Raw genomic sequence first — 72,089 nt, 5'->3', positions numbered from 1 at the left:
ACATTTATTCAACAAACAATTCAAAATGTATTCATCAATATTGAGTACATTTATATACATTCATTCATAATAAATTTCAAAATATAAACTTGACTTGTATTTAATACCTTTTTTTATTTCAGTGTTCTTATTACTTTCCTTCTATTTACTCCATACCTTGAGCTATGTGGAGGACCTTAAAGAAGAAAAGATATAACAAATGAGGAATCAATAAGACACATCATGAGTTCAACTCAAATTGTAAACTTGACAGGTATGCAAGCTATTATATTGCATAGCTGTTAAGGCCAAAGTTAATGGCAGAAATAATGGCATCATCAACTTGAGAATTTTTATCCCTCGTCAATCCCTATAAAATAGTAAAGAGTATTGTTATAAATATGAGATAATGTTGTAAATGGTAAGAAAGTGTAATAACATCAAGAATATCATTGGAGGAAAAGAAGACACAAGAAGGACTTGAAGGAAGAGATTGGAAGGATAGTTGAAAGATAGAAAAATATGGGGCTCAAAAAGGCTACAAGACCTAAATTTAAAACAAAGTGACCGAGAAGGAAAAGAGAGACGTGAATGAAATTTTGGCACCATATCAGGAAATAAAAGTGGATATTCATGATCTCCACACTCCTTCAAGATACCCTATGTGATATGGAGGATGAACTCATGAGGTTCATTATATGGAGTTTGGGTATTCTAGGAGAATGATATGTAGATGGGAATTGGATAGATTTGATAAATTTGGGAGGACTTCAATGATGGTAGGAGATGGAAGAGGATCTATAAGCAGGTTGGATGAAAGAGGGATGATAGTTATGGGACATGGAAGAGGAATGATGAGTGTGGGAGATGGAAAGGTTTCAGCATGCTAGTAACTTCACATGATGTAATTAGATGAGATGTCCTTGTCAATTTAACTTAGACATGGATATTCTATTGGCTTCCTTGTGAGACTTCTTAGAGACTAGGTGTTCATTGTAAAACAATTAAGAAACAACATTTAGGGAAATTTGTGTTGTTAGTGCCATACCGATTAAGAAACAATATTTCAAAGCCAATGCATTATTTTACTTTTAAGAATATTTAATTTTTTTTACCTTAGGTGTTCTTTCTCCTAGCCTCACACCTCTCTATCAGAACAAGTACTATGTGGTGTTCTTGTACTACTTGCTTCAAATTGTATTGTATATTGTTCACATATCAATCTAGAGTGCTCTATAAAATAATAAAATATTTACTTTTAGAATATTTAGGTGATTAAATAATATCATGTCAAAACTCATGAGGTTTATTAGATGGGGTTTGGGTAATGCTAGGAGCAAGAGATGTGGATGGGAATTAGATGGATTTGATGCATGGGAGGGTTACAATGATGGTAAGAGATGGAAGAGGATTTATAAGAGTGGTTTAAATAATGGTAGGAAATGGAGGAGGATCTATAAGTGGGTTGGATCAAAGAGGGATGATAGTTATGGGACATGGAAGAGGAATGATGAGTGTGGGAGATGGAAAGGTTTCAGTGTGCTAGAAACTTGGCATGATGTAATTAGATGAGATGTCCCCATCAACTTAACTTGGACATGGATATTCTATTGGCTTCCTTATAAGACTTCTTAGAGACTAGGTGTTCATTGTAAAAAAATTAAGAAACAAAATTTAGGGAACTTTGTGTTGTTAGTGTTATACCAATTAAAAAACAATATTTCAAAGCCAATGTATTATTGTAAATTTAAGAATATTTAATTTATTTTTTTATCTCAGATGTTCTTGCTCCTAGGATCACACCTCTAACCTAATTAGTACTCTTGCTACACCATGCATTGCATATTGTTCACATATCAATCTAGAGTGCTCTATAATTTTTTTTACTTTTACGATATTTAGGTGATTAAATGATGTCATGTCAAAACTCAAACAAACAAACCTATGTCTCCTATCCACCAAAGACCATCGTCATTAAATCATCTGTGAGTGTGAAATAACCACCTCTATATGAATAACAAGTATTCCCATACTATACACATGGATGAGATGACACTCCATACTAAGATGCCTCAATATCCATCTCATCACACATGCACCAACAACTAAAACAAAAAGGTTGATTGGCCCACAAAGACTATAATGATGCACATGATGATAATGTAGGTGGCACAAGTAAGGATGACATTGGTGGTGTAGATGACACAAGTAGGGATGACACTAGTGGTGTAGGTGATGTTGATGGAGTTGTCATAGATTATGATGATCGAGGTTTTGTAGGTGATGATGATGGAGCTATTATAGACTATGATGACCCTAAAGGTGCATCTGATGATGGTTAGTGTGTCATAGGTGAAGGAAAACCACCTAACTATGAGCCATGCTTAATGATAACATCTGTCAATGATAAAATTGTATGAAGGTTCTATAAATCAATTTACTCCTTTTACGATTTATGGGATCACAACATGAGGCATGATTTTTCATGATGTAAGTCTCCCATGTTGTGGTACCACCCTATGAGACCTAGGTCTATTCTTTGTAGAGCCTCTTCATCTACCTTAGAACTCACGATTGTCAAAGTAATTTGGTTTCTCACCAAGGATGAACTCATAATATAGCTTTCTCAAAAAAATATAGAGGCACCTCATAATTATTACATGGTGGTGGGTCAAACACTATATACCACCTATCTAAAAACATGATCTCATCCTAGTATGAACACATCAATGAATAGGAAAATTTTTGGTTGTATGTAATAGGGAGTTGCCAGATATAGGATTAGTGAAAAGAGAACATATAGTACCTTTATTCATGTCCTTATTTTTCACTTGTTGATATAATAGCCATTGGCATAAAATGCACAACACCTATCCCTCAGAGATTATTTTAGCGGTAAATCTTTGCCATTTGGCGATCCCATCTCATCAGTCAATCATGATTTGGTGAATAGAGCATGTAATGTTGGTCGATTTTGTCCCCAAATATTTATAAGATTTGGGTCGAACTCTTGTGCTAGTCACCCATTAGATTTCACATGATTGGTCAAAAATATCAGTCCAATCACCACTATAATAAACATTTTAGATACAATTATTTTAAATTTTTTTCCATCCTTTGCATGTTATTTTCTTATTGGACAATGTTCTTTTCCCATTACTAAAACAAATTAATTTTCCCTTGGGTTGGGTGTCCCCTACCATTTTACCGATGTGCGTTGACCACCAGCCCTATTTAGCCAACTATTTTCTATTGTGGGCTTACATAGGAAGGTACATTTTGCCTACATTTTAGATTCCTACTTGTTAATCTTGTGTAATTCACCAACATAGATTGGTAGTATATATATGTTCATAAGATAGTATTATTATACACAGTTATCTCTTTTCTAGTATAGAGACTAGCATTTATTATTATTGTCAAAGTTTTAGAGTGCTAAGTGCATTTCCATTGACTCATGGACTATGGTTTTTGTAAAAGGTAAGGTTTTTTTTTTTTTTTTTTTTAATTTTATGTGGTACTATTACTGGTTATTTATTACTATCTAATAATGTCACATGCTCAAATAGGTTTGTGAATTTTATTGGGTAGTATCATAGACTATAGTATCATAGTATCCTTTTTATGTGAATAAATCATATTATTTTTTATTATAAGTAGTCTAAGTAGTCTACTGTCATGATCTTTGACTCATCATTCTTTTAGTCTTTTGTTCAACAAGTTGATTTTTTCTTTTTCAGCCTTTATCAGTTTGCAATGTCAAACAAGAGGGGTAACATGGGTTTTGGTAGGATCCTTGATAGCCAAGAGAGGCCACCAAAACATAGAACCTTATCCACATATTTTGGTGGTGGAAATGTTGGCAACCTACAAGATTCACAACTTAGATGTCTAGTGCATATTGAAAAAGGAGATTCATTACAAGTTGGAGACCATTTTGAAGAAGTTCAAGTTGGTGAACATGATATCTCAGTTGACGATGAACTTGAACATGATTTGAAGGAACTTCCCTTGAGTAGGGAGTCACAAAATCATATTATAGATTTGGATTTGGGTGAGAAAATCAAAAGTGATTCCATAAATGATGTTCATGCAGAGAAAGGTAAAATAAAATTAGAATTAAGAAAAGATCGATCCCACTGGGATCTGTCCAAAAGGAATTTACAAAAAGGAAACTATAGTTGGAGTTGAAAAATATGTGCTAACTTGGAAAATGAAGGACAACTATCTATATATCAAAACTCTGAATTGTACAAATTAAACAAGAAATTATAGGAGAAGCATTTTGTAGTAAAAGGTTTTATTAAAGATTTCCTTGGGAAAGCAATGGAAGTGGAAAATATGGGGAAAGTTTTTTAGTTAAGTGTGGTGTTTTATATTTTGAGTAGAGGGTATCCTATGATGAACTGCCCTTCAATTACTAGTTTATTACACATTTTTAAAGTCTGAAACTATCCGAACAATCATTGGTTAGTAAACAATGAATGGGAATGGGCTAGTTGTCTTGTACAGGTTGAAAAAGAAGCTATGAAGGAAAAAATAAAATAGTCAAATTTCATTGCATTGTCTCTAGATGAAGTTACAACAATTAATAATACTTCCTAGGTGTGCATGCATGTTTATACTTAAACAAAATCTATCATTAACCCTTTCTACTCTCTGTTGCTAATTTGAATTGTAGTGCGACAACCAAAAATTTATATGATTTATTTAAGAGTACTATAATTGATTGTGGAAGTATGGATAACATGGAGATTTCCAAAAAGTTGGTGTGTGTTGGAACAGATGGAGCTTTGGTTATGCAAGGTCATAAAGGTGGTCTTTGCAAAAAGATCCAAAATAATTTGGCACCCTACACTATTCCCATTCACTACATGGCCCATTGAATGAATCTAGCTTTTGGAATTGTTAGCCATTTTGGTTGTGTTCCTAGAGTAGAATATTTAATCAAAGAGGTTTACCAATACTTTTTCCGAAGTCCAAAATGAGTCTAGGAATTTTAATACTTTTCTCAAGGACATACTGATGGGAGGAAGCTTCTTAAAGATAATAACACCAGATGGATCTCTTTGGATGGACCAGTGCATCAAGTATTCTCTAAATATTTGTCATTTCTTAGACTAATCCACTCTATGTGAGATAGATTCCCTTGACTATTTTTGAGTCTAACTAATGTTAAGATACTCTTAACTCTAGAAGCTATTCTCCCTATGCCACAAGAAATGAGAAATATTATGAAAAAGGTTCAACACAGAGCTATGTACATTGTAGAATATAATAAGCTACATAAAATGACATGTAGTAGGTTGGATATTTTGTATTGATTACAATCATTAGATGAATCAAAGTTTGCAAAGTGGATAGAAATCACAGATTTGAACAATCTTGGAAACTTTTTACATATTGGTGCAAACAATGAGGTATGTACTATGGTATGTGGAGTTGACATACCAATGTAGTACTATACCCTCATCAATCCCTAGGCCAGACCCAAAAAATTAGGAAGTGAAGTAGAAATAGAACTAGAGAATGTATATTCATGTGTTAAAAGTGAAAAATTAAAGAATATCGTTGACTTTGTAATTGACTCTATCAAGAGAGTTTGCTACAATATTTCATTACAAATTAGATACAAATTCCCTCTAGAGGAACTACTTGAAGAAATATCTATTATTTTTCCTCAATATTAGTCTCTAAACTGTCTGAGTGATTTTTGAAGAAGGATGAAGACTTTGATTAAGAATTTTTGCAAAACTAAAGTAATCAATGGAGTAACTATAAATAGAATTTTAGATGAATCTTCACTGAGAGATCAATCATATTCTTTTACAAACATAATGAGGGAACAATATGATCTTATGAAGAATCCAAATGAAGAGGGAGTGGTAATGAAGATTTGAAAAGACCTTGGTCAAAGAAATCAGTTGAGAAAGTCTGTACTAGAATATTTCAAGCTTACGAATTTATGTTTGAGAATGATATTGGGTTCAGTAGAGGATGAGAGAGGTTTCAGTACTTTGGGCTTCCTGAAGTCAAAGGTTAGAAACAAATTAGACAAAAAATTGGATAGTTGTTCGAAGCTATATAATTATAGGTGTGAGGTAAATAGTTTCCCTTATGACAGGGCTCTCAGCATTTGGAGAAACAAGTGTCAAAGAAGAGGGATGACAAACATTTCAAACCCAAGTGGTAGTGATAGTGGTGGTGGCAGTTGTGGTGGCAGTGGTAGTGGTTCATGTCCTAATATTGGAAGCAATGATGATGGAGTTGACTTTGGAATGCATATTGATATTGAATCTAAAGAAAACACAATGAACAATCAAATGTTATATGCAATAAATGAGGAGAATTTTGATGATAGTGATGTTGAGTCAGTCTAGCTGAAGTTACAACTATAGAAACTTCTCAAATTCAAGTTTTAACTTTTGTGTGAGTCAAGTAGTAGGCTAGTAGCTCTTATCTTACCAATCTCAATTCAAATTATTTTATGTGCCTTGGTATTACCAATGTCCAAGACTCTATCTACTAATTAATTATGTTTGTAGAAGTCAATGTATACCCTTCTTTTAGTGTCCTACTATAGATGCTTAAATTATTTTTTGAACATGTTGATGTTACATGTTGAGATTTTCAATGATTCTAGTTTCTTTAAGAAATTGTAATATAATGCATTTTACAGGATAAGCTTTCTTTTAAAAATAGTATTATGATTTATAAATCAGCAACAACATGTAACGTAATACATTTAACAATTAAAAAAAATTATACAAATATAGAGCCTAGAGAAGTAGAATATTAAAACCCTTTGCAAATGAGTCAATGTCAAATGACCTTGAATTCCCTTTTATAGATACAAGGAATCAACAATAGTTGTAGGCCAGTTTGTAATTGTATATATAATTAGATTAGTATTATATTATGTGTGTACAATCACATTGAAATATTGCCAATTGCATATTTTTTTAAGTAACAACTACATTGAACCCTGATATGTTGGCTCTTGATTCCTGTAACAATTAACATTAAACAAAGTTGAAATTAAATCCAAAATTTGAAATTAAAGATCAATAAGTAACAAAACAATTATACTACTATCACTTACTAAGTTGTTACTTCTTAGTGCTATGACTAACACTAATAGATTGAGTAGATGACCCAACTCCAATGATGTTCTTTATGGTGTTCCATTCTACATCATTTGGAAGCTCTATTTTTTGAGGTTGTACAAAAATAGTTGTAACCTAATCGATAGTGACTACTTTGAAAAGACATTTTTATATGAATAGATGAATTTATCTATAACTGCATTCATTGTAGAGTGGTTTCCTCAAGCGAGTTACCTAAATCAGATTTCATAATGTTGTGCAACTTTTTCATGTAACTTCTTTTCCAATGAATTTGTTGTTTGAGTTAGATGGATTTATTAATCCAACATTTAGTAAGTCAATTATGCTATGATTCATCTTCATCAAGTCTTTGGAAGTAGATTTTAGAGTTTCATCTAGTTCCATTAATTTTTCACAATTTTGACATACAACTAAGGTCATTATAGAGGCATCGCAGTGGTTGTTTATTCCTTGGTTTTCCAAATCCCTGCCACTGGATTTATGTACTTTATTCAAAATTTGTTTTGCAGCATTTTTTAAGGAAGTGGTGAAGATACCTTTTTTATTCTCAACATTTTTTTTTTACATTTTTAAAGACATCTCTGATATTGCTATTTAAATCAAGCCATTCAAACAAGCTATCACTGTTCTACATTAGTTTCTCCCAATTTTCTTGTTTGATAAGCTTAACCATGTTTATTATAGTATCCTGACATGATGGTCTTTGGATGATGTAGTTATATTTTGTGCAATTGCATTCTCCATCTTTTTCTTCATTTCAAACATCTCTATTTCACTTTTTTTCCATATTTCCTCTACTTTCCCTTGTCAATTAGTTTCTCTCTTCCTCTCATCCTCCAATTCATTCTACAAATCTTGGATTGTCTTTATAATTGTTACGTCTTTTTTCTTCTCACCCTTGAGTTCCCTTTTCAAATCATAGATTGTATTTATAGTAGACTCCTCCTTTTTCTTCACATTGTCCAATTCCTTCTTCAAATCAAGGATTTTCTTTGCATTTGACTCCTCTTTTTTCTTCAAATTCTCCAATTCCTTCTACATATGGTGGATTGTGTTATTTTTTGCAATTGCACTAGACACCATTGTCTTCACATTCTCCAATTCCTTCTTCAAATCATGGATTATCTTTATAGTTGATTCCTATTTTTTCTTCATATTCTCCAATTGCTTCTTCAAATTGTGGATTGTGTTTGCACCAAACTCCTTTTTTTTCTTCTCATTCCCCAATTCCTTCTACAAATTATGAATTTTCCTTGCATTAGAATCTTCATTTTTTTTCATTCTTTAATGCCATCTTCAAATTTTGGATTGTATTTTCAATAGAGGAGTACTTTTTCCTTTCATTCTCCAATTCAATCTTCAAATTATTATTTTCCACAATAGCAGAGTCTAGGCTAGTTTTCAATTTATTGTTTACCTATGCGCTACTCTCTATAGAATTGAACATTTGTGTAGTAGAGGTTTTTTCATTCTCAATATTTCTTTTGCACTCATCCAATTCTTTAGTCATATTTATCAGTTGTTCATTCATCTTTTCTTGATGGACAATTGCCTCTATAGAAGAAGAATTCTTTATCCTATTTTGCAATTCTTTGAACTTATTGTTTGTTGCTTTCTCCTTGGCCTTCACATTATCAATGTTTTCTTCTAACTTTTCTATTTTCTTTACAAGATTTTGTTTTCCCTCTCCATTTTAAAAAGTATAGAGTAGACCATTTTGTTGCTTTCTTTTGATATCTTAATTTTGTCAATATTTTTTACGTTTGGGAAATCCATTTGAAGACTAGTAACTTGTACATTGTTATGATTTATTAGATTTTCTAGTAGATTGTTATCTCTACCTAGGGGTATAACAACCATGAAGTTCATCATTTTTTATGTAGGACCATATTGGGTGTAAGAGCAATCTTGCATCACCCAAAAATATTTTATTTTCAGTCTTTTCTATTTTAATGAGGACTTGTAGACAGGGTGGTTACTATTAATGGGAACTTTCTATTTTTAGTAAGTTTTTCATATGAGCTTGGAATGTTCTCATTTTTTATAAGAAGGTTTTTTTTAGAGTTATAAGCCTACTATAAAAATTTCATTGCTAAAGCTTAAGTATCAGAGAAGTTATTGCAGATTTTCAGTGGAAAAAATTGTAGAAAAATCTTCAGGCTCACCGTTGGAGGCCTTAGAGTGCCTGTATGAGGTCTGAAAACTTGATGGAGGGGCACTTACATAGTTTCAAGCTTGTCAATCAAGAGCTAGCATTTATGAGGTGGTTATAATAGCTAATCAGAGCAACAGTTCAAGAGTTATGGCCTTCCAAACTTGGGATACCCGAAATATCTAAAATAAAAATGTATTTGGCCAAGTCTTTATGTATTGATAGGGTCTGTTGGCCCAAGGTATTAAGTTTTAATGTCTAGAACCTTCTTGGATGGCATAAAGTTGACTATTTAAGAAAGGCTTGAACATTGTCTAGAACAACTCTGGGTGATAGTTCGCAGCTTGGTGTTGCAGATTACTATAACGCAGGTGCCCATGTGGGTTAGCATTTTTTACTTGTGAATTCTCTAATTCCACATTTGCACCACAAATAAAAAGTCCATATTTTGATCTCGCATTTGTTGTTGTTTCTTTATTTCTATTATGGGTTTATGGTTTTAAGGGGAGCACCCTTCATCAACTATGTTGGTAAACAAATTGTTCTTCTTTTGTTCCTCTTTTTATGTGCCCAAACTTATAACAAAGAACAACTTTACACAATAGTTGGGAAACTATTTCTAAGAATATCTAGTTTCCCTCTGAATTGAGGTACAACTCCCTATGTAAATGATATTCAAGAAATTATGTTTTATTCCTAAGACTAATGTGGGGTATGCTCTTAACATGAGAGCAGAAGAGGCTATAGTGCCTGTCCCTAGATCACATTTCTGTTATCATTGTCAAATTCTTTTAGGCTGAGTTTATGCTTTGATTAGTTTTAGAGATAATAGATTTGTAATATTATGATGTTATTTCATGATTTTGATTACAAATATATCGGTTATTATTGCTTAGTTGATTAAATTCATGTGTTGTTAATGATATTTTGATGATCCTAGTTAGTAAATGTGGTTTCTTTCATAAAAATGTTAACATGATGTCTTTAATGATGATTATGTTGTATTGATAGAGATGCATTATTATATGTACGCATTTGATATTAGACTTGTGTTTTTTACAATACTTACCCCATACTTGCATGTGTATGGTGCGCGTGTTTATTTTATCTTTCTGTCTGAAGTGTTTGATGTGGTTAAGGGAGGGAGTCGTAGTCACCTGCTAGTCGGGATCTACACGGTGAACCACTCCCTGCCATTGTCTGTTTAGTTTAGTTATATTATATACATGTACATGCTCGTCTTTTATGCAGGATGCAGGTACCGAGCATCGACTTCCCTGAATTGCTAGGATGAGCGTGCCCTATTACAAATACTCAAATGGTGAGAATGGGAAGATAATGATCAGGTCCAATCCTAGCCATAAGCCTATAATACTTGTCCTGCAAGGAGGACTCGTAACAGACTGTCTACCTTTTTAAAACCCGTTAACATTTTGTGCGTATGTTGTTTTGTGAGTCTTTGATGAATTTTCTGTTAAGTAAGTCTAATTAAAAGATTAAATTAATAACTTAATTTAATGGAAATTATTATGACATTTTAATATTTAATTATATTTAATTAATTGAGAAATTAATTAAATATAAAGAATTGGATTTGAAGATAAAAGTTTTAAGATTAAATTTAGAACATGATAATATTTATTTAATTTAATAATAATATATTTAGAGTTCATTTTTAAATAAATGCTAAATATTATTATTATTTAAGTTAATAAATATTTATCAAATTAAACGTTCAAAATATATTAAAAAGGAAAAAGATATTAATTTATGGAAAAGATGTAAGTTCGCATGAATGAGTTTTAAATATAAGAGATTAATTTAAAAGATAAAATATGTGAACTTGATTAAGATATTTTATTATAGTGTGCATCAGATTAAAGTTATAAATTTATTAAAGTAAAGTAAACTGGAAAGTTAAATAAAGTAATTTAACAATTCACTTAAAGTGCATGAAGGAATAATAAAAGAATATTTTAATTTAAAAAGAAAATTAATTGTGCATGAATGAATTAATTAAATAAAGTAATTATTATTTTAGACTGGTGGTGATAGAAACCCTAAAAGGTAATTAGATTCTATATTAGAGGGTTTTCGGGTCATTATTGGGGGGAGAGAAGTTTTCAGACATAGGTTTCAGGGAACACGCTTTTGGAAAGGGAAACAAAAAAATCTTTGGAAGCTTGGAAGGGTTCGAATTAGCAAGGGTTTCACCAGATTGTTAGCATCAGATCAAGGTAGGGTTTGTGAACCATTCTAGAAACACTTTCGGATCTTTGTCTTCTTCGTGCTTGTTGGAAATTGGTTTCTCAAATTTTATTGAATGAATCTTGCTACCTTTCTACTGAATCTTTTGCGATTTGATTTCTTCTGGGAATCAGGATTGAAAAACTATTTTGATAACCTCGTTCTTCAATTGAAAGAGATTAGTATTAAATCGAGATCTGAATTTTGGATTAAGAAGAAATTAAGAAATTTAAATTTGGAAGGGTTTGTTTTTGGAAATGAAAATCTTAGGATTGAAAATCCAAAGGGTTCGATTTATTTTTCCTATTAGACTGAAGTTTCAATCATGGATTAAAAATATATACATATTTCATTATGAACTGGAAGAAGTATTGTGTAAAAATGATATATATATATATATATATATATATAAAAGTGAGATAAAAGAAAGTTATATAATAAATTTTATATATACACAAAGCTTTTAATTATAATAATTATAATAATAAAAAACGTATTTCGAAATCATATAATTTTGAATTTAAAAAAAAATAATAATATTGATAGGGTGGGGATATACCCCCCCCCCCCCGTACCTGCTGCCGGCAGAGACTGCTGCGGTAGTTGGTACCGCTGCTGCCCCAGGCAGCAGTACAACTGTTGTTGCGTGCAACAGGGTACCTGCTGTCGCAAGTACCAGGCCGGCGAGCCTTTAAACACGCCGAATTATCTACTTTTTTATATTTTGCTTTTGTTTTTTTATAAATTTTAATGCATTTTAAAGTGTATTTAATAAATGTGATTTAATAATGTTTTATTAATGATCTTTATTAATATTTAATAATTTAAATATTAATATATTTTAATGTAGTTTTCATAATTATTAATAGTTTTTAATTAAATATTAATAAATTGATAATCAATGAAGATTTTAATATAAGTATTTAAATGAAGAATTATTGATTAATTTAATTAATATTAGCTTAATTAAAGTTAATTAATAATGGACATTATTTGTTAAAATTGTAAAATTAGATTATTGATTTAATGGAAGATATTAATGAGGGTTTAATGATTTTAATAAAGTCAAATTTGTTTTATTTAAAATCATTAAGGATTATTTTTATAACATAAATAAATAAATGATTATCCTTAGCTTAGTTATAGGGTAATTGAACAATCATTTAAATATAGAAATGGGTTAGTTAAAAAGGAATGATTGCGAAAACTTATTACCTAGAACATGTGTTTAACTAAAAATGAAACCTTATGTTCAACTTAACTATGTGAGTTTGATTAAACCAAACACGAAACTTACTCTGGGTATCTGTATTGTTTTACTTGTACTTCCTATGCTTTGAGATTTTGGCATTGATTAGATGTCAACCAGTCTAGGGAGTACACCAGAGGTTTTGTGAGACTTATTTTATACTATTGATGTGATTGGATGTCATGATGTATTTTGACATTCATATTGGAGATTATATTTATGAGTTTTATTTGTGGAGCTTTTATGTGTACTCGAATGGGAGAACCATCTTGTTATCAGGTTGCCTGTTAAGGAACCGAGTTTGATCTTTATGGGTGTTGTGGTATGGGACACAACTGTGTTTTTTTATATGCTTAGAAGAGGTTGTCTAGGTACGTGACTTGGGAGTGGCTTGCATAGGGGTCCGGGACCCAAAGTGGTCAGTACCAGGGTAACCTAATGCAAGTTATGTAATAAGTGATAATCTAGTAATTAAAATTTATGAGGGGAAAACACACTAAAAAGATAAGTTAGAGATATTGGATCTACCCATGCCTTGAGTGCTTGTATAGACTAAGGATGGGAATGAGATGAGTGCCTCATCTTCTTGAGAGGGCTTTCTAGTTTTCCATATGTGTGATGTTGAGGGTCCGGGGTTTAAAGTAACCAGTCCTGGGTAACTCAACGCTTGAGGGTCTGAGGTCTCTTAAGAGATCAGTCCAGGGTAACTCAAGCAGCCATGTGATGACACTCCCTAGTATGTAGCTGAGTCTCCTCTGTAGATTTGTGTACCTCTGGTGGTGTACTTATTGTTGGTGGTGTATTTATTGTTGGATGTGTTTATTGTGGTTATTACTTTCATTGATGATTATTGGTGATTCATGGATGATGTACTCTTGATATGTGGTTTTTGACTTGAGGTGATTGTCTTTTGTTGACTTTATCTTATGATCTTGGTATTTGGTTTATACTTGGTTCGTGTATGATGTTTGATTATGTGGTGTCAGTATTGGAGTGAGTGTTCTTACTTTTGGTTTACTTTTGGTTTATTTTATCTTCTTGAGTAGTATGTGTTACCTTTGAGGTAGTTTTGGCTATTAGGGGTACCTTGCCTAGGAATGTTTTATGTTTGATAGTCGTATGTGGATCGTTCTTTATTTTGCCTGCACGGTGGGAGTGGAAGCCTGACTAGGTAGCCATGCGGTCGGGAGGTAGTACCTTCTTACCATTTGGGTTCCCCTTCACATTGTCAGTTGTTGGATGTTCGTTGCAGAAGGTGTACCTTTATCATTATTATTTCTTATCTTAGAGACTTGTTTTCTGATGATGTATATATGTTATCATGTATTCTAATTTTTTGTATCTATTTTCACATACCTTGCGACATGTGCAGTGGATGTTATTTAGTGGATGTACTTTCATTGTATTGTTTATACTTATGTATTTGCTTATGCGATTATGTATCTGTTATTCCTTTATGATCTTGAGACATTGTACTTGAAATTTAAACTAATTAATTTAAAATTATTAAATGTGATTCAATGTAAAGGAACCCTTGAGGAATTGAAACTGTATCTATATTTGCATATGTGTAATTGTTGTGTATGTTCATATTGCTTCTGCATTAATGTTATCTTGATGTTGTTAAAACTTCAAAAAAAAAAAAGTTCAATAAGCATTGTAACATGTTAGGTTTATTTCTCTTGGGTTCCTGAGTGGGGCGTTACAAAGGCAAATCGAATTAAGCCTAACTAGAACTTAATTCAGGCAAGAAATACTTCTAAATACTGAAATAGATTCACATATCCACACCTCTTATGAATCCATAAATCTATTTGTATAAGACTAGAACAAATTAAAATTTAAATGTAGACTGCGACCAATAGATTAGGAAAAATTAATAGAATCCTTTCATCAAATGAATTATAACAATACTTATTACATTCATTCATATTCTAGAAATAGGGGAAATGAAACTTTGTTCTTCCTTAATTTTTTGTAACAAAGAAAGGAAATACTAACTAATCACAATACCTACTGGAACGAAAAATGATTGAAACAAAGTGCCATTCAATTGTCTCTGCAACAAATAGTACTTCACACCAAGATTTTGTTGACCTTTGATTAATCATTGAATTTCATACACATAGGATTTGAGAGATGACAGTTACAATGGGAATATTAATCGGTTCATCTTCTCACGATGACAAATGGCAAGATGCTAATTTATCATATCAAAATATTAACAAAGATTTCAAAAATTACAATAGAAAATGAAAAGGAGGTAATCTGAATCACTTGGACTTCTTCCCCTTTTCAGTTTTCATCCTATATGTTTTAGCAACCACCATGACGGGAATCATCTTTTCATGATTGGGTACTTGCACGTTGGTGAATCTCAAAAGCCACCTTGAATGCTTTAGAGCTAATTCTTTTATTTCACTCAGCTGACTTGCCACTTCTTCAGTAGCCATGTGCACACATCCACCAAGTGTTTGTAGTTTTGTTACCTTGTTTTGACTGCTTGAAGCTATCCCGAACAGGTTACTTAAATATGTAGAAAAATTATTCTTCATCACTTCTATATTAATAAAGGATTTCCCTTGTCCATTGGTTTGTGACTCAGTGTGCAATCTTCGCATAAGCTCAAATGCTCTGTCCTGGGTCTTCTTCACTTTGTCCCCTATTTCTCTGAGTCCTTTCTCAGCCTCTTGAATAATTTCCATCTTGAACTTCATACTTTGGAGCCATTCATTCAGAGGTTCATTTTCCTTCTTAAGAATCTTTGCTTCAATTGAATCCTTTTCTTTCATCTGAATAACCATCATCAGGAGAGAAATACATTCTATGCATCTTGCTCTTTCTCCAGCCAAGGTATTACTCTTAGACATAATATTATCCTTTTCAGTTTCTAGCTAGATGATAATATTCCCAATTTGATCGATTAGGGAAACTCCATCTACATTGAGATTCTCGATCCATTCCTTTCCAATTTGACCAAAATGCCTATCTTTCTGGAGCTATGATATGAAGGCTTGTACTTCTTTTGTTGAAGGATTTTTAGTGGTAGGCACACCAGTAATAGTTGCCAATGGAACAACTAATTGCGTGATGAACCTTCTTAACTCTTCTATTTCATCTTTCATTCTGATCTTTGATGATTTGAGGTTCTCCAATTGCTCTTCTATCACCTCATTACTCGACTTCCATAGGCCTACTTTTGTATCATGTCTAGCCTCTCCAGGATCAATTGAATGCAGAGTGAAGTCCTCTGGCATCATATCTTCGATTCTCCCTGCCTTGTTTGGTTTTGCTACCTTCATAGTTAAGTGCCATGTTTCTAGATCTTGTCCCAATATTGACAAGGTCTTCTACTTTTTAGCTTTTACTACGACAGATCTTGAGCAAACTGCTTGAGATACAACATTGTTTGAAAGAAATCTTTCATCTTTTCCTTTCCTCTTCTTCTCCAAAGTATCCTTGAGCCAAGACTCTATACTAGTCACTTTGCAGGCTGTTCCAAGTGATTCAATGCTGAACATTTTCTTCTTCACTGGAGTCATTGTCACTGTAGTTGCAGAAAAGGGGGTCTTTGGATCTTGAGAAAGAAGCCTAGATGAACCTGGAGATTTCTCCTCTTCTTGAGTTTTCTTTGCAACTTCATTAGACTCAGTGGATTCGCTACTACTACTTTTATCATCTCTAAACTCTACTATTTGAATAGGAGAACCAATGGGCTTTAAAAAAGGAGCACTTATAGATGGTGTAGGGCTATGATGAGGGGATAAGACAGGGGTGACATGAGGAGATGGAGTTGAAGAAGCTTGAAGAGATGGGGTTAGAGTGGCATGTGGAGGTGAGACTGGAGCAGGAGATCCATCTTTCTATTTTTCTGTTTCTTTTTCAGCTTTAGCTTGAGCTCCAATGACTGGTAGTGGTCCACCTTGATAGGTTGGGGCTATTGGAACATTCTTCTTTGAGGGTTGATCACCTCCACCTGCAAATTGAGCTGGGCCTTGAGTAGGTGTAGTAGTAGCACTGGGTGTGGCACTTTAAGATGAAGCAGGAGTAGCTGCAACTAGAGAAGCTTGAGTAGTTTTGCTCTTGCTCCAATTTTTCTTAGCTGTCCACTAAACCCACTTCCCAGTCCTTTTGATAATTCTTGCCATCATGACATCGAAGTCTTCTTCTATGTCAAGATATGGTTTGAAACTAATGGGAGTATTCCTCAACTTAGTCAAATATGTATTATTGTACATATTTTGACCATCATCTTCCAATCCCTCCACATCTAAATTTATACCATATGTCTTTACCTGATCAATTGTAAATCTGGCAAAGGCACGATCTTGACTCTCCAGTTCATTTTTACAATCTTCCCAATAATCCTCCATGGTTGTCACATGTTTGATTATGCTTCCAATTTGGAGCACATCTCTGGCATATCCATTAGGATCAAACAAGGGCCTTACTGCTTCATACTCTTCCAATTTGTATTTACTCTCAAATGCTTTGAGTATATTCTTTGCATCTGATCTAGTTTTAGAACTATATTCTCCAAATTTTATAGGGAATTCATACCCTTTCTTCCTCAAGCTGGAACTCAACATGTTCACTTGGATTGCTTGCCTCACTATCTTCGCAAGCACAATCATATCATCTGGATACCTGGGCAGCTTCAGTGGAAATCCATCAAATTTTACAGGATGCAAATAAGAAAATGATGAGAACTGAATGAAATAAATGCCAAATTGATTGATGGTCGCCATCGCTTTCGGACTGAATCTCTACTCTGGACACCCTTGGAGCTCCATGCAAATCCTCATGGTGAATGCATCATTTACCCAGATGTATTCTACATAACTATTCTGTAATTGCAAGCATGGATAAAACTCATAAATTTTTACATTATCAAGAAAATTCTCAATTCTAGGGAGTCTCGGCCACAATTGAAGAGAAGCCAACATGTATATCAAGAAAGAGGACATATAAAATGAATTATAAAACTTGGCTACACTGAGAGCCCTAGAAAGATGCTCATTGACCTCATATGCCCAGTCAATATACTGTGTGTCTGAGCAAATAACTTCCACCAAAAAGAAGTATTGCTCTACAAAATTAAAAGCTTCTACCTCACCTTTGAGTCGATGCAACAAAACCAAAATGTCAACAATTTCTGGTTTGAGATCTGTGCCGAAAAGAGTTTTAGGGATTTTACTCTTAGCTCCCCTTAGCTTTTGAAACCAAGACTGCATGATCTCCCTCCTCCAAACCATATTCTTTAAAGAGAACTCAGACATGATTTGACTCATCATTAAATCAGAGAACTCCTCCCATTCTGGAATTTGCAAGCAATTCAGTACTGCTTGACGATCAATTGAAATCAACATTGCTTGGTCAGGCAATAGAATCATCTTTGTATCTGGGTTGTAATGATTTATGCATTCCAAAATTAACTCTAGGGCTTGTATTGCTAGAGGAAACCTAGTTGCTTCTACTAATCCGCTTCCCCAAAGGTTTTCTGTTATGGGATGAATTGGCTCTACTCTTAATCTCCTTTGAAAATCTTGCATATCATAAAAATGGAGTGAAGTATCTGTGATAGTCGACCGCGCTGACTTAATTCCACCCAATCCATCAAAACCCGCAAATCTTGTTGCCATTTTATTTGATGTATGATAGCAAAAATTCAAACAATTGTAGATGTTACAAGAAGCAAACTCTATAACTTTGAAAACTACTTGAAAGCACTATCCAGTACAATAGTATAGCAATAAAACGGTAGTTTGAAAATCTGTTACTTCCCTCTTTATAAAATAACCCTAGATTTGCTTGTTGAATTTCATAAATCATGCCACATGAGTGAAATTAAGGGTAAACCTATTGAATTGGTGGATGTAAAGGTTCTAACAGATTTATCTTTGTATTTTCACTATTTCCATTGGCTCAATGGTAACTCTCATTAATTACTGGTTTACATTCTGTTTCATCCATCTTTCGAAAAAACAAGAATGGAGAACTTCCTAGAGCAAAATCCGCTTAACTCAATTCTTCTTGCAAAAGCCTTATCGATTCACTGATTTGCTTCTACTTACTTGCCCAAAATAATCTACAATCAATTCACATACTTACCATGCTTGCAGGAATGATTTTTCTTCAAATGCGGAAAATGACCTTCGAGGGTAGAAAACTCGCGGCAGAGAAGCTGATTTCCAATTTTCCTCTTAAGCTTTCATTTTTACCTTTTCTACCCTAAGAAATTTACTACAAGCCCTCAAAAAACATAGAAGAGGCTTCCCAAGTGAAAAATGGGACTCACTAGTAATTTTACCCTTCTATTTAGGCCTTTGCAAAAAACTTACTTCTTGGTTCGAAGCCTGCCAAAGGAGAATGTACTTCTAAGTTTTATGCTGATGCTTATCCTGCTCATCCCAATGAGTTCTGAGTAATTTTTGCTATGAAAACACGATGATATTTGAATGATTTAATCATAATGTGGCTTACCTATCCTTTTTTTAGCCTACAATTAGCAGCTATGGATCCTTGCGAAGTTTCACCTTGTGGGTGCGAAAACCCACTATGGAGAAGAAGAAATTTGATTTTCTGCCAATGCCCATCTTTTTACTTCCTTTGACCTATCCACTTTAATTGAAGCCTTTGAAAAAAACAAAACTGGCTTTGCCAGTGAGAGGTGGGGCCCACTGGATCTCCTTATTCCTTTACATACATCTTTTCGAAAAGCTAATTTCTGACTTCGAAACCCGCCCTAGAGAAGCTCTTTCCTGATTTTTCGCTGATCACTATTTTGGTTACTTTTCGGACTATAAAATGATTCTCGTTGTGAAATCATGACATCATTTGAATGATCTTTTTATAACATGATTCATTTTACTTCAATAAAGCTTGCAAAATCATTCGCCAGCCTTTGCAAAAATTCACCTTTGGGGCGCGAAAACCCTGCTACGGAGGAGCTGGAACCTATTTTTTTTCCAATTCAATTTCTCTATTTTCAGATCAAACAAGCTACAAGAAAATCAATTGATGTAGCACAATTCGAGAATCCCCATCGAGTATGGTTCTAAACTACCCTTTAAGGCTCATGAAAATCAAGAAATACCCACCCAGGCTATATGTGACACGGGAGAAGGGGAAAGATGAAAACTCGATGGATAAAATCAGCATCTAAAGAGGAAAGACCTATTGACCCGACTTGACAAAATATGACATTAGTTCATTTTCCACTTTACAAAATTTGTATATGGTGAAAAGTGGGGCAACAAACTAGTATCAAAGCTAAAGTTCTTTATTGTGTGGATAGATTGTTGATTGTGAGGTAATTAACACTAGGACCATGATTTGGGCTAAGTGTATAGTTAGATTGTTGATTGTGAGGCAATTTATACTAGGGTTTCAGTGAAAGTGCAGAAATGCCTCCACAAAGAGAGTGTGGTAGAAGAGCTATAGGTGTTAGACTTGAGGGTTTCCTAGCCCTCCAATGACAAATGCAAGCATTAGAAGAACAAATGTGTAGAGGAATAAATCTTCTCATAAGAGATGAAAGCAAGGATGAGGATGAAGTAGAAGAAAATGCCGAAGTAGAGGAAGTTCTAAACCTAGAAGAAGAGAGGCTTTTTAGGGCCATCTCCAAGATTGGAAAAAGGTCTAAGTTGGAGGTTCTCCCATTTTTAGGAAATCTTAACCTAGAGGAGTTGATAGATTGGATCAATGAACTAGAGGAGTACTTTGAGTCTGAAGATATTGAGGATCTTGATAGGGTGAAGTTTGTGAAGGCAAAATTGAAGGGACATGCAAAGATCTAGTGGTAGGAGGTTTAGTTGGAGCAAAATAGAAAGGGAAATGACAAAATCACTAGATGGGAACAGATGGTAGCTGAACTAAAGTGACAATCCATTCCTATGGGTAATGAGCTTGATCTGTTGAAGAAAATGAAAGTGTTGAAGCAAGTGGAAAAATATGTTCAAGGGTATACCAAAGAGTTCTACTGAGTTCTTATTAGAATCAACCATGTAGAAGTTGATAAGGAGAAAGTAACCTATTATCTTAATGGGTTAAGGCTAAGTATTTAGGATGAGTTGTGTCTGGTTTGAATGAATAGTATTGAGGAGGCATACCAATTTTCCCTAAGAGTTGAGGGAAAAGTAAGCAATAAGTTTGACAATAGGAATAGTGGAAGAGGTCATGGCAAAAGATCTGGCAGACAATCTTATGGTGGTCATAATGATGATTAGAAGAATAAGGATGAGGCTAGAAGTAGTAGTTAGAACCAAAGGGGAAATAATTCCAATCATTTCCATGATCAAAATAATAGAGATTAGAGAGGAAGATGTAGAGGACAAGGATTTGGAAGAGCAGCTTCCATGGGAAATATTTTAATTGTGGAGAAAAAGGACACAGAGCATTTGAATGTACCCAATACCAAAGAAGGACAGATCAAAGAATAGAAGGCTAGGCCAAAGTTACACATGTTGATGAAGATGCTAAAAGAGGAGAAGTCCTAGTTAATAGAAGAGTACTACTGAGTGGTGAGAATGAACCTGATCAAAGAAGGAGCTTGTTTCACACAAGGTACAAATGTGAAGATAAGAATCATGATGTGATCATTGATGGTGGAAGTACTAATAATCTGGTGTCACAAATGATGGTCACCAAGTTGAATCTAAAGAGACAAAAACACCTGCATCCATACCATATTGCTTGGGTGTGAGATGACCACAAGGTCATGGTCAATGAATAGTGCTTAGTGAAGTTTAAGATTAGAAGCTATTAGCATGAGGTACTATGTGATATCATACCTATGGACATATTTCATATGTTTTTGGGTAGTTCATGGCAATTTGATAAGCATGTTCTACATGATGGGCAAGAAAATACCTACACTATGACCAAGGATGGAGTGAAACATAACTTGAAACCATTGAAGGATAAAGAAGAAAGGTATGTAGTGCTTCTAGAATATTTTTTGTTGATAGAAAAGAATTTCTCAAAGGTATGAAGCATGAGCATATGTATTTTTCTATAATTCCAAAAGATAGTAAAGAAGAAGTAGAGGAGGTGCTTGCAAAAGTTGTAGATATGTTGGAAGATTTTTTTTATATTGTATTAGATAATGCACTTGATGGATTGCCCCCAATGAGGAAGATCAATCACCAGATGGATTTGGTTCTAGGAGCTAGTTTTCCAAACAAGGCAGAGCACAAAATTACAACACCAGAAAGTGAAGATTTGAGCAGACAAGTTCATGAGTTTTTGTAGAAGGTGTTGATTCAAGAGAGTCTAAGCACATGTGTTGTACCAATAGTATTAGCACCAAAGATGAATGGAGGATGTAGGATGTGCACATATTCTTTTGCTATCAACAAGATCACAATCAAGTATAGATCTCCATTGCCAAGGATGGATGATATTATGGACTGTTTGAGTGGAGCTAAGTATTTCACAAAAATAGATTTGAAGAGTGGGTACCATCAAATTCATATTAGAGAAGGTGATGAGTGGAAGACTGCTTTCAAGACAAGGGAATGGCTATATGAGTGGTTAGTCATGCCTTTTGGGCTAACCAATGCACTAAGCATTTTTATGAGGCTCATGAATGAGGTACTGAAGAAGTTTCTGGGTAATTTTGTCATTATTTTCCTAGATGATATTTGATCTTTAGTAAGACATTCGAGGAGCATTTGATCCACATTCACAAGGTGTTTGATAAGTTGAGGGAAGAAAAGTTGCTGATAAACTTGAAGAAGTGCATTTTTTAAAAGAAGGAATCAGTGCACTTAGGATTTCTAGTCTTAGTAGAAGGTCTAAAAATGAATTGTGAGAAAGTAAAGGCTATCCCTGAATGGCCTACTCCAAGGAGTGTGACAGAGGTAAGATCTTTTCATGGACTAGCTAGTTTTTACAGAAAGCTCATAACTGGTTTTAGTAGTATTTGTGGACCCTTGACTGAAACAATGAGAGGGGATAGAAAATAATTTAAGTGGAATGTAGGAGTAGATAAGAGTTTTAATTTGTTGAAACAAAAAGTTAATAAGCAACCTATTTTAGCACTTCCTGATTTTAACAAGGTGTTTCAAGTAGACTGTAATGCTAGTGGTACTGAAATAGGAGCTACTATGAGCCAAGAAGGTTGACCTATTGCTTATTTTAGTGAGAAGTTGCTTGATGAAGAAAGAAAATATTTTGTTTATGATCAAGAATTTTATGCTATAGTTCAAGCATTCAAGAAGTGGAGACACTATCTTCTTCCTAAGGAGTTTGTTTTGTATATTGATCATCAAGCTTTGCAATATTTAAATAGTCAAGGAAAATTGAACCAAAGGCATTTGAAATGGGTTGAGTTTTTGTAGAGTTGTACATTTGTTTTGAAACACAGGAGTGGGAAGTATAAAAAAGTTGTAGATGCTCTTAGTAGAAGACAATTCTTGCTAACAAAAATGTAGATAGAGGTGGTTGGGTTCAAGGAACTCAGTCCTTTGTATCCAAATGATCCTAAATTTGGTGAAGCATGACAAGCTTGTATAGAACTTATTACACTTGATAGGAAAAAGTGGTTGGATTTCATGATCTAGGATAGTATGTTGTTCAAAAGAAGCTAGTTGTGCATGCTCAAAATTTTAATGCGAGAGAATCTGATGAAGGAAAAGCATAGTGGAGGATTGGTTGGTCATTTTGGTAGAGATAAGACTATTTCCTTGGTTGTTGAGAATTATTACTAGCTACAGTTGCAACAAGATGTGAAGAAGTTTGTACAAAGTAGCAGAGTATGTTAGATGGCAAAAGGAGTGAAGCAAAATACAGGGTTGTATTAGCCATTACCTATACTAGAGAAGTTGTGGGAGGATGTCAATATGGATTTTGTTCTTGGATTACTGAGGACTTAGCGCAAGAATGATTCTATTTTTGTGGTGGTTGACAGGTTTTCAAAGATGACACATTTTATTCCTTGCAAGAAGACTAGTGATGCTATTCATGTAGCAGAGTTGTTTTTCAGAGAAGTGATGAGACTACATGGTCTGCCAAAGAGTGTAGTTTTAGATTGAGATACCAAATTTGTTGGGTATTTCTAGCATACATTATGGAGGGAATTGAATATGGAGTTGAAGTTCAGTTCATCGCATCATCCACAGACTGATGGACAGACAAAAGTTGTGAATTGTAGTTTGGGAAACTTGTTGAGATGTTTGGTTGGAGATAATCCAAAAGAATGGGATATGATTTTACCATAGGCAAAATTTTCATGTAATAATTCTATCAACAGGAGTACTAGTAAATCACCATTCTAGATTGCATATGGGAGTAGTCCCAGAAATTCTTTTGAATTGAGGTAGTTGGATAAAGGAGAGATAAGTAGTGTTGCAACAGAAGAATTTGCTAAACATTTGAAGAAAATTCATGAGAAGGTGAGGAAGTACATTATAAAGATGAATACATAGTATAAGGCTAAGGTAGATGTGAAAAGAAGGTATAAGGAATTTCAAGTTGGAGATGAAGTCATGATTCCTTTAAGAAAGGAGCATTTTCTAATGGCTACATATAATAAGCTGAAGATAAAGAAGTTTGGACCATGGAAGATAGTGAAAAGGCATGATTCTAGAAATGCTTATAAAGTAGAGTTGCCTACTGAATTGAATATTTCTCTAGTATTTAATATTTTAGATTTGAAAAAGTATTATGAAGGAGGTGATGGAGATGAAGTTGTAGAAGTGAAGTGGAGTATTCTAGGAGCTAGTTTAGTTACAAAGGAGATTGAGGAGATAGTACATAGTCGTATTGGCAAAAGTACAAGGAACAAAACTTATGAGGAATGGCTGGTCAAATGGAAAGGGAGCTTGGTAGAGGATTTATCATGGCTAGTAAGGGAGGAGGTTAACCATCTTGGTTTTCCTTTGAATACTTGAGACATGATGGAATCACTTCTCAAACTACCTTAGGTGTCTGATGTGGGAGCATCCTGGGTGTAAGAGCAATCTTGCATCACCTAAAAATATTTTATTTTTAGTCTTTTCTATTTTAATAAGGACTAGTAGATAGGGTGGTTAATATTTATGGAAACTTGCTATTTTTATTAAGTTTTTCATATAAGCTCAAAATGTTCTCATTTTCTACATGAAGGTTCCTTTTAGAGTTATAAGCCTACCATAAAATCTCATTGATCAAGCTTAAGTATCAGAGAATTTATTGCAGATTTTTGATGGAAAATTTTGCTGAAAAATCTTCAGACTCATCATTGGAGGTCTTATAGTTCCTAGATGAGGTTCAAAAAATTGACAAAAGGGCACCTGCATGGTTCCAAGCCTATAGAGTTGGCATTTTCAAAAAGTGGTTATAATAGCCAATTGGAGCAATGGTTTAAGAGTTATGGCTTTCCAAAGTTGGGCTACCTGAAATATCTAAAATAATTATCAAAGATGTATTTGGCCGACTCTTGATGTATTGTTAGTGTATGTCAGCCCTAGGTATTAAGTTTCAATGTTTAGAACCTTCCTAGGTGGCATAAAATTGCCTATTTAAGAAAGGCCCAAACATTGTCTAGAACAACTCTAGGTGGTAGTTTGCAGCTTAGTCTTGTAGATTACTATTAAAGGCACCCATGTGGGTCAACATTTTGTACTTTTGAATTCTGTAATTCTCATTTATGGCACAAATAAGAAGTCCATATTTTATTCTCGCATTTTCTATTGTTGCTTTGCTTCTGTTATGAGTTTATAGTTTTATAGTTTTAAGGAGAGCACCTTTCATCAATTTTGATGTTTGGATCATATGTTGGAAATACACTATTACTAGATCCCTAATGTTCAACAACTACATCACTTTTCATAGTCTTCATAATTTGCCCATTTCTTTTGCTTCACTAACCAAACTTTGTTGCAAAGTTATTTAAACTAAAATCTAGGTTTGCTGACACAATTGAGTGTTTGAATGGTGAATTATTAGTTGTATTGTTGTATGCTTCTCCAACTCTAGTTATACTTAATCCACCTACAATTGTATTTTGAGGATTTCCAACATACTAAAGATGACCCATTCCAAATCCTAGTGTTTTAGGACTATTTTTAGGGTTTTTTCTAGAAGCTACTGGTGCATACATTGGTGAAGTAACTACTAACATTTCTTGTGTTGTAATTGTCATAAAATTTTTCCTTTTTTGCACAAGGTTCTCCCGTGCTAGTGCCAGTGGGATCAACTAGAAATGGTTTTGAAGATATAACAAATATTATCTTGGGATGACCTTCAAAAGTATAAGTACATTTTTTCCCCCTTTCTAGATGAATCATCTTCAATCTCATTGGAGAGTCTAATTACTAGTTTACTTCCACTTTTGGGTTGGTCTGTAACTGTAATTGGATTTCAAATTCCTTCACCACTTGCACCAATTGGCCCTATACCTGCATAACTCATGTTTTATATCATAGTTGACCCTTTACTAGATGTTTTTTTAATAGAATCACTCATTTGAAGTTTAACAATATACTTGGTTGGCCCTAGATCCTAAGTACCTTGAATGTCTTCATCAGAGTCGAGGTTCTTATGTCTTTGACTATCACTATCACTACAAGTGTCAAATTGATATACTATAGATGGATGCTCTTTATTCTAACAATCACTAAAAAGTTCATCCTCCTCAATTTCCTCAAAAGCTACCGAGGTCTTTGGTTCACCCAAATTTTGTCTCATTTTCAAAAAATCAATCATCTTGGTTTGACACCATAATTCAAATCTACATGTCTCTTTAATTTCTTTTGGTATAGAACTCTTAGAAGGTTGAGATGCTTTCTTGTATAATTTAAGTATGTCAAAGAATTTGATTTGTGTGACTCTAATAGGTGCAATATCATAATTTGGGATGACAATTCTTGTATTGAAATATTATTCTTTGTTGCATGTTTCTCCATCTCGTTCTTCACCTCATCCCATGAATCCATGTTTTTAAACTTTTCTATCAATGACATCTCCTGATGATGATATTTTCTTGCAATGTTCCCATTGGAAATAAGTCCTATTTTTATTATGTTTAGTGGATCATAATTCTAGTGACTGACAAAATCAAAGCTAAAAAAATTACCAATTCATTTGCCACTTTGAAAGCCTTTCTCTCAAATGTGAGGCTTCCAATTGTGAAAGGCAAAGAAGGAAATATCATTTTCTTTTGTTGTCCATTGAAAAGTTTATCTGTGCTCTCCATCTATCATACATATTCCACTGCAAAAACTCTTTCTATAGCATGCATTGGAAGTTTGCATGGTTTGACTGATGAACCATAAAAACTTAACACAATGTAGTCTTACATGAAGAACCAGTCAACCAATTGAATTTTACTTCATAATTGAACATAATATTTACAAGACACATACAATCTAAGCATCAAAGTGCCTATGATTTTTTGGTAAATAGGTGTCAAAAAGAAGTCTACAAAATGGTTATAGTTATTATTGTTACCAGTCATGCTCATCTTATGTGTCCAATCATATACTAGACTTGGAGTCTCTAATTTCTTCTTGGTTTTCTCATTAAACTTATAGACCTCAATATCAAGCTTGTTGTTCTCATTCTCAAATATTGGGTGATGCTTTGCTAAAATAAGGTAGCACAAGTAGCTTTTGAACCTAAATATCTTCATCTTTCCTATAGTTGTACTTTGTTTAATCATTAGTAATTGTTCTTACTTAGATTCAACAATGTTTTTAACATAATTATATCTTACTTCTACCTTCTCAATTGGCTAACCTCAACAACAGATATTATAAATTATTTCAAGAACACTAGCCCTCACTTCCTTGTTATTGTCCAATCGTAGACAAAATGATAAAAAATAAATAGTATTCTAAACCCATGGCACAAAAATATCATACTGATAAGGAGACTTATGGTCTCTGTCTAGTGTAATAGTATCACTAGTATGATCAGTAGTCGACTTAGAGTTTATTAAACCCTTAATATATGAATCTTGAAAAATTCTATTTAGTTTTTCATAAGCCTGTACTAGTTTATCCAACTCACTGTGCTCATTAAAACTTTTTGGTTTAAATCCTAGCCCTAGGTCTAATAGAGTGAAAAAATCACTCTTAGTTATGGATAAACCTTCCTCCTAGGTGTTTTGGTTTACAATTTTCTTTCTATTTTCATTATAATTCTGAGTGTATAGCATTACAATTTAAGGGCAAGGGAATACTTCGGGTACAACAAGCTTTGCTAATCCATTAACCAAAGCAACTAGCTTATTTGTATGTGCGCCAATACTTTTGTTGTATTTGAAATAATTTCCCCCCTTTTGTGGATCTTTTTACTTATTAAAAAATGAATGTCTAATTCTCATGATTCCCAAATCTCCATGGATAATAGGATAAAAAAATATCATGACATTCGTCAATGAAACCTTGGGTTTGTAGCACTTGCTTGAGTTCTATAATGCATTTCTTTTCTTTTTTGCTTCCACTCATACTAGAGGTTTTTTACTTTTTTTTTCCCATGCCTACTAGTGGTTATTACACAAAATTCTTCTTCAAGCCCTATTTTTAAAAATTGTGAAGTGTAAACTTAAGACAGTAAGATTTCTATTGTTGCAAGTGCACTACAAAAAATAAATTTAAAAATTTAAAAACCCAGAATCAAGATTTGAGATTTGATAATACTAGTGCTAGTAGATGCTTATATAATTGGTGTTGTCATGTGATAATCAAGTTTTAGACTTTCAACCTTCAAAAAACAAAATGGAATTTAGTCACAATTTTTGAAAATTTGAAATTTGAAAACCCTATAGTATTAGACTCTTGAGAATTCTAAAATTCATAGTCTAAAAGCATAAAAGTAAAAGGTTAATAGTTAAAAGTTAAAATGTAAGTAATTAATGGTTTAAAGTACTGCACTATGTATAATGTACATGTAACTATCATCAATAATGTACATAATTATAAATATAAAAATAATAATTAGTTACATTATACATTTGAAATTTGAAATTTGTACATTTTAAATAAATTTAATAATAAAAATCAATTATCAAACTTAATAATTTATGGCCCTTGTGGCCTTGCTCGATATGGTTTTCAAGTTAATTTGTGGAATTTTATCTTCTTTTCAAGAGTCATTTGGAATTGTGACGCTTGTCATAGAAACATGTCCTTGACATGTGTCACAATTCTGAATGTTTCTTGATAACAATGATAGCATTTCCAAAAGTCACCAAAAATTCATCTTGGGCCATTGATCTTTATTTTACTTAACAATCAAGATTAATTAATAAACAAGACTAAACATAATAACTGAGCCCTAACACTTAATTGAGCATTGCAAAGACCAAACATGTGTCACAATTCTGGATGTTTCTTGACAACAATGATAGCATTCCCAAAATTTACCCAAAATTTACTTTGGGTCATTGATCTTTCTTTTACTTAACAATTGGGATTAATTAATATACAAGACTAAAGTTTAAACATAATAACTAAGTCCTCGCACTTAATCAAGCATTGCGATGACCAAAAATGTGTCATCATTCTTGATGTTTCTTGACAACAACAATAGCATTCCTAAAATTTATCCGAAATTCATCTCGGGGTGATGATCTTTCTTTTACTTAATAGTCAAGATTAACTAATAAAAAAGACTAAACATAATAATTAAGTCCTAACACTTAATCGAGCATTGTAATGACCAGACACATGTCATGATTCTTGATGATATCATTCCCAAAATTCATCTTTGACTATTGATCTTTCTTTTGCTTAACAATTGGGATTAACAAAACAAGGTTAAACATAATAACTAATTCCTAACACTTAATCAAGCATTGCAATGATCAGACACATGTCATGATTCTAGATGAATCTAGGAATTTGGGAAAACATTCCCAAAATTGATCTAAAATTCATCTCAAGCCATCGATCTTTCTTTTAAAATCAATGGTCAAGACTCATACAAAACTATAAGAAAGAATCTTGGACTACACTTGACTTGATTTCAAGTAGAAATAGAATTTAACTTAGATCTTTTAAAATTTAGCCCAAAATAGGGTCGCAGCCGTTGATCTATGATTCATTGAATGGTCTAGATCAATTTGTGAATTGTTAGACCTTTCACATAACAAATATTAATAATTTAAATTATAATTTATCTTATTGTTGTACAATGCAAATTTAAATTTAAATCACAAAGTACAGTAACCAGATGCTGACATTTTAAGTAAATGGTTTAGTTAAAACATACAAATTATTTGAATTTCTTGACAATTTCCAAAATCCCCAATTTGGATTAGAATAAAATTAAATATGTAAAATTAAGGAAACATCGAATTTTCAAAAATATAAAATTAAACTTTTTAAATTATAATCAATTATCATTCACCAATCAATAATTTCTTGATAATGATAACTTAATTTAATAATTGTGGCATTTTCACTTAATTAAAATTAGTTTAGATTTAAATCAATATTTGCTAAATTGCTTTAGCTTGATAATGATAACTTAGTTTAAATTTAAATAACCATAACATTTTTCATTTAATTCAAAATATGAAAAAAATTTAAAAAATTATGAAGATCATGATATTTAAATAAATTTAGGTTTGAAAATAGGGAATAATGAATTAATAAATTAATATTTAATATTCAATATTTTATATGAACATTTATATAAGTTATAATTAAAAATTTTCATTTTCAAATCAAATTTTAATATTATTTTTACAATTTAAATTACATGACCAAGAATCATGATGTTACGTGTATCATAAGTTTAACTTTAACAAACTATTTTATTTATTTAATTAATATATTTAAATAAAGTAGTAATAGTTAAAACTATTATAACTATTAACTTGCATGGCCCTGGCCCCTGTGTTCATATATTATCAAAATTTACAAGTTTTAAAATTTAAAGGACAGACATATCTATATTACAAATTTTCATTAGGTGATTTTCAATTGAATAAATATGAAAATATAAAGGGATTGTTGAAACCCTTTTTTGTTTTTAAGTTTGTAACAATTATTTTCTATAATAGAGTCGTAGACTAACTTTTGAATAATGCATTGTGAAGTAAAAAAAAAAGTCATAGACTAACAAGAACAATGATTTGAGAAGCCAAAAACTATTGTTTTCATTGATTATATTTGAGATTGTATAATGTACAGATTCATAGCATAGATATTCAAAATAGTTGATTAAATCAACCAAATTTTACTATTTCATAATTTACATTCAAGGGAAAGGACCAATCCAAAGAAAAAAAAAAATCTTTAAAACGATTTTTTTGTCCAAAGCGTAAGGGTCAAGGAAACAAGAAATAGGCAACAAGGAACAAGGGAACATGGAGCATCAATAGGCTGAGGGCTTGAAGCCTTCAATCAAAAAGGTCTTCAATCCTCTCCATGAGGAATCTCTTGGAGATGATAATGTCATTAAACTCATGCAGCCATGTGAGGTTGGTGTCACTAACATTTTCCAACAACAACCACTTCCATAGAAATTCCCTCCTGAGTCATGCCCACTTCTGATGGAGAGTCAATTGGTGTTTATTCATGCTAAATAGGAAGGGATGCTTCTACAAAATTCTCCCTATGCCTTGCTCCTAAGACTCATTTGATACATCTACAAAAGGGATGCCAATGCCCAACCATAGTACCTACTTCTCTAATACAAGAATTTTGACGTTGTCTTCTAAAAATGTTTCCTTAAAAAAATGTTATGTAGAAGAATCAAATTTTTTACTTGATTGCCTCCAAGATTGAGAAGAGATGCAAGTAAGTGGAAGGTAATATCTGTGAAAATGTGGTCCCTCTTCTCATTCTTAAAGAATTCATGGCTAAGGACCATGAACAAAGCATAGTGGATAAAAGGACCTATGGCATCTTCCTTGCAAACCATGGTTAGGAAATCCTTAGGTATCATGCCCAAAAAGGGCTTTTACAAACCCATTGTGGTGCATTTCAACCAAATTGGTGTATCCATGTCAATTACACACCTAAGATTCTAAGGAACTCTACATGAAAAGAAACTCTGCAAACCAAATTGAGAATTTGAACAATGATAGTGAAAGAGGAATTGAAGAGACTCTTCCATGTAATTTGCATTAAATTTTATGGCATTCATGATCTATCATATCTTTTTTTCGTATTCCTATTAATTTGAAGTGTGGGAAATATAATCAAATTAATGTTAGATAGTCAGAGTGTCTACCAAGGTGGTTGTAAATGGAATTTAATAAGTGTAACTGTTGTATGCCTAAAATGTGGGCTCATTTCTATGAGTCATTTTATCCAAGATTGCTCAAGAATGAGGTCTCAAATGGCAGCTCATACCTCTCTATTCATGGACCGCAAGGGTTTGTAATGGAGGCCCTCAGTTTGACCTTGTTTGTGTCAATACAAGTACACCATGAAGTAAGAGATTTAAGGATAAAAAATGCATGCAAATGGAGATGAAAACTAATCTTTATGATTACAATGCAAAATAATGCAAGAAAGGAAATGTAATAACAATGCAATACTAATCTCTGAAAACAAATATGGATATAAGCTAATATGAAAATGCAAGGATGAAACCTCATGATGGAAGCCATGGATGCATGAGAGAAGAAGATAAGAAGATAGAAGTTCTCCACAAAAAGCTTTAATGTTCAAACTGCTCTGAAAATCGCTCTCCAAACCCACAGCATAACAATAGCATAATAATGGATGTCCAAAAATAAGGAGAGGGCTCTCACTTATAAAGGAAAATATGGAGGTGAGAGGCTTCTCACAACCAATATGGGATAATAGAGTTTGATCCATGTGAGACAAAATTCCACCAAGGAGAAAAGAGGAGTGTTGTAGAAGAAAGTGGAAAGAGGAAAAAGATAACTCCTAGATTAAGTGTAGAGAAAATAAAAAAAAGATTTATTTAATTTTTTATTTGTTTTATTTCCTTTCTCATCAAAAAGAGATATTTAAGTGGGAATTTTATTTAATTAAAAGGGAGCAAGTTCTTTTAATTAAATAAGAAATATTTAAATAAATTAAAAGTGAGGTTTTTCTCTTAATTAATTAAATATGGATGAATTATTCAATTAAAAGAGAGGTTTTATTTTAATTAAATGGGGACTTATTTTATTTAATTAAAAGGGAGATTTTATTTTAATTAAATAAGACTTAGGATAAAATGATCAACCTTAAAAATTTTAAAAATCAAATTTGATCAACGAAATTGATTTAAAATGATTTAATAAAATATTACAAACCATTGATTGAGGAAATTTGATAAATTGAACAATGGGGGCCCATAGTCTAGGTGACCATTTTAGGGTGCATTCAACTGTTAGTACCATATTTATGATTCTAATCTTGATGCGATGTTTACAACATTCTAGTTAATGGTTTTTCATGAAAAACTTGCCATGTGTCTCCATTCTAGAGAATTTCATGTGGCTCTAGGTCTTGAAATTCATATTCTGTCATTGATCTCTAATTAATTAGCAGTCAATAGGTGTTATTAATAATAGATAGTACACTAGTCAATAGTAAGTACAATTGGTAACCATAAAGCCTTAAAAGGTCACTGGTCAATACACTTGCAAATTTGCTTTCAAATTAAACAATTTTTGGTTTACCACTAAAGATTAGCCAAGACCATTATTATTCATTTTCCCAAAAAATAAGTAATTCACCTCTAACATTACAATCTCACTTTTGGCAAGGAAAAAAATAGCCATCATTTATTTATCTGTCAGCAAGAAAAAAAGTTAATTCTCCAGATTTAAAATGATTTTTCTTAAGGCAAGAAAAAAATCACAAAGATTTAATATTTTATTTCCCTACATGGAAAAAAAAATTGCCCTTGACATTAAAATTTTCCCGCCCATAAAATGTTGGATTAGCTAGCATTTTGGGCATTTTTTCTAGAGGGGTTTCTTATAGTTATCCCTACTATCCTTTCATGTACCCCATTTCGTAACCTATTGACCATTTGGGTAATGTTAGCACTATTTTGTGTAAGGTAGATTATGAGGTCCTCTTGTGTAATAGTTAAATGGTGTAATAGTATGCACAAGGGTTTATATGTGGCAGTGGTTATTGAATGGGAAAATTGAGTGGAGGGTTTTGTAGTTATGTCACTATAGGTGGACGATTTTGTGTTTGTGCTAGAATGGGTAGAGTTTTTTGTTGTTGTGACACTACAAGTGGAGGGTTTGATTGTGTAGGAGGTGGTCTTTTGCCTCTCCCTCATTTTCTTGGATTCATTGATGCATCTATATTAAAAAAAAATTTAAAACAATTACAAATTATGAATTTCTTTTACAAAACTTGCAAGTTACAAAACTACATAACAAACTATAATGGAAAAATGCATAAATGATGAAAAGAATGAAGACATACCTCATTTGTAGGGCACCATGGATGAAAATGCATGAAAAGACCTCTTTTCCTTACAAACCCAATTGGGTTTTGTCTTTTTCCTTTGCAATCCACATTGCTACTATCATTTGAGGGTATAAAAATACCCTCAAACATGAGCAAGAAAAAAATATTTATGTTTCTTAAAACCAAATCAAGTTTTAAGAAACCCAATTGGGTTTTAGAAAACATAATTTTAAAAAACCTAATCAAGTTTTTAAATAAAATAAATTTTAAAACTTGATCAAGTTTTGTAGAACCCAATCATATTTTTTAAATTACAATGGCTAGGCTTGGATACCAAGCCTGGCCTACATTTTACTTTTAAATAACTCGATTGGGTTATTGAGATTTTTGGATTTTTGTTGTTGGGTGTCCACTTTTTGTACACCAACTTGATGCAGTCACTTAGTCCTAATAGGCTAGCTTTGTTACTGCAGTAGTGAAGATTTGTGTGTATCATCCCCACCCTAGTTTTACCTTCACCTTAGAGGGTTCCTAGTTTACCAAAATATCTTTTTCTTGATATATATAGGTTATTGATTATGCAGGTTTGTGAACTTTCAACTTTCAAGTTAGAGACAATTGTACACATGTAAAAGGAAATATATTGGCTCAACTTACATTACATCTACTCCTACTTGTGGGAGTGAGCTAGCAAACATGATTTGCCAATAAGTGAATTACATTCAATTTTTCTAAAATTGTAAGTTCTAGTGTCTTCTTTAAAAAAGGTGGGGATGGGTGGATTAATGAGTTTAGGGGCTTACATTTCATAGATGTGATGTATAGTTAGATTTAATTAAGTATTTGATTTTTCAAGTTATGTTATGCATAAACTAAATATGAAATGGTTAACTTGGTGAATATAGTTAAGTTGTTCTAAAAGATAGAGATTTTATATATCCTAATTCACCCCCCCTCTTAGCATCTCATTTTCCCAATTCACTTTCACCTTGAATTAAATCCTTTAACGGGATCACACCTAATAGTGTCCATTGTAACCTTTAACAAGGTTTTCTCCTAATAGAGCTCACTTCAAAAGAGTAAAAAATTGGTGACATGTTACTGGTATCTTTTCCCAAATTGGTTTTCCACATTAAATATTGGTGTCTTACTTGTGTGGATGATATTTGAGATGTTTTACTATTTAATGTTTTACACTTTGCAAGTTAGTTATTATTGGGATAGTGGACTGCAAGTTTATGTTATTGATAAGTTTCTATAGATACCAAGCTACTTAAAGATTATACCTAAGTTTTTTGAAGAGTTAAAAGTTTAATTAGTACATCTAGACTTGAGGATAATTGATTCATTACCACCCCCCCCGCCCCCCCCCCCCCGATTATCCAAAATCATTCTAACAATTGGTATTAAAGTTGTGGTGCTTGTAGTGAAAATTTTCAAGGGGCTTAAAGCTAAAGAGCAAGATGTATAGGAAGGAGATACCTAAGTAGAATGAAGAGAACTTCTTTGCATAGAAAATTTTGATGAACTTGCACAATACTAAAATTGGAGATTCAATAATATTCTACTTGGAAAATGAATATGTAATAGTACTTGCACCTATGACAACCCAAAAAATAAAGGAGAAACAAGAGAAAAATCATTCTATGTTGAAGATTGCATCTACCCTAAGCTACTCATAATTTGATGTCATAAAGAACTACAATATTGCAAAGAAGATATGAGAAAAGTTGAAAAAGATCCATGGAGGAGATAATAATGTACTAAGAGCCAAATCAAAAAGTTTGAGAGGAAATTTTGATGAAATGGAAATGGTAGAAGTAGAGAAAATTGCAATCAACAAGGTATTGAGAGCTTTTCTTCCTATTTATGCTATTAGAGTCTCTATAATACAATAATTGAGATGTACTCATGGTAATAACTTAACCTTGGATAGTCTAGTTGGTACACTTACTGCTTTTGAATTGTCAAATTTTTATAATTTCACTACACGTGCTATTGAAATTGCTTTCAAATCACAATTGGTTTCATATAAGTCTAAGAAGAAGAAAGGAAAGTATGAGGATAGTGAGAATGAATCTTCTAATGTCGATCTTGAGGATCTTGAAGCATTAATGGCTAGAAGACTACCAAGAGGCAAACTAAAATTCAAAGGTAAACTCCCTATAATATATTTTTCAAGCAATTAAGTTGGTCATATTGCTACAAAATGTCATTATAGGGATGACAAGGATGAGTGAAAAGAGAATAAGTTCAAAGGAAGAAGAGATGAAAAAGACAACAAAGGATACAAAGACTACAAAGGCAAAGGTAAAAAGTATTATTACATTGTTGAAGAAGAGAATGATGATGATTCTGGTACTAATGATAAAGAAGTTTTTTATGTTGCTATGAAATATGATTTTGATGAAGATGAGAAAACTACACTTATTTCATATGTGAGTAAAGGAAATAGATGGATAATTTATAGTGGTTGTTCAAATCACATGACTAGTGATAAAAGTAATTTTGAAACCTTGGAACATTATGATAGAGGTAGTGTTAAGTTTTGTAATGCTGCATTGTGTCTTGTGAAAGGAAAAGGATCAATAAAATTGACTGATAAGATCAGATGTGATAATGCTTATTGGGTTGAAGGACTTAACTACAATTTTTTGAGTGTGGCATAGTTGAACAATTATGGCTACAAAGTTGAATTTTAGCAGAAGAAGTCCAAGATTTACAATGGGACAGGTGAATTGATTGGAAGTGGAGACCGAACCAAAGCTAACCTATTCTATTTAGACCTATATAATTATGCATTCTTATTGGCACACTGTGATGATATATGTTTATGGCATAAGAGGCTATGTCATGTGAAATTTGATAATTTGGTAAGTATTAGTAAGATGAAGAAAGTAAGAGGATTACCAAGATTGAAGAAACCTAATAATGTGATGTGTAAATAATATCAATTAGGAAAAATGATAGTCTAGTTTCAAGAGAAAGACCTATACTTTTGGTGTTATTTTAGAGTTGGTTCATATTGAACTTTGTGGACCTATTGGTGTGAAAATCCACTGTGGTGATAAATACTTTAATATATCTGTTGATGACTCCTCTAGAATAATAACTATGATGTTTCTTAAAGAAAAATATGATGCATTTCAAATGTTTAAGTGGAATTTTGCTAGAGTTAAAAAGGAAAAAAGTAAAAGCTTGAAGTTTCTATGATCTAATAGAGGAGGTAAATTCATATTTGGAGAATTCAACACATTCTACAATGATAGAGGAATCAAGAGATAGATGTTTCCACCAAGGACCTCTCCATAAAATGGTATGACTAAAAGGAGAAATAGATCAATCATGGACTATGCTAGGGCATTGATGATGGAGAAGAATGTTGCATCTAAATATTGGAGAGAAATTATAAGTACAACTATTTCTACCTTGAACAAAGTACAAGTCAAGAAAGGTACTAGTATTACACCTTTTGAGTTATGATATGGTTATGCACCTAATGTGAAATGTTTCAAAGTTTTTGGAAAAAAAAAATATATACTAAAAGACAATAGAAATGGAAAAATTGAAGCAAAAAGTGATGAAGGCATATTCCTAGGTTATTAGACTAAGAGAAAGAAGGCTTAAGAAGATGAATTCTTGAAGGGTGAACAAGCTATCAAAGTTGAAAAGAATGAAAGCCAAGCAGAATTGAGGACTAAATAGAGATCTATAATTTGCAAGTGAAGTTGTAAGTTATGTCAGATCAAAGCTCTATTGTTACTCTCTAACAATTGTATCAGTCTAGTGTAAATCCTTTGGAGGAAGGTTGGCTTAACAGTCATTGGAAAATCCTTTAACAAGGTGGCATTCCAAGTGAATGGCCTAAATTCCTCTAAAAAGGCTCACTTTTAATAGGGTGATTGAAATCCCTTAACCGGATCACACTTAACAGTGTACATTGTAACCTTTAATAGGGTTAGCCTTTTATAGGGCATCACTTCAAAAGAGTGAAAAATGAGTAGCATGTTACTCGTGGTTTTTCTCATATTGGGTTTCCATGTTAAACCATTGTGTCAAATGTGTTGATGAATGTGTTGTGTTTCATGCTTTATATTTCTGCAAATTGATTTAGATATTTAGAGAAAATATGAAACACAACATATTTATCAACACATTTGACACAATGATTTAACATGGAAACCCAATTTGGGAAAAACCACTAGTAACATGCTACTCCTTTTTCACTCTTCTAAAGTGATGCCCTATGAAAGGCCAACCTATTAAAGGCTATAATGCACACTGTTAAATGTGACCTAGTTAAGGGATTTCAATCACCCTATTAAAAGTGAGCCTTGTTAGAGGACTTTAGGCCATTCACTTGGAATGCCACCTTGTTAACAAATTTTCCAATGATTGTTAAGTCAACCTTACTCCAAAGGATTTATCCTAGACTGATACAATTGTTAGAGAGTAATAGTAGAGCTTTGATCTGATGATACTCACAACTTCACTTGTAGATTATAGATCTTTTTTTAGCCCTCAATTCCACTTGGCTTCCATTCTTTGCAACTTTGATAGCTCGTTCACCCTTCAAGTATTCATCTTCTTAAGCCTTCTTACTCAACAAGCCATTGTAGAAACCACTCTTGGGTCACTTGATGAAGAAAAACCCCTTTCTCCTTCTCCATATTAGGTTCTTGCACCAAAAGTCTCTAACTCTTTTGCTTCATGACTAGACATTCATATATACAAGAAATTAGAACATTTTTTCGCTCATTATCCATCATCTAAATTAGGTTTTTGGATGGATTAGGTAGGATACAACTTATCTACCCCATATATTGTCTTCCCTAAGGAACCTCTCTTAGAATTTGATTTTACCTCCAAAATAGTTTACATAAGATTTTGTGCCACTAGCTCATCAATCTTATCTTCCTCCTAGTTCACAAGTTCTAAGAAAATAATCTTGTCAGCTTTTATTTAGAAAATCTTCTATCTTTATCATAATGCAACAGCATGGCATTATCAACCTTCTGATGGTTGACACATACTATTTCACTCAACATCAACTACAAAATCACTCAACATCAACTAGATTTTACTGGTGGTTCGCATCAACTAAAATTTACTTGGCATCTACTGTCTTTTTTAGCATCCACTAGAATTTTTTTTTAGTTAGCTCAAACTAAATTTTTGCTCATCTTGAACTAACTTTTCTTAACACCTACTATCCACTCAGTCAAGCTTAGCAGATGAACTTTGTTTAACTTATTCTTCTAAACTTTCTAAGTGTAGCTAGCCATTTTGTAACCTTAAGTAGATCATCAATGCATAATGTTATCACTATCTTAACTAATCCTTTTACTTCATTATATAATCATAACTCAATCGTTCCTCTAGGTGCTTTTGTTACATCTTGTTGATCAAATCCTCCTCTTCAATCAACTAAGTGATAGTATTTGTAACATATACGTAATTATCTTACCAACAAATGGTAGGTTTGACATCAGTGACAAAAAGATGATTGAAGCACATAACAATCTCCCTTATAACAATCCTTTTAATCGATGATCTTTTCAATCAAATTTCAACAACCTAAACCTAAGAAAAAAGTGCATATCAAGTTACAAAAACAACCTATTGAGCATTAAGAAATTGGTGTGGAGTGTTAGGGAGTGTAGACCAAGCATCAAGAAGAACTTGTTGAGCTTCAACAAGTAATTGTTGAACAACTAGAAGATCAAGAAGAAGTACATGAAGTACTACCTAAAGTTAACCTACATAATGAACCTGAAAAAGAAGTAAGAATACCTTAGCCTACATTAGGAAAATATGTAAGAATATATCATGCACCTAATCAAATCATTGGAGAAAAAGACTTTGGAGTTATGACAAGAAAAAGACCAAGAAGTGATACGTGCCTACTATGCAAATTTGAGCTTGAATTAGTAAAGGATGATTTGGATAATGAGCAATAGATTCAAGAACAAATGAAGAAATTGAGCAAATAGAGAAGAACAAAACCTAGTCACTATTACCTAAACCAAAGGACAAGAATGTTATTGGTACAAAGTAGCCATTCAGAAACAAGATGAATGAAAAAGGTGAAGCCGCAAGAAACAAGGAAAGATTAGTTTGAAAGGGATATGCACAAGAAGAAGGAAGACTATGGGGAGAAATTTACCCCTATTTCAAGATCGGCAGGAGTGAGAATCCTACTTACATATTTTATTTACAAAGGATTCAAGGTAAACTAGATGGATATCAAGTCTATATTTCTGAATGGAATTATGGAAGAGGAATTCTATATTGAATGACCAGAAGGATTTGTTGACCCAAACAAAAGGGATATGGCATGTAATTTTCACAAAGCTTTGTATGGATTGAAAAAAGCCCCTAGAGAATGGTATGAAAGGGTGCACACATATTTGGTAAAGATCAATTTTACAAGGACAAATGACAATGGAAATTATACTTGAAGATTGAATCTAAAAAAGGGATACTATTAGTTAAGATATTTATGAATGACATCATATTTGGAGGAAAGGATGCATTGTGTAAGTCATTTGTAGATCAAATGAGGAAAGAGTTTGAGATATCTATGTTTGGAGAGGTAAAAAAAATTTGTTGGCTTGCAAGTGTATCAAATAAAGAAAGATATCTAGATTACTCAATCAAAATATATCAAAGAGATACTAAAAACTTTTGGAATGGAAGAGTCAAGATCAGTTGGAACATCCATGGCTATTGGACATAAAATTTCAAATAATGATGATTCTACTAATGTGAACCAAACCTTGTATAGATCAATGATTGGAAAGTTGCAATATGTTGTTCATAGAAGAGCGTATATTACACTATCAGTTGGGATTGTTGCTAGATTTTCTACAAAAGGAATAGAGGATTATGGATTATAATACAAGAAGAATAAAAACTTTGAACTAAAAGTGTATATTGATGCTCATTGGGATGGAAATGTTGATGATAGAAAGAGTACAAGTATTGGACATTTCTTTCTCGAAAAGAGACTAGTTTCATGGACAAGAAAGAAATAGAATTGCATCTCCAAATTTATAGCAAAGGCTGAATATGTAGCAACAACAATTAATTATTATAACATAGTGTAGATCAAGAAAATTTTGAAAGGAATGAAGGAAGAGATCAATGAACCAATTGTCATATTCTATGATAACACAAGTGCTATAAACATATCTAAAAATCTAGTGATGCACACTAAGACCGAGCATATTTCTATCAAGTATCATTACTTGAAAGAGTTGGTTCAAGACAAAGAAGTGGGGTTGGAGTGCATGAATAAAAAGGAATAGATAGTTGATATATTCACCAAATCCTTACCTAAGGATGCACATAAATATTTAAGAGCTAAATTGGGGTGATTCTCCTAACTGGAGCTACCTAAGCTAAGATGGAGCTATGTATAAAATATTTTGATCAGAATATCTTACAAATTGATGTGGAAGGTCACACTTTAGGACCTACCTAAAGTTGTGAAGAAAGAAGCACATGATGTTAAATCTGTCATAAGAAAGATAATAGAAGAACAACCATCTTTAGAGAACTACCTAAGATATATCTACATATTGACAATGTATGAGATAGAGTTAAATGAAGATGTTGAGGTTTCTTTGGCATTGTTGTCAAAGAGGGAGAGAATTTTATATTAGTTACTATAGAAACATGAGTAAACAAGGAGAGATTGTCTATATAGTTACCAAGAGGGAGAGATCATACTTGAAAGAAGTCATACACGAAAGAGGGGGATATATGATGTAATTATAGGAAGAGGTGTTCTCATCAAGAGATTGTGATGTAGTTTAAAAGTTTTATATCAAAGAGAGAGATTATGTTTTGATATGATAGAGGGAGCTCTTGGAATTATTGCTAGAGGTGTTGCATATCAAAGTTGCATGGATGAGAATCAGAATAAAACTGAAAGATGAGATCAGAGATATTGTTGGACAATGAGATGAGAATAAGAATGAAACTAAGTATATTAATGAACACAAGAAAGATTTGATAGAAGAAAATCAAGTGGATACTCAAATGACTTTTTGGATTGCATAGTAACTAGAAGTGTTTCCATCAATGCCAAAGAGGGAGATTGTTGGAAACTACAATTGGAATAATTGTTATGTTTTCAATAATGTCAAACCTTATTGGTGAGATAGTTTCTATTTGAGTAGAGTTCCATATCAAATAATTGATGAAGAGTATTTGAGAAGAAGAGATAACAATATGACCTAGATGAAAGGTTGAATTATGTGGAACTACAATGGACACTTGATCAATGGACTTTGCCAATATAATGTGTTGTTTAATCATAACACTAAGTGGAGAAGATAGTTGAGTTCAAGCCTAGAAGAGATGATCATTGAAAGATCAAATGCATAGATTAAACTGAGCTTCAAAGTAGAAGATTAAGAAGATTAAAGAATTTATGGTAGAAGCCAAGTTGTACTAGTGCCAATTGAGTGAAAAGTAGAAGCCAAAAAAATATAGTGTCGACCGAGCTCCAATAAAGAAAACTTATCAAAAAAAGTGGACTGAGAAAAGTCATTGTAAGTTGAACAAGACAATTAGTGATCACCAATATATCTAGTGATGACCGAAGCCAAGGAAAATAGTTTTGGTTGAGTGACAACATTTTACAATTTCTGAAGGAATTGAGATTCCTAACTGACGTAGTTGAATTCTTGAAATATGTAATTTTTTTGAAGATAAGGATTGATGATCTAGAATATTTAATGCTTCAGAGAAATTGTTTTTGAGCATTTCTAGGCATGGATTCAAAGAGAAGTTTTGAGGATTTTATATAAGGAGAAGGAGAAAACAAAATGATGGAAGGATTCAATGAATATGACCTAAACCTAAGACCAATAGTGGTGTTAAAGTGGAAAAAGATGAAGCTACCTATTTAAGGAGGCATACAGATTAACCAAAAGGATGTTAGAAATCACTAATTTTGTTGACTGGTGAACTAGAGAAAAAGGTTGAGATTGAGGAGAATGACTAAGTTGAAGAGTGATTTCTTGAAGGATTTCCATGGAGATTAGAGATTGTGTTGGAGACATAAATTGAGTTCATTCAGTGAGTTAGCAGATGAGATACATTATGATTTGTATTTGCAAAGCGAATTACATTCAATTTTTCTAAAATTGTGAGTTCTAGTTTCTTCTATACAAGAGGTGGGGATGGGTGGACTAATGAGTTTAGGGGCTTACATTTCATGGATGTGATGCATAATTAAATTTAATTAAGAATTTGATTTTTCAAGTTATGTTATGCATAAACTAGATATGAGATGGTTAACTTGGTGAATACAATTAAGTTATTTTGAAGGATAAAGATTTTATATACCCTAATCCACCCCCTCCCCCCCGCCCCCCGCCGCCGCACCACCCCGCGCGCCCCCTGCCCCACCCTACCCCACTCTTAGTATCTTAGTTTCCCAATTCACATCCACCAAATTAAATTCTTTAATAGGGTCACAACTAATAGTGTGTATTGTAACCTTTAACAAGGTTTTCTCCTAATAGGGCTCACTTCAGAAGAGTGAAAAATTGGTGACATATTACTGGTATCTTTTCTCAAATTGGGTTTCCACATTAATCTTGGTGTCTTACTTGTGTGGATGATATTTGAGATGTTTTACTATTTACTATTTTACATTCTACAATTTAGTTATGTTGGCTTGATGTTTCACCCAGCCAAAATATTTTGAAATACCTTGTGAAAATTAGGAGGAGAAAATGTCTTATTGTTTGAGATTTCTAAAAATATTACCATCCTCATGAAAAAACCCTAGAAAATATTTGTGTCCTATGTTTTGATGAATTATTCATAAATTGGCATGCAAATATGAAATAACGATACGTCAAAAACCTTGAACAATCATTTATTTTTCTATAGCCCTAAGTCCTTTGATTATTTTCATATTGTAAGTCTCACCTCTAACATGTTTTAAGTTGAAATCTTGTGAACTTGTTTCAGTCACTCCATTGCTCCATTATGATCACTAACTATTTTGAAGTGAGTGAAGATGCAAAATAGTCATTAATAGGTCAGCGTAGCTTCGTAGCTATTAGGAATAACTCTCAAGTTAAGGCTATGAAGGAGCGATTCAATGGAAATTGCATTGATCACAAGGGTTTCTGGCTAAAATTTTTTAAGTTACAAAGGTGGGAAAGGAAACATCAACAATTAAGTTTATAGTTATCACTCCATCTCACATGGTTAAGGGTAACCCAGACTCAAGGTGGTGAAGCAATGAAAGCCTATCATTACCTCATCATGGGGTTAAATGTTGATTTAGATTTTTGAGTTGTGAGAGTGTGAAAGAAAATTAGAATAGTTGAGTTAAGGGCTAGTGCGATATCAAAAGGTTTAATTTGTAATTAAGGTCTTTTGGTTGTGAATCTAGAAAGTAAAGTGGTAGATAATATAAATAATGGTTGTAACATTGCATGATTAAGAAAGGATTTGTATCTGGTGGTTGTGAAGAGCCAACATGGTTAATTGTTCAAGCCATAGTTGTTTTGCAACTAGAAGAAATGTTAAGTCTTGAACTATAGGAAATATGCAAGAAAGTTAGTTTGATAGTCATTGCAGGATTGCATGGGTTAATAAATTGAAATAGTGAGCAGTTTTGAGGTTTGGATAAAGGATTGGATCAAGAGATCATTATCTCATAGGTCAGAATAGTCAAAAAGGAAAAACCACAATGAAGTAATGATAAAGAGGAAGTGCATCATCATAGGCATAACATCATAGTTTGGTTTCAAGCCCCCAAAGGCACTAAAATGTGACATGTGGAAAGGACTTGCTGACAAGGATCGAATGGCCATAATCATGTTTTAGTCCTAAGTGTGAAAGGATAAAAGAGTTTTGGAGAAAGTCTTTGGAATGATGACACCTATCCCTATGGGCCCCTCTATGGTTTCCAAGTGATATAAAAATAATGCATGGTCATAACTATCAGATCTTAAAGGATCAATGCTCGTCATATTCTCTCTTTATAGATTTGCACAAAGGATAGCCAAAGTGAAAATGTGAGCACTCAACACGTGGGCATGTTGGGACCAAACTCAGTTGTGGGCTAAAAAAAAGAAAGTGTCAGAATGAGATTTCATAAGGGTAGGTTTCAATTAGTCGTAAGGCTCAATGCTAAGTGTAAGTTCATGACTCTAGAAAAGACATTACTTCTAGTGTCCTAATCTTATGATAAGTTGTGGCTTAGAAGATCATAAGAAACCTAAAAGGCCTCTTTAAAGATATGAAGGTAAGGGGATCATAAGATCTTAAGAGAAAACATGAGGATTATGTGGGCCTATGATGAGGTGGTTTGATGGTGGTGTGCCATGTGATACATAGGTGGAATTGAAGGGGTAAAAAGGAAATTCTAAAATATTAAAAAGAAAATGATTCCTAGGTTGAGCGCTCACATTTAGATTTGGATTTTTTAAATGAAGTTGATATAGTTTATAGTTCAGACTATATGGCATTTTCAAAATTTCAATTCTAAAAGCTTTGTTCATGGCCAAGGGCCAGAATTTTCAAATGCACACTAGGTGCTTCATTTTTATCTAGAATGTAGAGTGTAATATACCATTGGAAAGGGGAGAAGATAAATTTTTCAAATCCACTATCAAAATATGTGTAGGTCTTCAATGATAGAAGTTATAAGCAGATTTGTGAAATCAGGGGCATTCATAGCAGAAAGGGTTTTTTTCATGATTGAGCTTCATAATCAGTTAGAGAGAAGACATGGGAGTTTGTTAGCTCCAGATTTGAGGGAAAATATTTTTAAGAGTTTCATTTTTTCTCTAAAGTCATTTGGCAGGTGTTTTGGCCCTTGTTTTAGTATCAAACCTAACATCCTTTGCAATTGGTGATTCCATCATTTTGAAGATATCCCAAGCATTCTTCAACAACATCAATTGATAAAGATCTAATTTTCAGCTGTAGGAAGAGAGTGGAGGGAAGTTTTACATCAGTAGGTGGAGGTTTTTCAAGTGGAAAAATGGTAGTATCATATCATACCCAAGATTTCTTCCATTCTTTATAATCTCTTCTCTTCTTTTTCTCTAAGGTTGTTGATGGTTGGCTACTTCCAAACTATTGATTAGAGCTCTAGTTGTGACCCCACCATTCATGCCCAAAATTTCTCTATATTTGAACAACATTAATGGAGTTAATATAGATAGTTCTATTTTATTCAATTATTTTATGAGTTATTTTCATGCATCATCATGTATTTTTTTGAATGAAATAAATAAAATGCAACAATTCAATTTTATCGTCAATCTAATTCTTGTCTCCTATTTGTGTTGTTTGTAATATTTTGTGGTTTTTGAACAAAGAGTTTAAACCCAATTGCAACTCCTTAAAGTTGTATGTCTTAATATGTTTTATTGTTGGAACAAAGAGCCAAGTAAATGTTTGATATATTTGATAGGGTTGTAGATTTCATGGAGGGATAAGTCGAGTGTGAGGTTCAGTCTAGATGTAGATGTTTGATTCAAAAAGTGATAGAATAGATATGGAGTCTTGATATATGATATATATCACATATATCCAAGGATGTGTATTATTGATTTGTGGATTTTCCCAATAGGTAAGGCACTAATTAGCTATAGGATCTATATGTTTGTTGTTCATACCTTGGTTTCACTGATAATCAACACATTGATCAATCATCCTTTTCCCTTTCTATTTAGGGGCTAAAAGGATGCCCTCACTCAACTCATGGATTTCATAGGTTTTTGCAATTTTCTACTACTTTCCTTTGTCATCACATAATTATATGAGAAATAAGGGTTTTATTTGCTTTATAAAATTTAGATTGTATGCTTTTGGAACTGGTACCACATGAAAGAATATAAGGTTCACCCACCTAGGTCTTGTAGAGCTTGAAGTAGAAGAAGGAATATAGCCTTGTAGTTGGCCCTAATGTATGAATAGGTATTTTGACCTTGGGAATTAGCTACCCCTAGATGTATTCTATTCTCATCATTGGGTTTTTGAAACCTAATGTTTTAAAACACCAAGAAAATGGTGACTCTATTGGGGAATATATGAAGTAATTCATTGTTAAAATACTAGAATCTTTGGTATAATCTATGTATTTTCAGAATCTATATGATAGAAAAACCTTAAGAACCTAAAAAGCATTCAATATAGCAAGAAGAATTTTCAACAACAATGAAGTTGTGAGGTGTTTTCTATTTCTTTTTTGTAGATTCATTTCTCCCAATGGTTACCTTGTCTGGGACAATAGTATTTTGAAAGTTGAATGTAAATTGCATTGCTACTAATGACCTCATCATCAATTTTTTTAGCTAGATAACATTTTGAAGTGTTGTAAAATGTTCAGAGTCAAGAATGAACAAAAATGCTTGTTCTCTATTCCAGGTTTGTAAATCTCCAAGAGTTGTTTGATGATTTGCAATGTTTTCCTACAAATTGAAAGTGTGGTTCAAATTTGTCAAGTGACAAATTATGTTTTAAATATTTCTCACAAGTGTGAGTGGTGACTTTATATCTTTGTACCAGTATCCTAGTTGATTTCATATTAAAAAAAATTGAAGGACTTTTAGCTTGTATGGGCAGATCTGAAGCTTAAATTCATAGTAGTTCTTGGATAACAAGTTATCTATTCTTGATCTAAAAAGTTTGAGGTTGTATGCATCTATTTTTTCAAGAATTTGAATGTTAGAAAGTGAATTACAATAGTAATTTCATTTGTCATGTTCAAGGAGGTGGTGGCTATACATAGTTTTGATAAATGGTGTGAAGAAGTTGAGGCTTGCACCCATACCAAATCAATAGATCAAGGTTCAACATCAGCACTTAAGTTATTTTTCACTTTCATGAGATTTATTTTCCATGAACGTAATTTGTACAAAATCCTCTCCATCAAGTGATGTTTCTAGCACTAAGTAAGAGAGTTGTTTGATGCATCTTCACATCCTTTATGAAGGATCAATTCAAAAAATGTGTTTACATATTGGAATATTTTAGAGATTGAATTGGTAGAAAGTTTTTTCAGATATGCTACAAGTTATAAATTCTAAAAGTAACTTTGGTGAATGAGTTGTAAGCTTTCAGATAAATGTCAATTTTCTTTTCACCTCGAATGTAGTCCATTGATAAAAATTGTAGATCTATTTCTGCCAAGAGGTAATTGCCATTACTTTTTGATGGCATTCATGGTTCCTCAAACACCATGTTGCATGATCTTAGAATTACTTGCCTAAGTTTAATGGGAGCCATTTGGATTTAGCCAAACATCATGTTCAAATGTTTAGTGATTTGATTGGTGATTTTGAGATTGCTCATGAAGATGTGCATATCAAGTTGTTCTTTCAAACCCTAGAAGTTGATGCTAGAGATTTATTTTCATTTTTGCCAACATGTTCTATTTCAGGCATTCATGATAGTAATAGAGATTGAAAACAATATAAAGTTTGGACTAACCAAGAGTCATTTCTCTAGAATTGTTTTCTAGTAAGTTGAAGTCAAGAAGAGAAACCAATGTCATGTTGAGTTTTCAAATTCAGATCAGAATTTAGGCATCCTTGCTATTATAACTAACCATGTTGAAAATTTAGATTTAAAAACATGTGAAGATTAACTCTCATTGTTTCAAAGAAGAGTTGACCCTATTCTTGATGAATAGAGTGCATATGTTTGTAGTGTTACAATAGTAGATCACAAAGTTGATTCGCTTGATAAGTTATGTATGCAAGAAGTATTTTCAATTATTCCTTCCCCTATGGATGATTGGCCTTATGTTGAGAATGTTACTAATCATGAAATTGAAAGACATTCATCTTAGTCTTCTAAGGATAAAGAGGCTGAAAGTTATGTTTCAAATGATGAGAACAAAGTTTTTGGTCTTGTGTATCATGAAGCAACATCCCATGAAGCAGATGATGAGAGTGGTTACTCTAGTCAAGGTGAGGACAATGATAATACATGTTCATCTTCATATGGGTCTGATACAAATTGGGAGGCAGAGAGCAATGAGGAAAGTGAGTGTTCTTATTTAAGTAAAGGTGTGGCTCCTTCTTCCAAATATGAGAATAATATTTCATCTCAATATTATATGAATCAGCTTGAGGTTGAGAGTTTTGAAGAGGAATTGTCTACATAATACAAGAATAAGGAGATCATTTATAAGGATAAATCACCTAGTTGTGTAGAAGACCACCATAATGCTGCATGTTGTTGTAATCAGCAATATATAAATGATTCCAAGATTAATGCATCATCACCTATTTATAAGTTGAGAGATGATTGGTGGTCCAACCATATGAATCATTTTAGAGAAGACAATGCGAATAATATTGATTTATATTCCACATGCTTAATTGATGAAGTGGATGGTGTGTCTTCATGTAATGATGATTTTGATTTTTCCTCTTTACATGTTGAAACTATTCATGAAAATGATGTTAGAAATGGTTTCAAGATTTTCATTAATCTATTATATGATGAAAAGGTTCATGTTGATCAACACATCACCTGTCACAATGCTTACAAGGGAGCTTTGCATGGGATTATCAACCCACTTTTTGAAGATCACATGGAATGTTTAGATTTGGTTGATATTGATCTAGATGGTGATACATTATCTTACTGTTGCAAGAGATCAGATTGTTCTTCTTCTAGGTGTGACAATGATTGTGATGATGATGTTGCATCGTATGATTTTGATAACAAGGTGTTAGATGAAGTTGTTATTGAAGATTGGCCTACACCTTGTAAGGAATTTTATGATGAATGCTCTAATATGATGGCTAATCCATTTTCTGATTAGAAAGAATCATTGGAGAACTTAAGATTAGTTTCAAACATTGACATGGATGAAATTTGCAAGTATAAATCTGATTTATAATTTGAATTCCAACTAGTTACACATGAGGACACACAATTTCAAGGTATATATGATCCCCTTCGCCAATTTGAGTATGAAGCTTCTGTATTCAAGGTTGATAGAATGCATGATTCATCTAATGAAGAGGAGTTTCAATTTGATTTTGATATGTTTGAGTATGTTGATTCATATGTTTATAGCAATTATTTTGTTGAAATGACTCCTATTTTGTATATCTACTATGAACATGAAGATGTAGATTTTGTTTTGCCAAATGAGCTGATTCAAAATGTTAATCTAATTCATGAAGCTAATGAGAATTATTTTTCCAACTTACCTCATGAAAGTGGAAATAAAAATCAGGCATATGATAGGGATAAGAAGTTTTGTTGTAGTTTGGTGGCCTGAGGCCATCATTTGAACAATTAGGAGTAGGTTTCTTGTTTTCAATAAAATTGTTCAGAGGAAGTTTTTCTATTAGGTGTATGGTCTACTTATTCTAGAGATTTGAATCCTTGCCATGCCTACAAGGGACATGCATCCCTAGATAGAGCCACTATTGGCCTGATTTTTCACCTAGCCAAAAGATTTCAAAACACCTTGTGAAAATTAGGAGGAGAATATGTCTTGTTGCTTCATATTTCTAAAAATATTTCCATCCTCATGAAAAAACCTTAGAAAATAGTCATGTCCCATGTTCTAATGAATTATTTATAAATTGGCATGCAAGTATGAAATAGGGATATGCCAAAAACCTTAGTCATTCATTTATTTTTATACATCGCTAAGTCCTATGATTATTTTCATATATCTATGATCAAAGATAAAATAAATGATGAAGTACTAGCCTTGAAATGTGTAAGGGTGCATACCTTTTTACTACAAAAATTAAAGATATGAAATTGTGACTAAATTTCTAATTGTAGATCTTTGATCACAATAGAAAACTCAAAAAACCCTATTTTATGAAACCTTTAAGAACATGTCAACTTTTTGGTAAAGTGTCAAACACATTATGGGAAGATGGACTTGTTCCCAAGACATTATAGAAAATTCAATCCAACATCTTTGGAAAGGTCTTGGTGAGTAATTTCCAAATCAATAACTACAATCTAGATATCACTACTGCACATAGTAAAACTTGATTTTTATTTTGATTTAATGAGGGTTTACCCTGATCAAGCCCTAGATTGAGGAAGAAACCTTGAAATTAACATGTAAACATATTGATAAAGGAAATGCTAGTGTGTAGTAGGACTGAATACATTAATGAGAAACACAATTACCTATGTAGATGCAATTGGATTTGATATGTGATCAAGTATGAAAATGTAATAGCCTTGACTCAAAGAAACTAAAAAAGATAGTAGAAGCTAAAATATCATGAATGGGGATGTATGTGATGTACCTTGGTGAAGAATGGAAGAGCTTGAATGATTTGGATGATAGTTGTCCTCCTTAGAAGCCAAAACCCACTACCACCTTAAAGGAAGAAGCTTGATGGAAGAAGCAAATACTTGATCTTGACAAATGTTTTCCCATGTGTGCATATGCGCTCACTCTTAATTTATTGATCATGATGATGGGTGAAAACGAGAAGCATGAGCCTCCTTATATGCTAGTTTTTAGGATTAAAAAAATAGGTCAATCATAAATCAAATTAAATAATTGAGAGACTCAAGAAACTTCAAGCCCTATGATTCAAAATCCCTATGGAAGAGATTAACCTAGGTCATCCTCTTTTAGAATAGGCCAATATTGGTCAACCTTTTCCAAAATAGGTTGACCTATTCACCAAGAGGTCCAACAATAGAGGTCCCCAAGGTCTTGGAAAAAGTATAGAAAGATTTGGAAAACAATGAACCAACTAGAACATATGACCAAAATGGCAATAAAATAATACCTAAAGGGCCATGCCAAAAAATGATATATGACCTAGAAACTTAAGCAAGATTGGAGGAAGAGAAAGAGACCAAACACAAGCTAAGAAGGGATAAAGAGTCTATTGGTCATGTTTTTTTCCCTATGTCTTCATGAACATATCTGGCTATGAATTACTAGTTTTGTATGCAAATTAGGGTTTGGTCTTATGAAATATTGGTTAATCCTAAGAAAGAACCCTATTTTAAATAAAATTTGTGCCCTAAACAAGCCCTTTAGGTCATAAGATTGTCACCTCTCAGTTCAGTAGGAGAAAATCATTTGAAAAAAGTTATATTTTGCAGGAACCCTTTAGGATTTTTGTTTTGACTCCATAATTTCCCAAAAAATCCCACACCATCAAATCTTTTTAAGATCTATGGTTTCTCGCTATATTGTGATGAAAAAGTTTGGTCACCTTATCTCATGCAACATAGAAACCAAGTATAGTGTTACACCTAGGACCCAGTTGATATTTAATATAATTTTAATGTGTTTCACCCAAGCTATTGGATCTTTTGAAATCAATGTTGGTAGCTATACATGTCACAACAAAAAAATGGGAGGGTTTCACTAGTAGCAACATGGTAACCTCCCGCCAAAGTGAAACATGGAAGGCCCAAAAGTGGATATAGTGTTGGGATCTTTCCTATCGTAAATGAGCTCTGCCAGCATGGTGAGTTGTCAGATGTGTTAGGCGTAGTAAAGGAGGAACCAAAATAAGAACATGTTTTTTTCCTCTTCATGATGATAGTTTTCTATAGAATCATGGTGGTCACTATATCACGACCAGGAAATTCATTATTTTAGCTAGTAATGACATAGCGCCTTCCCATAAAAGTAACAAATGATGTGATTAACACATAAGATGGGCACCATAAAACTTATATATCATCAGTGAGCCACATGATCATTATGAAACATCAAAAGTAATGAATTCAATAACAGTAATGAGAATGTGCATATTTTATGTGCCAAATTATTTCAAATAATATGATGGTTGCTATGTCACAACTAGAAAACTCATGATTTTTGTTAGTAATGACATAGCACCTTCCCATTAAAATAAAACATGGTCAAACCTAAAGAAAAAAAGTAGCACCAAAAATTTAATTAGTATAAATGCCTTGCTAGCATGTCAAATTGATGTTGTGTCATATGCTATGTGGATTTGTACTTAGAGGAAAGACACATGATTAGTTGGATCCATTAGATCAAAAATGCTATGGCGATGGGCACCAAGTCACTATAAGAAGTTGCTTGATCTTTAGTTGTAGCGATGTGGTGACTAAAAGGAAAAAATAAGGACCCACCATAGTTTGATTAAAGTCATCATAGAATCCTCATCATTCGATCAGAAGTGCATCAACAATGGTCACTATGTCACATGCAAAATTTTCTCGTTGTTTATGCATAGCAACATGGAGAGAGTGTGACATGTGTCCATGAGCACTAGTGGGTCCAGATCAAGTTGCTAGTAGTAGAGGGAAAGGCTTACATGGAGAAATTTTATTGGGTTGACTGCCATCCTAGCAAGTGGAAAATGAGTCATCCACAATTTTGTTCCTAGATCGTTAGATTTTTTGGAATCGATAGTGTGTTTTAAAAATAGAAGGTGATGCCACCCTATTTCTCCTTATGATTCATTTATCAAGATTGAAGGCTCCCCTTGTGAACCAGAAATGAAGTATATTGCAAAGATTTTTCCATTTCTTCTCTATGCAAACAAATTTTATAATTTCAGAGAGCTTAGAACCATTGAAGAATTGTGAATTATGTGATTAGAGCATAAAAGAATTTCTAGTGTTCATAGCATGTCATAGAATTGCAATGAAAGAGTAGTAAAGAGCCAAGTAAGTTTCTCAATTCACCATATATATCAAATTTTTCTAGTATTCTACAAATTTTATCCATCATGTCTCTAAAGAAAGTATTCTCGGAACAAGTAGATTATGCTAACAGAAACATACATGATGACCTTCTTGAATTATTGCATGAGTTTACAATTGAGTCTACCCAGATGAAGAAGTTAATTTTTGTAAACCCCAGGCTCAAGATTGTAGATGGTTTATATGATAGAGGAAATTGGATTAGGGATGCTACTACTACCTAATCATGGGCCTTTTCTTTTTAAGAAGTGGTTTTCAAAGAGAAATTTGTTTGCTCCCCATGAAAACATTTGGAATTTTGATTTAGGAAAACTAGTGGTCCCTTGTGTATTTGTGGATATTGACCTACTCATGGCCATTGCCCAAAACTATGACCCTGTAGCTAGAATAGTAAGAAGATTAGATGGGGAGTGTTTGATGCGTATAAGTACTGAAGAAATTTGAAAGGTCTTTAGTTTGGAACCCTTTTCAGATTACCATATACCCATTGGCCTGCTAGGACTGGAAAATGAATACTTATCAAAGAAGCAAGGTGCATCAAGGGCGCATTTGGCCTCAATTGGGTATCTTCCATTGGTCACAACATCTACAAAAGAGCCTTTTAAGAAGTAATTTTTCACTTCTAGAGACCTAGAAATATATATGACTTTATGTAGATTTTTTGGCAAGGATGAGTAGAGTTTCATGCCAGTCAAATTTATGTATATGATGACTCATATTTCTTCTTTTGGTGTGGCTATTATTTTTTATTTTTCATCCTATTAGCAAAAGAAATCCATATAGGGCTAGTTGGAATTGCCAAGAGCAAGGTAGAACAGACTTTTGACCATTACTCATTATTGATGCATATATTCTTGTTTAAGGGGGTAACATATTTTGGGAAAGAGATGGCTTTGAATAGAGAACATGAAGGAGAGGCTCTACCAGTCCAATTATGGAGTTTGAATATGACTGGAGATGTAGAAAAGGCTAGTTTTGTTAGGTTTGATCGATATTTTGCCTCTAAATTGAGAAGCCTCTTATTAAGGGACAATCCCACAATCCCTAGTGCATTGATGAATTTTATCAGACCAATGGATAATCCATCTGATTTAAAAGTGTCACATAAGTGGTTTGATATCATACCAGACCCTGATTCAATAGTTTTTAGAGTTTATGGTTTCCAAGGGACTCCCCATGTACTACCCTACTAGGTGCCTTTGAAAGTAGGGATAGCTAAGATATTGTGGTAGCTAGGAGGATTGGAGGAACATATTTGGTTAGAAGAAATAAAGGCTCAATTTTCTCCACTTGTATTGTAGTCCACCATTTCATAATTATAAAAGGTGGATGATTTTTTTTGTATAAATTCCTGGATTAGTACAAGATGGTTGTGTCTCATCCCTGCCTTTGTGATTTTGAGGGATTTTTTGATATTTTTAGATTAAGGGCTAAAGTTGGTTCCAAAAAACATGAACCTTATTTCGATGAGGATATAATAAGGAATGAGTTCTCTTTGCAAGAGCATGAGATCGAGAAAGAAAAATGGAGAGTTTTTTCTAGAGTTCTAGAATTTATTCATTGTTTTGATAATGATTACAAGCCTCTAGATGATGCAAAAATAGAGGCAAAGGAAATAAATAAAATCATGATTACTTTTCTTGAAATCATGGAGGCTATGAATGAAAAGAAACAATTTTTCATCAATTCTTTTCTACAAAAAGCCAGAGAGGTCATGAGGAGATGGCATTTACTCCTATAGTAGGAACAAGGTAGTTGGTTGTCCAAAAGAGACCTAGCTATAATATGATTCAGAATAAAAGGGCCACTATGGATAAAGGAAAATAGATAGTAGGATCAACTAGTGTTGTTTTAGAAGAAAGACCTAATAAACCCTCACTTAAAAGGTAGAAAATAATAAGGTAATAGACAACTCACATTGAGGAATATTCACCTACACAATCCCCATTACAAATTGGAGATGAACAGCTCACCAGGGGAAAAATAATTTGCAAAATGTGAAAATCACATACACCATGCATTCACATGAACATAGTAAACATGTTCGCAACGAACATATTTTACAAAAGTGTTCGTGTGAACATATTCACCATAAATTAGGAATGTTCGTGCAAACATGCCAAATGCCAAATTCTAGCTTTAAAATGTCATTTTTTTACCTTGGACTATTCATTTTAACAACGTTGAATATTTGAGCTAGAGGTTGGAGCGAATGTGTCCTATCAGTTAGCATCCCCTGTCATTCTCCTTTAGATTCTCATCTTTGCACTATTTCATGTATGTCTATGTATTATTATTTGAATATTTTTTTTACATTTTTAATGTTTTCAAAGCATATTTTAATGTTAATTTAATATTTTTATTGTTTATTTATGTTAAACTTAATTATATTAATTTAACGTTTATAGTCTTTTTTGTATATGTTACTTATATATTAGATAAATAATAATATAACATTAGAAAAAAAAATTAGTGTTAAATTAGTTAAATATTAGAAAAACAATAGTTTAGAATATTAGAAAAACATTAGAAAATATTTAAATACATTAATTTAGAATATTAGAACATTAGAAAATACATTACATTAAAAATATTAGAAAAAACATTACATTCAAATATTAGTTTTTATTAGAAAAATATTGGAAAATATATTTTTTTAAAATATTTTAAAAAATATTAGAAAACTATGAGAAAATATTAGGATTTAAACATTAGAAAATATTAGAAAAAACATTAGAAAATATTTTTAAAAACATTAGTCTTGAAAATTAGAAAATATTAGAAAAATATTAAAAAACAATAGTGTAGAAAATAAAATTTAGAAAAATATTAGTTTTATTAGAAAATCATTAGTTTAATTAGAAACATTTTTTTAAGAAAAATGTTGGTTTTATTTATAAAAACATTAGAAAAAACAATTTTAGAAAAATATTAGTTTTATTAGAAAAACATTAGAAAATATATTTAAAAATACTAGTTTGAAACATATTAGAAAACTATGAGAAAATATTAGAAAAAACATTAGAAAATATTAGAAACATATTAGCAAATATTGGAAAATATTTTTAAAAATAGCAGTCTTGAAAATTAGAAAATATTAGAAAAATATTATAACAATGTAGAATTATTAGGAAAATAAATTATTAATTGAAATATTAAAAAAAAGTTAATTTCTTGTACAATATTAGAAAAATAAATTAGTAAATTAAACATTAGGAAATATTAGTATTTAACATTAAAGAAAATAAATTAGTATATATAACATTAGAAAAGATTAGAAAAAAGCATTAAACTTGAATTATTAGAAAAACATTTGAAAAGATTAAATAAACAAATTAGTGTAGAAAATTAAAAAGTATTAGAACAAGGTCTATATATATATATATCAAATGTTATTTCATAGATGTATATGTACATATGTTCATGTTGCATGTGCATGCATGTTTTCAATATTCATATTTTTATTAATGTTTATGTACATGTTATTGATCTTTTAATGTCTAAGTAATATTTTATGTTTATGTATGTGTTATTCATGTTTTTGTATATATTATTCATCTTAATGTCTTATTCATGTTTTCAATATTCATGTTTATGTATATGTTATTCATCTTAATGCCTTAATCTAAGTGTAATTAAATGACACGTCTTAAGGAGAGATCCTAAATTATACATAAGAATGTAGATTAAAATGTATTTTTTATTTCATAGATGTATGCATATTTGTTCATGTTAAAAGTAGACATGTATGTTTTCAATATTCACACACACACACACACACACACACACACACACACACACACACACGTTATTGATCTTAATGTCTTTATCCAAGTGTAATTAACTATATTTAATGACATGTCTTAAGGGGAGATCCTAAATTGTACATAAGAATGTAGATTAATGTATATTTTATTTCATAAATGTATGTAAATATGTTCATGTTAAATGTAGACATGTATGTTTTCAATATTCATGTTTATGCATATGTTAGTATTTTTAATGCCTTAATCTAAGTATAATTAACTATATTTAATGACATGTCTTAAGGGGAGATCCTAAATTATACATATATAAGAATGTAGATTAATGCATAGGTAAGAATATAACATACATGTACATAAGAACATACAAATAGTATGACCTAAAGAATACATGTTACAATATTTAATTAATAAAAGTTAATACATATAAGAACATACAGATTATATACAAAAATACATAACAACATTAACAATCATAAGAAAACATAAGAAATGTCTCCATAACCCTAAAAGATAACACTAACCATAACCCTAATCCTAGCTCAAACTCTAGCCCTAATTTCTAACCCTAACTTGAAAACTCTAACCCTAACTCAAGTGGAAACTCTTTATCCCTAATCTTGAACCCTACAGTTTTGTAACTAAAATGAGGTCATGTACAACCCTTTACCTATTTAATTGTAAACCTAATCTAATCCAAACTAAATTTAACCAAAACCCTTAGATCTAATAGAAACCCTTTAATCTTTAAATGAAGGTTCCCTATATATATCTAAATCAAACCGTAGAATAGATAACTCAAACCCTAATCTAGAAGGTTAAATTGTAATATCAAGGAAAGTGTTATTGTAATATCAAGGAAAATGTTAGACATATGTAGCTATATAAATTTTGATTGACAAACTCCAAATCAATAGGACCAATAAAACCAATTGTATAACAAGACAATCCTACATATTTACACTTTCTTAAAACCAATTATATACATCCAGACTAGTAGAGAAAACAAAGAGTGGTACTTAGATACTTCTATTAAATATGTTAGCAAAGAGAAGGAAGATATTATACAAGAAGAATGCAAGGTTCACAACATTCTCTATCCATTTTAATTCTTTTGTAGACCTAACTTAGTCATCACCATCATACCCATGGCTCTGAATGATCTAATTGTAAAGTTACCAGTGTTATGTTGCCCCTAGAAAAATAATAGTCAAAATAGAGTATGCATGAGTTTTATTTGATATACTTGATGATTCAACAAAGAGCATAATTCACAATTCCTTACTGTAAGTTTCTTAAATCCTCAACTAGATTCAATAAAGATTCTTTGATACCAAATGAGAGAGTTATAGAAATGTTTTGAATTGCACTTCTTAGAAAATTATAAAAACATATTACTTAAATAAAATGAGATGAACCCTCTATATTTCTTATACAATTAGTAATCAAACTACAAAATAGGAAAACTATATATATTTTAGAATAACTACTCCAAATATTTGATCTAGGGGATAAAATAAGATCTAATATCCTTAGATCATTCTTATTTTATATATATTTTAAATGATAGATTATTGACCAATGTGAATTTAATAATTAATTATGTTTAGACTAAATTTAGAAGGATGACCAAATTCAAGTTATGAAAATTACAAACATTTAATTCCCCAAGATTTTGGGAGTGCATAATTTCTCCTAGTCAATAATAAATAACCTCTTCTCATCTTTAACTCCTAGCCAAAGGAATATCCTTTGTATTCTCTCAAGCTTGTTGAACCACATGCAACAAGTATATATGTAAGAGATACATGATATAGATAGAGGTAATTTTAATTGACGTCATGAGTATTTTGAGTCACTTGCATTACTAAGAAGATACCATTTATAGGCTTAGATAAAGCTAGAACAAATAAAATTTTCCACTTTACCAATAAAAAATGGCATACCTAGATAAGAAGAAGTCCAAGATTGGAAATGTGGCCATGCTCTCCTAAAATGTTAGCACCCATTATTAGATGGGTATAAGCATCAAATATACCCCTTGGTATGACTTATATGGATGATGATATATACTATTCCACAAGTGCAACACCATTGATTGTCACAAAATTCACAAGTAGGATAACCAACCTTTGTGACACCATGTGATGTCTCAACAAAATGAATGTCTTATCATGAAATCGAGCAATATTTTGAATTGTTCAAACTTTTAATTGCATAGCAAGTTTTGATGAACCACTCACTAGATACTTTGAATATTCATTAAAAATAAAAAGTCTTAAATATTTTGTTTGCCTGTAATTACTTTAAACCCTAATCTAACTCATGTTGAACCATTTAAGTCAAACCTAGGTACTAATCTTTAATTTCTAAAGTTCTGAAAAACTCAAGAACTCCCTAAATAACTTTAACTCTAACTCTAACTCTCATGTATGTATATATGTGATCATATTTAAATTATATTGATATGTACATGTTACAAATTATCTAGACACGTGATGTATGTTCAATTACATATAATTTTTAATTTAAATAAAAAAATTTATGTACAGTAGACTTAGCTCTTGAGACACTTGTACAGATATGACTACACATGTCAACTTGCTCATCATATTGATGTGGCTCCTACTATGGCTCTTGTTGTAGCTCCTACTATGGCACCTGATGTAGTTCTTGTTGCAACACTTGATGCAATTCCTATTCTAGCTCCTCTTGTAGTTCGTCATGTTGCTCATGGTGGGGCTTGTGTTGTACCTCATGATAGGGCTTGTTGTTTGGTTCATGTTGTGGCTCCTAGTGTGGCTCCAGGTGGTGTAAGTCTTAGCATGGCTCCTTGTGCAGCTTTTGTTGGAGGTCAAGTTGCACCTATAGTTCCTATTAGAGGTCCTACTGTACCACCTCCATGCATCGATATCAATGCATTATTTGTATTTTTAGAGTAGGAGGTTGCTAGACTACAATAATCTATATTTTCATTTGATGATGGTCTATATAGAGACATATGTGCTACTATATGTAGGAGCTTACATGATTTGATTGCTAGATTTAGAGCTCACCATTCATTTACTCTTGGCATATTAGCTTCCATATCTAGGGAGCTTAGGGCTAATATTTCAGGAGATGCATCTTTTGATGACGTCAAGAGGGTGGCCCCTAATGATGTCATAAGAAAAGATCTCTTTCCATCATATGAGGGAGCACAGGGTAGGGTGAGAGGAACTGTCGAGTCACATGATATAGAGATCTTGTTATTGCTAGCATGATCTATCCTCATTTTTTAGCCGCACATGGTCGGTATCCTAATAACAACCAGATACCTCTTTATTTTTCATAGTACTTGTACGCTGAGTTCCACATGGGGCTTAATGTCAACTAATTAGACATTCCAAATTATTGTGGATAGGGGCATGGTAGGATCGCAGATCATGACTAGTATTGTAGTGCACAACGTCTGCCACCTCTAGATGTCAAACATTTTGTTGGACAGAGACTGCCTCTAGTGACTCCAACATTGGTACCTATTGTAGATAGAGTTGTCATTGCTATCCAAAGGGGAGCAATTGACACTATTGGACACATTGCATCTATGGCTACTAGTATCATATCTATTTCTCTTGATCGTTATATTCATATTCGATGGAGTCGTCCACCTAGTCAACCATTTTTAGAGGCATCTAGTAGCACTTCAGGCACCTCCTCTAATGAAGCATATAGAGCTATTGACTACCAGTACCAAGTGATATTCGTGCTCTTTTAGGATAGCACATGCATATGGATTTAGTATTGTATTTTTTGAAGGATCTATTGCAGAGTATCAGTTATATTTCTGATACATAGGGGATGCTAGTTCATTTAGTGATGGATGCCATTAGACACCATCAAAGACACATAGTTCCATAGAAATAAGCTGCCACACTAGTGATAAATGATACACTTGTGCATAGCTCACAACATTCAACACTAGGCTCATGGCACTCTATAGATGACTCAAACATATGAGTTGGAGATGTTACCTGATCACAACTGAGGGTCTTGATGATTTTGGTGAGTAGTTATGACGGCTATCTGAGATAGATACTAGTTCAAGCATGGGTATTTCATCATACATGGACATGTTATTCCAACCTGACAACACTAATTCTACACCATTACCCAATCAGTTACACAGTCCACTTCACTCATCATTACTAGAAGTTGGACATGGTGTTGATGGTAGTTCAATAGGTGTTGGAGTTTCAGGAGGTGCATTGATAGATGATATGATGGAGTCTGCAGATCATCCTTGATCTCCGGAGACCCAAGTACATATATATAATTTATTTTTAAATTTAAATATATGAAATCAAAAAATATGAATTTATTTAAAAATTCAGTTCAAATAAATATTTAATTTAATATAACTATAATAAATCATGCAAGCACAGGTTGTTGAGCACATGATTACATCCAGTGTTGGTTCAGGGCATGTACATGAGAGAGATGATTCTATTGAGGCACCCAGTAGTGCTTAGGTACAAGTTTCAAATAGTTTGTTTAAAGTTATTTATGTTTCAAACTAGATATATATGCACTTGTATTTAATTTGAATGTACACACCTATATATATATATATATATATATATATATATATATATATATATATATATATATATAGAACTCTACTCTGTGTGTGTGTGTGTGTGTGTGTAATTACAAGGCTCGATTGATGCGCCTCAGCCACAGGATGTACTAGAGACTTGATCAAAGGGTCGTTCTATTTGTATGCATCTTGAGGGGTCCCTCTAGTAGTAGATTTATATTTTTTTGATGCATTTGTATATTGTAGACTTACAAACACATATGTGTATTTTAGTACATTGATGAAATGTATACATATGTTTCACTATTTATTTGACTATTTAGTAATTTAGTAGTTAGATGGTTACATGTATATATGACTTTTTATATTTTGCTACATACATGTATTTATTCGAGATTTACAGTTTGCATATGTATGCATTTCAGTTCTAAAGATATATTAGATGTAGATGTTTATTCTTGAGAGATGTACATGTGTATGTGTATTTTTTTTGTATTATAGCTAGAACATGTTCTTGAGACATGTACATGTATATACATATGTTATTTCTTTTGTATTATAGTAGAACATTCTTCATGAATTAGATTATAGCTTTTAAACTTTAGATTTTATTGTGATCATTATATAAAATAATCAAATTAACTTCTCTAAATACCTACTTCAATAGTAAAATATTCAAAGAAGTTCCAAATTGATCTATGAACCTAATTTAAAATTTTGAAAAATAATAATAATTTATAGGGTGATAGAATTGAATTAATATAGGTGCTTAAAACTACTAAGTTAACCCAAATGATTTATATTATAATTTTAAAATATTATATTTATTTGTAATCATTATATGAAATAAACAATTAGTAGGACTAAAGATACATAAATTTGGTCAATCAATTAGTAGGAATAAAGATACAAATTTGTTAAATCAATTAGTAACCCGCTAAAGATAAATATTAGTTTTATATGGATAAAAATGTGTTAATTAGGTAAGCCAATACATTATTTTAGAAAACTTTTATAAAATATAATATTTAAAAACATATTAATTTAAACTAATTTAAACTAAGAGTATGACCATAGACAATAAACTAACATTAATATATACTTTTTTAATAAACTAATGATAACTATGAACTTATAATCTTACAATTTTAGAAACACATTTAATTCACTTATGAAATTCAATAGTTTGAAAAGAATTTGATAAAAGAATTTTAAAAAAAACATATTAAATTATCTTTGATATACATATCTATCTACTCATTGTGTAAGTTCCAACTAACTTGTATTGCCTATTTATATCAAGTTGTTAAATTATTAAATTCATCCATTGTACAATTAATATTATTAATTTATATAATTTTGTAGTAAACTAATGATAATTAAGAGTATGATCGTACAATTAAAAACGCATTTAATTCAAGATGAAATTTAATAGTTTGAAAAGAAGTTGATATTTAAGAATTCTAACATATTAAATTGTCTTTGATACATATCTATCTAATGATTGTGTAAGTTCAAACTAACTTGTATTGCCTATTTATATCAAGTTGTTATTATTAAATTCATCCATGGTACAATTAATATTATTAATTAATATCATTTTTTAATAAACTAATGATAACTAAGAGTATGATCACACAACTAAAAACACATTTAATTCAAGATGAAATTCAATAGTTTGAAAAGAAGTTGATATTCAAATTACTATAAAATAAATCTCAAAGGTTAGTTCAACCATGATGTACACTTATAACATGTAATATCTTCTCATGATCTTCACTGTCTAGTCTCCACTCGCGATGTACATGCTTAAGTTTGATTGGATGTAGACAAAGCCCAGTAGCAAAGTTTGACTGGCTATATTGTAAAACCTTGTTGTTAAGTTGATAATCAACAAAGTGTATTTCATGTTGGACTATTTTGTCTTGCTTCAAATATGTTCCCTCTATCACAATAGAACCTGCACCACAAATTTAAGTATTTTAAAATTTGATATATATATATATATATATATATATATATATATATATATATATATATATATATATATATATATATATATATATATATATATATATATATATATATATATATATATATATATATATATATATATTCATATATGTGCGTTCACAAATGTATATGTATAATTTACCTATGGGGAACAACATTCCATCACTTACTTTAGGGTCATACAACTTTGTCCTCTTTGCAGTACATCGCAATAAATAATAACTAACACCTTCATGATTTCTAGGCTCAACAATCACTGCAAAGACATCTCCTGCATAACAAGTATACATGTACATGTGTACAGTATATATAAGATGGTTCAAATTGATAATTAAATTACAAGTTGAGATTAATTTTTATGATACTTACCCACTTTTACCAATCCATAGATATGATTATAATCATCAGAAATCAATGGAATATAATCAAAATTTTCATCATCTTTATCAAATGTATTGGTAACATCAAGTGGTACCGAAATCCATGCACCTATATATCCACGTGTTTGATTGATGCATTCTTGATAATCTTCATCAATGCAACTATCACAGAAACATGAGTATTCTCTTGTCTTCAATGTCCAATTGCAATTATCTGTACCCATGATTGAATGTAAGGAATGTGTGTTTTCTATCCTCTTGCAACCATGCATGTTTTTTCTATTAACACTTGAAAGTTCATTAAATTGAAAATATGGACAAATTAAATTTAAACTTCAATGAATTGAAAAATAAAACTTAACAATAGAATTTTATAACTTAATTGCATAAAATTTAAATAGATGTACACATCCATACTTGTTATCTCCCAAAAGACTCTATATGGTACCTATTGACTCATTGTTGATGATGTCCTGACCTCATCTAATGCAAAATGTGTCTTACACAATTCAACAACATCATGTGCATCATTTACACAAACTCCCTAATAATTCATTTGATACTTTTGCAAAGCACGTTTGATGCAAGCTCTAGCACCATCATGCTCACCTTTTCCATGGTCACTCTCAAAGAAATTCCATATTTGTTTTATATTCTCATTGCAATGATATCTACATAATGCATAAAATGGTCTAGATGATTTGAACTGTGCGGCAGATCCATCAGACCAAACATAATGTTTATCAACATTTATGTTTCTTTCTTTCAAATAAGAAAAGAACATATTGAAGAAATGTTCTACATAGTGAATGTCATGTTCTTTATCATCACTTATATAAAAATGATATTCCTTATTAATTACTCATGCTTGAACTATACTCTAAACACCATTCAAATCTAACTGTGTATATCTATAACAAACATGTACCATAATAGTGACCTACTTAGAAAAGAAATAATCTAATTGAATTGTTTTCTGATGAACAAAAGAATAGTTCTTTGCAAAATCAACAACTGATACAATCGTTCTAAGTGGGAAATTATCTGTCAAAGTTTGAAATTATTGTGCTTGCCACTTTGCAAAAAATGTGTGATGAATATAAGGTTGAATCAAATTCTTAAATCTATCCATAAATGTTAGAATAGGTAACTCGTGTTCAACATATTCCAACCTTTTTGTCTCTTTCCCCAACTTTGTTTCATTCTTGACATACTTGTAACTTTTGCAATTCAATTTTTTTGTTACATCAATATTTTCAAATTTCAAAGGAAATAGAGCCAATTCACCACATGTTTTACATAATCCTTTGATGTAATTTATTTGACCAACTAGATCATCTATTTTGTCACATAGAATGGATGATATAAAATTTCTTGTCCTACTAGGAGGAGTAGCATGAAAACCATATGTGTCTTCTAAAAACTTTTGCAATACCTGATAGTGGAGATCAAACTCAATGTGATGACGACAATAACATGTTTCAAACACTTTGACCTCACAAAGTATGGCTTCAATTTTTCAAACAATGTTTGCCCAACTTTTACATTAGGATGTTCACTACAAAATGACACATATAACTCATGCTATGTTGTGTCCAACCAATGTTTTGTATGATGTTCATATTGACTATATGCAATCCTATCCCTAATAACATCTCTACTATTTGATGAAGGACAAGTGTTATTAATCGAAAATGATATGACTAATTTTTTTAATGACTCTTCAATCCTATCAGAATGAGGTGCTCTACACATGATTGCCCAATTGCCCTCCATAGTACTGTCATCCAAAATTAATCTTCTCTTAACATATTTTCTCATTGTTTTCCTACTAAAACCCATTTAAGAAAAAATTGAAGATATTTGTCTATTTTGGGTCGTATTCTTATTTACAACATACATCAACATCACTTTTCTTGCCACAAACTTATCTTTAGTTCGAGAGTGTTTTCCTATGTTTCTCAAACCTTGTTTAACATTTTCAATTAGATCAATTCGCATCCTAGAAAATCTTCTCTTCTTTGATGTTGTGTCTACACCTAACAATTTCAATGCCTCTTGCAACTTCTTTTGTGTAAGAAAAAGTGAAAGTAACTGAGCTTGTTCAAGTGCTTTAGTGTTATCAAATTGATTCATAATTTCTCCTATCTTCTTATTCATTGACCTTTTCTTAGACAAACTTAATGGTTGAACAATAGTTGCAAGTCTTCTCAATTTATCCACATCCATTTTAAGTAAATGATCTAATTTTTTTTTAGAAATAGCATTCTTTACAGATTGAGCAATATTTAGGAGTTCATCCATACCAGTTCTTGCACCTAATCCTGACCCTCCTTTGACTTCTATTACTGGAGTTTCTACAAGGAGCAATCTTGAGCCTTCTCCAACATTCATTGTTTGAGATTCTATAGGGAAAGATTTTGACCCTTCTCCAACTTCTATTAATTGAACCTCTGTAGAGAGCGATCTTGAACCTTCTTCAACATTCATTGTTTCAAATTCTGTAGGGAGTGTTCTTGATCTCTCTCCCATATGCACTTCTTCTACCTTTGATGAGCCTTCTTCAACATTTCCTTCACCTTGTTGATTGTCTACAACAAATTTATAAATAAATCAAATTAGATAAAAAATAAGATTGAAACATAATTAAATTCAAAACCATAAAAGAAAAATTAATATATATAATTACATACCTTGTGTAATTCAATGATAACGTGCCACAGTCTTCTAAAGATTTCTTTGTTTTGCTTCATCAGATCTCTTCCTTGCATATTTTTTTTTCCTTCCTTTCTTGTTTCCCATTATAAAATCATTAAAAAAAAAAAAATTACCCCTTGCCTCAACATAAATTTCACGCAATAACTATATAAAAATGGTGCTATATGGATTCATACTACGGCTTCACTATTTTTAAACTGACCTGTCTGAAGGTGATGTCAGCATTTTTTCTTTTTACATGTTTGCACAAATGCCATAAATTAGACATGTTTGTGTGAACATGTCTTGTTGAATTTTCGGTGGCTGGAAATTTTTTAACCGCATGTGTCACTGCGAACATGTCTTCATAGTGAACATACTTTATATGTTTGCTATGAACACTATGTTGACACAAACATAGACAATTTAAAAAAAAATTGGCCGTTTTTAATTTTTTTTTTTTGGCTCTTTTGACACCCATAATTGTAGATGAATGATTTTCTATTGTAAAATAAAAAATGCCAAAATGTGCTTCTCAAAGCAAGCTTTCAAATGACTATAATTGTAATACATATTTTAATCATTAAGACTTTCAAATATGAGTTTAACTCATCATAGGTTCATTACCGATTGAACATCAACTAACTTCGAAACTTCAGGAAAAATAGTAAATTAGGTCCAAAAAAATTTGAAAAATATCTAGGAAATAGCTTATTGAGATAGCTTTCTATTCAAAAAAGACAATAGATTTATGATAAATTGACTTCAAGTTATTTGTGTCAAAATGAACGTATGTCTGAATTACAATTGGTGTCACTTCATAAACTATACAATATTCAACCAAATTGAATCAAACAAAATGCATCCTCTAGATATTGATGTTACAAATCCAACACCAGAAGAATTATCTCATTATATTTTCTAGAAAAAAAAGTTATGTGTGTGAAGTGGACTATCACTCTTTTAAAATATTGAATTTTTTTATGTACCACTTTTTGGAGAAGAAGAAAAAATTGACATAAATAAAAAAATATTTAGATTAAAAAAATTGGTCACAAAGTAGGAACAGAGTACTAAAAATCACTAGTTTATGTCATCTTGAAATTATTTATAGTTTTAGAGATATAGTCACTTGAACATGAGGTTTGTTTCAAAAATATTGATTTCAATGTCAAAATTGGTCAAAAAGTGGAACCCATTATTGTGGGATCACCTGGGGAGCAGATGGAGTAGTTGGGATCCCAATGGGGAGTATTCATCACTCAAGTAGAGTTAGAAGAAGCAAATCCCTAAGAATCTCCAATGTCAAGCTTTGAATTAACTATGGTAGATTACAAAGGAAGGGAATTGGATCCTGTGATGGAACAGGATAGTCATGAGTTTATATCTAATGACAATTTTGTGAAAACTAGATCCTTCTACAATTTTCCTGGAGAGTAAACATGGGAAATTCTGAAGAAAGGTGTAATAAACTGAAAGCAAAGCATCTAGGAATGGAGGATGTAGAAGTGCAAAATCAGGTAAAAGAAGAAATGATGTGAGAATTCTAGAGCATGACCCCTGAAGAGGGGAGACAAATGGTAAAGCATCCGGTGTTTTGTTGCTATCCAATTGGGATATAGCAGATGTTTTAGTTTTGTATTCTATTTAAAATAAACTAAGTATAGAGGATTAGGGGAAGAATAAAATAAAAGGTGTCGAATTCAATGAGGACTAGGCTGCATTATTCATTTGGTCAGTAAGGAAAGGATCCAGGACCAACTCTTCCTAGCCTGATGGTACTAGATTAATAGGCAACCTAATTGTGAAGAGAGTAGAAGGAACTACTGGTGTAGAATTTGAACATCTGGGTGTTTGGAGTATCTAACTTGACTTTAACCACTACTGAAAGAGACCAAAAAGAAAACTTAGAATTGTAGGATACATATTAGAAACTTTTGACTGCATATAATTTAAATAAGTTCAAAGAAGGATTGAACTAGAGAATAAAGTGATGGGACAATCCACTAGGCCACAAATCACTTATCCTCAGCCATCAGTGGAATCTTCTAGATTCACTCCCTTCATTGAGATCCCTGATAGTCCACAAAGGCCAAAACTTTATACTATTGAGGAGTTGGAGGAAGAAAAGAATAAGCCGAGGGCTTTGCAAAATGAATTAACTTATTAGCATAGAGAAAAACTTAGAAAAGCAATCTTATATCTAGTAGATAAGATTGATTGGCTAGCATTCTATGAACAATTAGTGATCATATTGGATATATGGAGAGAAATCAAAGATGCTGAGGAGGTTTTGAAACCTATAATAAGTAAATGGGATGGAAGAGATAAGGATATCACCCTTTTATGCATTTCAGTTATTAATTTTATCTTGTGAATAGATAGAAAAAACTTTTGATATAACTAGTAATCTACCTGATTTTGAAAATAAGAGGTTGGTAGTGAAAAAAAGAATAATAATTTGTTTCTCAAAATATTTAGGTGAGAAATTTGATCTCTTTCTCTAGGCACTCAAAAAGATTGACATGATAAAAGAGAAAAAAGAATGGGGAAAATAATTAAATGATTTATTATGCAAAAGAATAAATGAAGTTAGTAATGAAGAAGGACATGTGCTATGGGCAACGACAAATGAAGAATTTCTTAAAGTGCAACTATTTTACAATTTCATCAAAAAGGAATTTTTTGAAATAAATGAATTAGGGGATTGGGTGGTTAAAAAGAAATGAGAAATCTTGATCTTTGATTTGCCTGATGATATAGTCTTCAACAAATGAATGGATGATTTTGTCCATTCAAAACAAATGGAAATGGTAGAAGATGATGTCGACTAGGATGAAGACCAAACATATGACACATCAGTGCATGCACAAAAAGAAAAAGAAGAACAACCAGCCCAAGTGGAAAGCATGGTGGTCCCAACTAATGATGTGGTAGAAGTAAACTATAATGAGCCTTGCTCAAACTGACCACAATTTTCCCTAATTTGCTACTTGTAATTTTGTCAAAAAAATCATGTGCAAACCTATAACTTGCTGTTCTGAGTGCATAAATGTTTTCCCAATGATATCCAAGGTATTTACTATTTGCAAAAGAGTTCTATGATGTTTAGACAAGGTCCTATATGCAATGTAGATTTCCTTTTGTTTTTTGAAATGCAATAGATGTAGTATCATGACCTAAATGTGCAGCTACAACTTATAGTCATTATATCAAATAGTTGACATACATCCTCAGATTTAACATTCAATACTCAAAACAACCAGTGATAACTTCCAACTATTGAAATGGTATTGAGAATGAAATCTTCTAACAATGATGTCAATGCTAATGCCAAGACTCTTGGTTTACAACTCATATAATAATTACAAATAGATTTGATACAAAATGTTCACCTACAGCAACTAGCATGAAATGCATCTAAATTATCATTAAGCTTGTATAAATCAAAGGAACATAGAACATGAAGTTTCCTTAAAGCTATGATGAATTAGCAAGAAATATCTTGAATGATAATGACTTCTTGATGCTAAAACAATCCTCAGACCCAACCGCCTCTGTTATGATTTCTATAAAATAATTCTCAACTTCTATGCCCTCTAAAATGCATGCAACTTCATCTTCTAACCCTCTTATGAAGTGTGCCCAGGGTAGAAGAGAGAATCGAACCAAGTTGAGGGAGTTACAAGCAAATCATGGCCTCTACTATGACTGTAATTTTTTTATGTTTGAATTATTAGACTTTCCCTATGCAATTTGCCCCTTATAACCTGGAATCAAGAAGAATTTACTGTCAAATGAGGAGCTAACAATATACCCTGCAAAGAATGATCATCTCCACATTGTCCCATGCAAAATTAAATGAATATGTTGCTCCTTTATGCCAAATCGAATCTCCCATATGCTGGCCCTAATGAATGTAATAAAATTAGATCGATATCAGATTATAATGAAATCTCCAGCTCCAAGCTTCATCAATGGAAGCTCAAGCTTCTCCAATTAATGTCTCCAATTGAAACTCCAAACTAGCAAAAGAAGTTGGCCCTTGGCCACCAATTAACCACAAGTGAAAGGACTGGAATATCCTTCTCACAACTACAATAATTCAGGTGATATTTCACACCCTCAAAATTGCTATCAATGGGAGTTTTCATTCCCAAAGACAATTTGATTATCTATAGACCACTTGGCTTCACAAATACTCAAGAAGAAATCATCAATCATCAACATCCAATTTGCTTGGTGAGAATGAAGCCCAGGATGCCTATTTTTTTTTTTTTCTCCACTTTCTCTGAAAACTTCTAGAACATTATTTTATTTTATTTATTTAGTGACTTTATAAAATATTTTATAATTCAAGTCACTTCATTAAATTAATTAAATATAAATTTACCTTTTAATATTTATTTATTTGATAACTTTATAAATAATTAACTTAATACCACTTATTTATTTAATTAAAATAATTAATTAGTCATCCTCATAAAATATTCATTGTTTTGGAAAACTTAATTAATTTAATCAAATTACCTCCAAAATGGGGACATTACACAAACTCAGACATAACTGTTATTTTAATAGTACATGATGATGCAAGAGGAGATCCTTGAGTTAAAGTGAACTTGTAGAGATTAGAGCCAGACACATCATTGGTAAACCTGATGGCTACATATTCCAAGGATTTAGAATAGTAAAAAAGCCAACCATGGAATTTATAGCATTTGAAAGTGTAATAGAAAATAAGCCCACCAAAAGGAATATTATGATGTTAAGTTTTTTTGTTGCACAAAATTTTGTCTTTTATGATAGTTACAAATATAAATATCTTTTGTCTAAAAGACAACTCTCAGTTCTCTATGCCTGAAGCTCGTTGCATCTCACCCT

The sequence above is a fragment of the Cupressus sempervirens genome, chromosome 5 (assembly GCF_028749045.1).
Source record: "Cupressus sempervirens isolate cs-2001-9-10 chromosome 5, ASM2874904v1, whole genome shotgun sequence".
NCBI classification, from domain to species: Eukaryota; Viridiplantae; Streptophyta; class Pinopsida; order Cupressales; family Cupressaceae; genus Cupressus; species Cupressus sempervirens.
The sequence above is the reverse complement of the archived record's forward strand: the minus strand, read 5'-3'. Positions refer to the sequence as shown.